The 72089-nt window shown below is 32.2% G+C and overlaps 1 protein-coding gene across 4 annotated transcripts; it reads right to left on the bottom strand.

The window, feature by feature from the left end:
- Nucleotides 1-13187: 13187 nt before the first annotated feature.
- LOC145252496 (uncharacterized) lies at nt 13188-44714 on the bottom strand. 4 transcript variants are annotated; one of them, XM_080111937.1, is made up of 15 exons: nt 44540-44680; nt 35807-35977; nt 33558-33608; nt 28241-28385; nt 27608-27711; nt 26095-26124; nt 22851-22980; nt 20950-21074; nt 19817-19915; nt 19614-19693; nt 19002-19072; nt 18806-18883; nt 15869-16005; nt 14679-14729; nt 13188-13486 (listed from the first exon to the last, which is right to left on the bottom strand). In XM_080111937.1, exons 2-14 carry the CDS (start codon nt 35967-35969, stop codon nt 14692-14694), a joined length of 1251 nt encoding a protein of 416 aa, XP_079968063.1. In that variant the 5' UTR covers nt 35970-35977; nt 44540-44680; the 3' UTR covers nt 13188-13486; nt 14679-14691. The 4 variants fall into 4 exon arrangements, with proteins under 4 accessions (XP_079968063.1, XP_079968062.1, XP_079968061.1 ...); XM_080111936.1 differs by having other exon boundaries at nt 28241-28391; nt 44540-44679; XM_080111935.1 differs by lacking the exon at nt 14679-14729 and having other exon boundaries at nt 44540-44714.
- Nucleotides 44715-72089: the final 27375 nt, after the last annotated feature.

Here is a 72089-nt window from a genome sequence, read left to right as displayed (position 1 = left end):
TTAACAAAGAAAATCAAATTTTATTTGAAAGCAAGGAGGGGCCCGGGAAACGCAACATTTTTTAGAAAAGGCCGACAACTCAATTTGACTACAGCAATTTATGAACCGTGATATTTTATTATTAATTGTTAAAAATCATAAAATTTGATTTTCTTAATAAAAAAAAAAAATACTTGATCAATTTATATTTTTGTTTTTTGTTTTTTTAATCAAGTTCTGAATAAGCTTTTCTTCTGCTATTAAGTAATAAGTTGATAAAAAAAATCTGAAAAATGAATTTCAAAATGCCTCTTTGTAAATGAAATAAAGTGATAAGGCTTTTTTGCAGTTGCTGAACGAGTGAATTTAAAAACCAAGGTTCTTATTCAGAATCCAACCTAATTTAAAAAAAAAAAAAAAGATACAAATTTTTATGATGTATGTACCCATCACAACAATGTTATACTCCAAAAATCAAACAAATTGATCAAGTAGTTCATTTATTGATTTTTTTTTTTTTTTTTTTTTTTTTACTAAGAAAATCAAATTTTAATACAAAGTGAGATGCTATTATTTTTTTTTTTTGCCATCTTTTATGAATAAGGGAAAGATAACTTAATTCAAACTATTGAGACCAAATCAGCTTTGTAATGAATACAATCTACTCTTAAAAATCGCTAAAAATCAGAAATATAAATATTTATGACTTTTTTAATATGATATCTTCACTCCATAACAAAAGATTTTTCTGTATTTTTAAGTTTCATTCTAAATAACAAAAACCCAAATATTTGTCTAAATAGAAATTAAATTTTAAACGTGAACGTGATTTTATTTAAATTTAAATTTCTCAAGGTTTGTCATTCTCATCTCAAATTACAAACAGGATACTCTGAAATTAACGCCACTATACCATGAGATTTATGTTGAAATTGTTTGCAAAGTCTTCTTTTTTTTTCTCGATACATATATATATTTAAAAAGAAAGGTACTTGTACAGTTTAGTCAAGACATTAAAAAAATGAAAATATCGAAAAAAGGTTACATTGCACATATCCGTTATGAAACGAAGTTCTCCAAAAAAAGATTTCACTTCATTAGTAAAAGTTTTTTTTTTTTTTTTTTTTTTTTTACAGCGAAAAGACAATTGGTTATGATACCGAGCAAAAGGTTTGATTTTTAGGAAGAAAAGCTAGAATTAAAAGATGGGGAGGGAGTGTCGGCACTTTATATGGAGTTATCTCCCTGTGGCGTGTTCAACAAATTACACAATGGCTGACTTCAACGCGCTCTCATAAAAACGTGTTTTCCCGCTGTAAGAAAAAAAACTACTTGATCAAGTTAAATGAAGTTCTTTTTCGGAGATCTTCAGTCTGAAACAGATACGTACAGTATAACCTTTTTTTTTTTTTTTTTTTTTCCAATATTTTCATTTTTTAATGTCTTGATTAAACTGTATAAGTACAAAAAAAAAAATGTATTAATATAATTTTCGTTTTTTTTTCTATAAAGTATTTCATTGGAATCGATTTGAAGATTCATTTTTGTGATCGTGGAAAAATGTCTAACATATGGTGTCTACCCTCTGGCCTGCTTTTCTTGCATGGCAGAACACCAATTTCTTGTAAATTTTAGCTTTTTCACAAATTCTGAATTTCAAGTCTTTTAGGTTTTTTTTTTTTTTTTTTTTTTTTTTTTTTTTTTTTATACACCTCGATGCTTCCTTTCTCTCTTGTCACAAACCCAGCATTTACTAAATTCATTTCAAGGTTACAACCAGAAAAAACTGCTTACATTCCAATTAATATTTTGGTAACATTTAGCATGTTTGTTTTAAGTTAAAAAAAAAAAAAAAATTCCATTTTATATTTAAAAAAGAAAAAAAGTTTACATTCCAACGCCTTTTTAAGTATAACTGGGGAGTTTTCTTGTTTCCTACTGGGTTGTGACTTTCAAGCCCCTCAACCAACCTCTTGTCTCCATTTTCTTTGTGATCATTTACAAAAATGCAAAGTCATGATAACTGCATGTTTTCTTAATCATTCCACAAGAGAATGATTTCAATATTTTCCTTCTCTAATGTAAAAAAAAAAAACAAAAAAAATCTGTAACACGGAAATGTCATTCATCAGATTTGAAATCTCAATAAAGTTTCGTTTCATGTTGGATTTTTCGTTTTCTGCAGTTTTTAATATTTCATATGTAGCAGCTTTGTTTAGTTTTATTTTTTGTTGGTACTAACTTCCTGACCTAAAATGCATCAAACATTGATTTCCTCCTCTTTCCAAAACTCAATCATGTTCTACAAAGTAAAAAAAAATTTCTCTACAAAACAACCAAATCAAACGCCATAAATAAATATTTCAAGATATAAAGAATTTGAAACAAACATAAAACCTTTTCCAAAATTATTGGATTACCTGGAAAATAGTTGATATACCATAAACAATGGCTGTGCATGGGCGTCCGGAGCATGCCTTGTCATATGAGGGTAATTCTAAAAAGTAATTTTTTTTTAATTTTTTTTTTTTACTCAAAAAGTTGAAGACAAAAGTGGTAGCCTGATGGTCAGAGTGCAAGATCGTTGGGAGACCTCTGACGCTTTTGAAAATGGAATGAAACGGGTGTGTTTTGGCTCCCACCCTGTTCAGCTTCATGTTCTCTGCAATGCTGACGAATGCCTTTGGAGACGCTGATGTGGGCATTGGAATCGGGTACAGATTTGACAGATCAATCCTCAACTTCAGGAGCCTACAAGCAAAATCTAGGGTTGCATCAGACACTGTAAATGATCTTCTGTTTGCTGATGACTGTGCCTTTAACGCCACCTCTGAGGCAAACATATTCTTAGAGGCTTGTGAAAATTTGGGTCTCACAATCAATACCAATCAGCCTGCTCCATATGCAGAATCCAACATTTCAATCAGAGGACAAAGACTCAATGCAGTTGACAAGTTCACCTACCTTGGCAGTATGCTCTCTCGCAATGTAGTCATGAAATCAACACCAGACTCGCTAAAGCAAGCGCTATGTTTGGAATACTATGTATATCAAATATACATACATACATACACAAACATATGTACATTTACGAACACATATCCATATACACACATATGTACTTCCAAACGACCACATATATACGTATACGCACACACATATATACATATACACACAAACACTTATATATACAAATACACAGACAAAAATATACACACAAATATATACATATGGACACACACACACAGATATATATATGGTAACAAAGACGCAATGCAGCTACTTTGGCAGTACGCTCTCCCGCAATGTAGTCATTGACGATGAATTCAACACCAGACTCGCTAAAGCAAGCACTGCGACTCCACAAAAATGTATGGGACAGAAGAGGCATCACCTCCATGACAAAGATCAAAGTCTATAAAGCTGTCATGCTCACCACCTTACTCTATGGATGTGAGTCATGGACTGTCTACCAACGGCACACTAGAAAATTAAATCACTTCCACATCACCAGGCTGAGGAAACTGCTTGACATAGGCTGGCAGGAAAGGATACCAGACAGAAGTCCTCACTCGTGCTGGGCTCCCAAGCATCCCCACTATCCTGATGAAGATTCAGCTTCGCTCAGCTGGTCATGTAGTCCGCATGCCAGACTACAGACTACCCAAGAAGCTTCTGTTTGCTGAGCTCCAACATGGCAAACGTTCTCATTGTGGCCAGAGAAAAAAAATTTAAAGACACTCTGAAGGCCTTCAACGTTGATCCGTCATCATGGGAGCAGACAGCTTTAGATAGAGCCAAGTGGGGGGGCCGCTGTTCATGACGGTGCCTGCAAATATGAAAGTTACTGAAAGGTTGCTGCAGGGAAGTGCAGGAAGGACCATGTTTTGAAGCCTTCGACATTTGCTACGATTCTGTTCCCACCGTAATAGAACTTTTCAAGCAAAGATTGGGCTTATCAGCCATATCCATACTCATCGATGAAAGTAAATATGAGGCTCGAACCCGAACCATTGAGGCAAAGTTGTAAATTAAAGTGTGAAAAAAGAAAAAAAGTGCGACGTTAATCATTGGGCCACCGCGAGATGCTAACGGAAACACGTTTGAATTTATTTAATTACTTGGATTTGACAGGTGCCCGTTTTAATGAGTTAATGAGGTCAAGTTTGACTGCGGGATAATATTTCATTTACTGCTGAACGCTTTTTTTTATTTTCCCAAGATGTTATAGGGAAAAGACTAACCCACTTAGGGTAGGTCGATTTTGGCATTATGACTAGGTCTATGCAGAGAAAGTTGTTAAATAGCATTAAGAATAACAACAGAAAATACTTTTTTTCTAAAACTCCATCGTTTTTTGCTAAAATGAATTTAAACATTGAAAAACTCAATATGTTGCGTCTATGTCGCAGGGTGCCGGTGTTAAATCAAAGAATAAGCATGTCATATTAATGCCGGTTTTGAAGAAAAAAATATGAAGGGAGTATAAACAATACGTTTTTTCTTTTGTTTGTAATATCTATTTTATTTTTAGAAAACTAATTGAGTGTCGATATAAAAAGACACCCTGCAAAATATTTCATTTAAAATGAATTAAACAACTAATAAACCAGGGCTTTATTTTATCCGGTTAATATTTCTGTCTACACTGCCAAGTAATCGGCTTCATTTTCGTGTTCACACGTGTGTTTACTTTGTTAACCGGAGCTTAATTCAAATATAGAAATTATTACATTTTGCATTTTATATCTTAGCAAACCTTTATTATTTCTTTTTTGATATTTACCAATTTTTCCAAATTTTAAATTTAATTCATAATTTCCTTTGTTTAATTTCTTACCATATCATAAAATATGTATTTTGCAGATATTTTTCTAACCATGAGTCGGAAACAAACTATTTCTACACAATTTGTGGGCACACCTTTTCCATTAAATACAACAGAATCCCTACTTTCCATCAGATTATTCAATATGGTTGTTACATGGAGAATTCTCGCCCAAAGTTAAATAAATTTGCCCTTTCAAAATTAATGGCAAATGATGTTAAAGATATTTGGAAGGCAGTAAATTCCAGTTTGCCCCTATTAACTGAAAAATGGATTGTACACAAATTGCAGGACACCTGCTTTAAAAAAACTAAGCAAATAAATAGAAACTGAAGAATTATCATATCATGAACTTTAGTAATTATTGATGAGCGGCAGAAAGCCAGAGTTACCTGATTTGCCTGCACATTCACAAAGTGTGGAAAGTGCTGTAAAATTTACATCAGAAACCTGCCAATCAGTCTATGGACTTGAAGCAAGATATAGACATATTATTGCTAAGATTTTATGCCATGAAATGAGGCCATTTTTTGCTTCAAAGGGATCCTATAGGGAGAATTTTGATATTATGGTAAAAAAAATGGCTTTTTACTTGCCAATTGTTTTGTGTTTTTTATACAAGCATAGATAACTGCCTAGAGGTAAGTAAATAATTTGTTTTAGGTTTTATTAAGACTTTTTTTCAAACAGAATAAAAACTTCTTTTTTTCATTGATAGTAAAAAGAATTGAATTTTGCAGTTATAAAACAAAGTAAAATGCAGCATTTCTAGAATTTTGTAATTGCCGCCACCTCAGTATGGGGGGGGGGTAATTATAATTTTGTTTAATATTTAGCATATCAGTCATTATATCATTTATTTAAATATATAAAACAACTTGTTATGATTGAAACTGCAAAATGCTAAATAATTTCATACAAATCTTTCACAGATAAGGGTTTTTCCGTGTCTCAAAATAGACGATCTTTAAAATCAAATTAGCATCCGATGCCTGATGTTAGAAACCTAGTTTTTTTATATTTGTACTCCCCATATGTTTGTGCAACTTTCTCTGCTTCAACCTTTTACATTTTCCAAAAAAAGTTGAAAATCAACCTAACCTAACCCACATGCGGCAAGCGACAAATGTTGAATATTTATCTTCCTGAAATCAAGCAAATTAAGTAGACAGGCGAGCTTCGTTGTTAACTGTGAGATATTACGATTTATATGTGATATAAAAAGTTGTGAATTGACTGATCGCTTCTCTGAAAAAAGCCTTTTGTAGACATACAGAAAAAGCGAACACACATACATACATATTCGCTTTTATATATATAGATAAAAAAAAAATTCTTGCCTATAAAATTTACAAAAGGTTTCATGACCTTTTTTTCCAACCAACTTCCTTGGAATATGTTCATATATTAAAAATAAAACTTTTATGGATTTTTTTTTTTCGTTATTTCACTCCGAACAAGGTATAGTGCCACTATTATTATCTAGGACCAACTTCACAGGGATACTATGTAGGGAGTTGAGCAACGAGGTGTCTGTTCGTACTACACTTGAACTTCTGCATGTCAGTATAGCCAGGGAAGCAAGGACCTGACAGGAAACCAAACAGTTCAGGGAAAGAAACTATTAGAATAAAAGACTTAAAATAGAAAACAGTGTAAGGGTGGGATTATGCAGCTTGTCAGCTTAGTTTGGTGTATTTACGTTAAGGGGGTACAAATTGTCGGGTTAGTTCGGTGTATTTCCGTTAAAGGGGTACAAATTGATTAAAATACTTGTAAAACAAACAGAGGTACAACATTTTAGAAATGGGAGAAAGGTTGGAAACTCTTTCTTGGACACTGAGAGTGAGAGACTAGGAACAGATGCATCAGTCCAGATGTGACAGTAATACTCTATGCAGGAGTGAATAATGGCCTTGGAGATATGATATTCTCAAGTGTGAGCAACTTTCTAGCATGATAGAATCCACCTTTGCAACGACCCTGGCAATGTCCGCAATTCATTTGTTTCAATTCATGTTGTTTGTGAATGTTACGCTGAAGAGTTTGAACCATTATTAACCGTGACAATCAATGGTTGAGGTGTTTTGTAACTGTTAAACAAAAGAAGCCGAGTCTTGGCAGCATTAAATGTTACCATCCAGTTTTGTCCCCATTCCAATACAGACTGGAGGTCTTCCTAAGGTTTCAACCATTGCCTCAGAGACGTGTTTATTTAAGCACTACTATCTAGGGAGAGTTCTGAAGCTACACTGTCAGAGACAGGGTGAATTAGGGTACAATCTTGGGTCGAAGGAGAACAGTAAAGAAAATATAACTAATGCAAAAAAAAAAAAAAAAAAAATTATGAATTAGAAATTTTAATGTTAGCTGCTAAAATAAAACTTATATGAACAAAGTTGTTCTGTATCATTTCCGCATTTTTTTGTGACGTGATTTTTGCCAATGTTTAACAGTGAGTATTTCGAATCATTAATTCCTTCTATATTATCTTTCTTTTAACGAACTATGACATTTTCACTTGGTTGAAGCTTTTATCTTCACTTGTGAAATGCTTACGTTGATCGCGTAGTCAATATCCAACAAAACAAAAAACAAAAAAAAACAAAAAAAAAAAAAATGCCTAGAACTGGTGCGAATTGAGATACCAAGAGAAATTTGGTATTTTTGTTTTCTATCTTGCAGCACAATATAATTTGGGATATCAACTTTTATTTAAATTTATGGTTGTCTTTTAAATTTTCAAGTTTTGGTTATGAAAGAAAGAATTAAATTGAGAGAGAAAAGATTAAAATCAATTTGAAATTATGTTAAAATAGTTTACCCCATTAAAAATATAAAATTGTATATTTACAATCTTTTCAGTGAAAATCTTATATGTAGATAAGTAGCGCCAACAAGTTTCTGTACACTGTGCAAGTTGCATTGTGACATAACCATGTGTACTCCGCTCGATAACATTACCAACCATATAACATGTTTGTATCATGGATTTCTGTTTATGGCAGCGTCGTAGTCTTTTGCACTTGCAGCTGCTGAGGCGACGGGTTCACAAGCATAAAATTAAACAACAAAACAAAAAAAAACTAAAACAAGACTTGTACACTTTCTGTCAAGATTTGTTGCAATTTGGGCGTGTGTGGCACCATTGTTGGAAGCTACCCTCAAAGTGCTAACGGCCATATCTTAGTTTTTCTGTCGAAGCATAGTTCGTCAGTTGCCGTTGGCTCATCCCAAACTGCCTTCAACAACTAAACATTAAGCTAACCATTACACATCAATTATATCATTCTCACATCATGACTCCATGCAAAGCATAACCTCAACTCACTGGCCAAATATCACTACATCATCACACTGCATACTGTGTCAAAGATTAAGACAAGCGTTTATGAGATCCTCGGGAGACATATCTGTTTTAATGGCGGAAAAAAAAGGAGATTATTTTTATAGTTGGATCTGGTGAGAATGAGTTTTTAATTGATTCGGACAGTTTCGAGAATTGGGCTCCAAAATGTCTGCTCGGAGTCGGGTACCCGCGGTGTGTTAACTCAGAGACCACCAAGCTAGTTTGACAGATATGTTCACAAAACAATAGAGAAAGAGAAAAGAATAAGATAACAGAGGGATAGAAAAAGAAATTCACAAGAGAAGAAAGAGGGGGGAATAGAAGATAATGGAGAAAAGGAAGGAAGATGCTTTTGATATAAACAACGATCGCCTACTCGAAAAAGAGTTAGAAGGGTTTTGGCAGTCTTTGGTCAGCGAGCGAAGCGTACACATCGGCTCTCGCCCCGCCTGGGGTGAGAAGCAGGGGCAAAGATCTCAGTAAGGACTAACTTAAAAGTACTTGTTCTTAGCTAGAGAATTAACCTGAAATCTCACGTATACAGCCTGCATCACGAAGCGCGGATAACGAAAACATGACTTTAAACAAATGTAGAATGATTGCAAATAATTATTTTATTTGGTTTAAATGAAAATAACCTCAGAGTTTTTTCTTTGTTTTTCGATTGCCGGCATAAGTGAAGATGCAGTTTATTTCAGGTATGCCCTGACGCCAGACGACGAAGACACCGACACGAAACCAGATTGACGGCCGAAGAGGACAATGTTGCCACACGGACTTGGGGTCATGCACGTTTAACGTGCCTTGAGCAGCGGAGGTATGTTTTCCAGGGACCAGTACGAGTCTGGTCACGCTGGAGGGGTCCACCACTAGACGACGCAGGCCCGGGACATCGTTCTCGTTACAACGTGATGCACGTGAGATGTCCCGTTATGTGATGCGCGTGACGCGTCCGTTACAATGGCAGAAGTTCTTCCATCCACTCCTAACTTTCATCATCACATGAGCACCAACTCTTCTGTTTCAATCATATCAGTAACAAAACTTGATAAGAACCTCAGTATCCTCATCCTCCGCGTCTGAGTATTCATCTGTCTCTGCCTTAGATTTCTCGCAAATTAACTATTCTCGACTCCCAGTAATTCCACTTACATCTAATACTTATAGACAGTAAAATGTGTAGTTATGACAGTTGCTGCTGTTATTTGTCCATGCAAGTCATTTGAGCAACCTTTGATAACGAATGCTGATTCTTAAAAATAAAAAATTTTTCTTTTATTAAAAAAAAACACACTTAATTTTTCAAACTGAATGCTGCAACAGAAGAATTTTTCCTTCAAATAAACCTATAACTAACTGAGACTACATAGCTTACAATCCGCATAGGAAGCATGTAACAATTTTAATGATTACGCCCTGTGCATACAGACTTGCTCAGATTTGGTTGTCTGTAATCAGGACCCTGAAAATGAGAATTTTATACGTTATGGCTTTATGTACTAATTTTCAATTTTGTTCTCATTTTGGAGATGTGTTGTTGATCATTTGATACACAAAATGGAAACGAATGTTTAGCAGAACAGACTCCCATCATTTCTTTATATCAAGTATTTTTTAGCATTTGTCCGTTTCATGAAATAATGAATTTTTATACCCCCCCTCTTCAATTTTTTTAGCATTTTGTTATAGGTGGGGATGGGGCATGCTACTGGATGTTATACATTCAAAGAGATCTTAAAGATTTAACTGTCCCTTTAAGTGCAATTATTTGCTTGCTTTTTGCACTTGGTTCACTGGGTGTATTTGCCAGGTAGTTTTTAAAATTCTTTTTCATGAGTCTGGTTGCTCTTATAATTTTAGATTCTAATTTCTTTTCATGTCATAAAACTTTGGTATTTCGTTATCTTTTCTCTCAGTTCTGTTTAAACCAGTGTCATTGGGGACACTAACTTCTCCGATGGCTGCTCGGTCGATGTGATCTGCCCCCCCTGTCTCTGTTGCGGATATTCTTATAACGTGTGAAAGTTCTTCCTGCTTGTCTGCAGCTGATCGTCAGCTTGCCATATAGAATGAATCTTTGGAATCTGCTTTTGAAGATTTTGAATACAATCAACAGGTGGAATCTTGCTGCTTGTCGGGTTAGTCTGGGAGAGGATATGTATGTCGAGGGGGCACAAGTGCGACAAGTTCACCAGAGCAGATTTCATCAAAATAGTTGTGAAACAGGCACAGGGATGTAACATTGCAGTGATGGAACAGAAAGTTTGACTGACAGTGCATCGTTCTCCCCATGACAGTGCATCGTTCTCCCCATGACAGTGCATCGTTCTCCCCAGAATGTGCTGCTGCTATCGCGCACAGAAATCACTTTTTCCATAGCTACCAGCGTAATAGATGCACTGAGACTTAAAGCTGCTTTCAGGTCTGCCAGCAACCACTGTAAAAGAGTAATAAAAAATGCAAGAGAGCTATATGCCCAGTCTGTTAAATCCAAAGTAGCTGATCAGCGGCTTGGATCCCACCAGTTTTGGCAAATAACAAATAGGATCCTGAACAGAAGTGTGCGTTCTATCCCAACCATTATCAATGGACCAGAGGTCATCTCGTCAGCGTCAGACAAGGCCAAACTATTTGCAAAGAACTTTGCAGCTAATTCTACCCTATGTGACGAAGGCCATCAACTCCCCATATTTCCTCCTATAACAGAACAAGCTAGGTAACATACAAATATCCGTGCATGAGGTCGCCAAGCTAATAAAAAACCTAGATTCCAGTAAAGCAACTGGCCCTGATGGCATCCAATTATAGTGTTAAAAAAGCTTCAACCAGAACTTGCTCCCATACTTACGAAACTATTTAAACGCTGCCTTAAGGAGAAGTGCTTTCCGACCCCCTGGAAGACCTCATCAGATTGCCCTGTATTTAAGAATTCAGGTGATAAGTCATCTCCTTCTCAGTACAGACCAATAAGTCTCCTGTGTGTTATGAGTAAGTTGCTGGAATCCATATTAAATAGAGAAATAGTCGACCACCTCAGCAGGAATAACCTTCTTAGTGACACACAATATGGTTTCCGCTCTGCAAGATCTACCGCAGATGTGCTGACGGTTATATCCCACAGGATTAGCAAATCTCTTGACAAAGGCTTCCTTTCTAGGGCAATTGCTCTTGACATATCAAAGGCCTTCGACAAGGTATGGCATAAGGGTCTACTTCACAAGATTTCCAGCTACGGTATAACTGGAAATGTTTTCTCGATCATTAAATCATTTCTCTCCGATAGGCTCATAAGAGTAGTGGTAGATGGACAAAAATCGGAGGTCTGCAATATAAATGCTGGAGTCCCTCAGGGGTCAATCCTGGGCCCAACTCTCTTCCTGATCTACATCAACGACCTCCCTAAACACATACTTAAATCATTCGTTGACATCTATGCTGATGACACGACCATCTACGGCAACACATCAAAGGCTGTAAATGACAAAGTTCTCTCTGATTCTCTCTCCTCTGATCTCGAGCGCGTGGTTCAGTGGGAGATTTGGCTGGTTACCTTTAATGCATCCAAAACCAAACTCCTATCCTTACATCATCAACGCTCTGATCCCCAGCTGGCATCAATTGTGATGGATGGCTCTCGTCTGGGTGAGGCCCCGTGTTTTGACAAGCTTGTGGGTTTGACCTTTACTCCTGATCTGAAATGGAACACATACATCAAGTCTGTTGCCAAGGTCGCTGGAAAAATGGTGGGATCCTTCTACCGCTCCAGAAGATATCTCACTACTGATGCAATTCTCTATCTATATAAAAGCCAAGTACGTCCAAGGATGGAATACTGTTGCCATATTTGGGCAGGAGCTGCCAAAAACAGCCTATCATGCCTTGACAGAGTACAAAATAGACTTCGTGGTTTAGTGGGGGATGCCCTTTTCTCTACCCTGCAACCCCTCTCCCACAGAAGAGACGTTGCGAGCCTATCCTTGTTTTATCGTTATTTTCATGGCAGGTGCTCGTCTGAGCTCCAATCCCCGGTCCCCCCTTGCCAATCTTTTATGAAAAACACCCGTCTAGCTGAATCCACTGTGAAAAATTTCCCCCACTCTATATCTGTGCCTAAATCAAAACGCGGATTCCATGAACAAAGCTTCTTTCTTAGAACTGCACGCCTGTGGGACTCTGGAGGGAAGCAGGCAGACGGAACAGACTACAACTGGGATGTCTTCAAGTCCAATGTTAACAAATTCCTAATGAACCGCCCCCTTAAGTAAACACTTCATCAAATCTCCACACTAACGTAATGTACTTGCAATAACCCTTATCAAGGCCCGGAAGCCACTCAGGGATAAGTGGTGATCACTGTGTGTAAAAAAAAAAAAAAAAAAAAAAAAAAAAAAGGACCTATTAGATGCGAGACTTTTTGGATCCTGTCTAAGAACGAGAAACTAGTGATAGATGCAGCAGCCCCGATGTAGCAACAATATTCCATGCATGGGTGAATTGTGGCTTTATAAAGATATATGATGCTCTCTGGTGTGAGTAATTTACTAATATGGCAGAGGGAGCCCATCTTCTTTGCAGCAGTATTGGCAACATCCTCAATGTATTTGTTCCAATTCGTGTTAGTTTGAAAGATGTATTGTTTTGCATGTTCATGAAAATCGAGCAATTATACGTTTTAATCGACTTATTAGTTGAAACACACTGAAAGAAACATTTCATAAAAGCATGCGATCAAGTTGGCATTTTTTAATTCCAAACAACTCTTCAGTTTAGCAGATTTTGCCTTTTAACAAAATTTTAAAACAAATTCATTAAACAATCAAGTTGATCAAATAGAAACTTTTGTAGAAATTTGGATTTAAATTTATGAATTTCAAATATCCAATTTGAACAAAATTTAAAATTATAAAAAAATTTTTTTTTAAAAATTAAGATTTCACATAATTTTCAAATCTTAAAAATGTGGATTGAATGATAAAGACATTGTTTAAAACAAAGCCAAGTAACTATTGTGAGAGCAGAATTAAGAAAAGATCAAAGTTTTCTTTATATTTATTTGAATGCAATAGTAGAGATTGGAATGGGCAAATGCCCGCTAGACATTAGATTTACAAGTAAAACATTTTGAAAAAGTGTTGCAGACCAATTTTGTATGAATCACTAGTGAATAAAATTCAAAATATGAAGAAGTCTGCCACTGACGACGGAGGGGTTGGCTGAAGGTCGACGAACAATGATGAAACGTGTACACGGACCTTCTGCATCCAGAACAAGAAAAGCTTAATTGTAGCCTCCTCGGTAAGATCCACCCCAGCCTCCATAACCACTGTTACCTAGAAAAAAAGATAAAAATCATTGAAGTGATGAACATCAGGAAAAGGGTTTAAAACTATGCGTTGCATCTTAAAATGGCATTGGGCCATATTAATCTTTTAAAGCAAGCTACAAGCGAGCAATACAGTGCGATAAACATTAAAAATACAAAAATAACATGCAGGTTGTCTATATTAGTTTCAAAAGAATTGGGAGTGTAAAGCACAGGTGAAGAGTCTATGCTTAAATGGAGAATCAACTATTCTTCCAAATTGGGATCGCTGCAAATTTCACTCTCACTGACAAGTAAAATTGACATCGGTGAAAGAAAACAGCAAGCGAATATTTAACAAATTACATGCACACAACACAAATAATCAAAGTAAGGACTGCAAAAGAAAATGCAAAGTATCCAAGAAAATGAGTGATCATTTATTGTGAGAAGGTGAAAAATTTTGAAAATTTTAAAATGAAAATTGAATCATAGCTGTTACAGTCATAAGGTTTTGATTGATGTCACCTGATCTTCAGGTTTTCAAATTTGGAAACCTGAACTCAGGAATAGTTTGAAATTACATCCAAGTTCTCAAGTTCAATAAGATGCACCCAAAGAAAATTTGAATCAAGTCAAGAATAGTAGTCCAAATAATCCAAATTCTCAATCCTTGTTAAGAGAAACTAATGTAAGAAACCAACAATGGTTAATTTTACGTCATGTACACCACCGCTTTTTTTAAATATTTAACATGATTATACAAAGCATCACTTTATAGGTTTGTTTCGTAGGTATTTTCCCCAACACCCCCGATAGAGGCAGCATTAAGCTTATCAGCCAATATAAAAAAAAAACTAAAATGTTAAAAGATGATATGATGACTAGTGAAAAGTTTTCCCTTAAGGCGGATTGCAGTTGCTAAAAATTAAAGTTAGGATTGCAAAAAAAAAACAAACTTTGTTGTAATGAAAAATCTTTCAGTTTTTTTTTAATTTTATTTATTCACACCTATTAATAAAACGATTTATTTGTACTGCCTAGCATTACAGCTAAAATTTTAGTAGACATTTAATATTTTAGCTGTTTTTTTTTGCTTTTATATATATATACACACACACACAAACCAATAAGTATAGGTTATGGGAAGAGGGGGTCTGGCAATTTGTATACGAGCAGGAATCGTATACTTTTAGGTTTACAAACTTTGTTCAACTCACCCGTTGCACTTTTTTACCAGCTAGTTCGGTTCTTTCGCCTTCGTTTGTTATCTGTTATGAGAGCAGTTAAGAGGTTCAATTTGAGAACGAAAAGAGGGGGAGGGATAGAAAACAAAAATCAGTAGCAGCACCAAGGAGATTGGCAGTAGAGGAAGAGGATGAAGAGGAAAGAAAGTTAAACAATTACAAATGGAGTTAACAAACGTCAACTCCATAAATTTTAAAATAAATTACATAAGACAAAAATTTGATCAAATCAATTTAAGAAGTGCAACTCACTAACAGGGACGAGTTCAGGATTTCTTTAAAAGTAAACAGATTTATATCTATATATACAAAAATAGTTTGGGATTTAAGTAATAGCCTAACATTTTAAACTTGCTAGTATTTCTCAATTTTTTTCTGATAAAATCTAAGTTTTAATTTAAATATTGGATACTTAAAAAAAAAAAAATGCAGTTTTGAAATTATTTGCAAAGAAAATTTACTAACAACACATTGCCGATATAAAAATGAAGTTGCAAGGCAAAATGTAAAGAAAATTATGGCCTCTTTAATCAGTAACTCTTATGAGTAACACTTGAGAAAGTTTAAGGATTTTTTTCACACAAAAATACTCCATAGTTTATTAAATACAGCAAGAAATAAATCTGACATTTGCTAAAACAATCAGAATAAAAATAGCAACTTTAATCATGAATATCTTTACAATTAGTAAATCTGTAATTGAAATTTTTATAGTAAAAGGCCATAATCTTTTTTTAGACAACATAAAACACTAAGAACAATATATCTACAGGACATTTTATCAAATAAAAACAAAAATGAAACTACAAAAACAATATAGATAGTAATCGCATTCAGGCATTAAGGTGCATTAAAAAAAAAAAAAAAAAAAAAAAAAAGAAATGCAAAAATAATGGTTAAAAACATTTGGATTATATAATTAAAAGACAACAATTACGGAAAATATTAAGTTGGAAGTTTCAATTTACAAGTGTGAACTACAAAATATAAATGGCTTTCAGTAGTTTTTTTTGTAATCAGTAAAAACATTTTGAATGCACTTTTTTTTTTCTTTACATAAAGTTTTCATTTTGGTGAAAATTTTTGTATGGTCGAATCCAACCTGATATTTTCAGTTTACTCCCACGCTCCCCAAAAAATTTAGAAATGAAAACTGAAATTACCATAATTCATGTTGTCGTTAGCATAACCACGGTTGCCAGATTGGTAGCCACCATAATTATTGCCTTGATCCCAAGACTGATTACCATACTGACCGCTCCCTTGACCTCCCATTTGATTAGGATTCAACAATTGTTGGCTAAAGATAAAAAAAAAATAAATAAAACAATCACATCAGATCTGCAACAATTTTCAAATCTAAACAGCTGTTGATATATATAAGTAAAATTCATTAAAAAGAAAAAACATTAAAATACAAAATTAGAACAGAAGAATTCCATTCAGTCTTGAAAGACAATAAATAAGGCTGCCTGCACGCATAATTGGGAAGCAATTCCCAACTTCACCTCTTCTGAGTAAGCATTACTTGATTCCAATGGCAAGAAATGCAGAACGACTAGAAACAATGAAGCAGAGAGCACATACAGCACCTGGTCTTCCAAAATGGACACCCATTTTAGTACTGACCAGACTGAACATTGCTTAACTTTAGTGATCTGATGGGAACCAGTATGTCAATGTGATTATGCTGTACAATTACAAGTGAGGATTAAAGACTATAAATCTAGCAAAATTTAGTTGAATTAATATTACTCTTGCTTACAGTCTTTTCAACATACAATCATTGTGGAGGACATAGGGTTTCTCATTCAATCATGGATAACAAGTTTTCCCACTATTGTGCATGTGTAACACAGATTATATATATATATATATATATATATATATATATATATATATATATATATATATATATATATTTTACAAAGGAATCACCACTTATCAAGATCCAGAGGCCACTCAAAGATAAGGGTTAAAGAGTGTACAGTAGTCAAGGGGACAATATCATAGTAATCATTTGAAGTGTAAATTTGGTAAATTGGATTATCTAAGGGGAACGGCTCATCAAGAACTTGTTTACGTTGGACTTGAAGACTACCAAATTGTAGTCAACTGGAAAGCAGGCAAATGGAAGAAAGTTCCACAGTCGTGCAATTCTAAGAAAGAAACTTTGTTCATGAAATCTACGTTTAGGTTTAGGCAGAGATAAAGAGTGAGGGAAATTATTGATAGTGTTTTCAGCTAGACGATTGTTTCTCGTGAATGTTTGGCAAGAGGAGACCATAGATTGGAGCTCAGACGAGCACTTGCCATGAAAATAACGATAAAGCAGAGACAGGCTTGCAACATCTTTCCTGTGAGAAAGGTTGCAGGGAAGAGAAAAAGGCATCTCCCACTAGGCTATGAAGTCTATTTTGAACTCTGTCAAGGCAGGACAAGTCTTTCTAGCAGGTCCTATCCAGATGTGGCAACAATACTTCATCCTTAGACGTACCTGGCTCTTATGTAGATAGAGAATTGCATCAGCAGTGAGATATCTACTGGATCGATAGAAGGATCCAACCTTGGCAACGGATTTGATGTACGTGTTCCATTTTAGATCCGGATTAAAGGTCAATCGCAGAAGCTTGTCAAAAGATGGAGCCTCCTCAAAACAAGAGCCATTCTTTCATATATATCAGAGCGTTGATATATATATATATATATATATATATATATATATATACAGGGTGTGGCATAAGTAACGCTCTAGAACTCAATGGGTTATGTGTTAAATGAATCCGAAGATTGTATTTCAACAGTTAACTCCTTAAATAATTGACTCACAAACTTAGCTTTGTAATTCCCTCCCAACTGCTGCAATCTTAATATAAATATTGTTACCCAACTCATCATCCAAATTGCCCCTATAAATCTGGTCCCTATCACAATAGCTCCTTACTCTCCTGTGAGAATGTTCTTATTTGACGTGAAAAAAAAAAATGTATTTATAACAGTGGCAGAATTTAACAAGTAGAATATTAATGTTTTTTTAAATTGTATAATTCATATATGGTGCGAAATGATTAACATGTTTTTTTTACTTTTTACGGAACAAAAATATATTACATTAGATTGCAAAATTGTAAAATACATTAAAATATTAAAAATGTTTAAATCGCTGTTGGAAAAAAAACAAAACAAAACATTTATGCTGCACTGTGTATGTGTAGCCAGGGGCGCTCGGCCTTGTCAGGTTGTAAAATATGCATAAATATATTTTAATTCATGCAGATTTTGTATTTATCATTACGGAGCCAATTCTCTATTGAATATTATATTGTACCTAATATATATAGGAGGGATTTAAAAAGTAAAAAGACTTGGGTGCCATCAGCTAGAATCAAAACCAAAACATTTAGCAATCCAGGCATTTTCCCTACTGATGTAGCCATCGAGAGATAAGCAAGAAAGACTTATTTTATTAAATGGCTTGAAGAAATAACTGAATTTGGGCATGCGCAAAAAATAGAAATATGTTGGAAAATTGAAACGAACATTTTACTTTTCAACTTGCTAATATATGTCTATGTATTATTTATCCATCCAAACAAAGATTTTACAAGTTATGAACCATCCTTGGTGTATGATTACTATTTCCTGTTAATTTCAATGTTATGTGACCTGTAGTTTAAGAGTTTATTGGTTAAATATTTACACACACACATTTATATAGATATACTAAATGAAATCGATAAAGATACAATCCTTAAGGACTGTATCTTTATCAATTTCAAATCTATCAAGATAAAAAGCTCTACTCAATTAAGGGAAGCAATATCATAAGAAAAGATGGGAATTAAGTCTATATCATCAAATCAATAATTATTATAATTTTAACTTTTCATTTCTTTCTTCACACACAAAACACAATTACATACACACTTGATCTTTGACTTTACTCTTTTTTATCGAACATATGAATTCATACTGAATCGTTAACAAATATAAGTACATGTCCAGAATAAGGAATTATATCAAAATCAACAATAAATTAACCATCTCAATCATAAACTTGAATTTCCATTCCCAAATCAAATCCAAACATGACAACTTACCCTAACAAACTAGTCAGTCCTTTCAAAAGTTCACTGGTTTGAGAGAGAGCAGCTGTTACATTTTGACCGCCATGATTCCTACAAAATAGAATTGTAAACAAGTCAAAATAAAGGCATCAATTATATACCATAGGTGGTTATGTAATTGATAATAATCAAACAAAACATGGTTTTACAATAAAAGAAAATTATTTACCAATTCCCTCCATCCATCAATTGTCTACGATGACCACCATCCATTCTATTTCTTTGCATGAATTGACCAGGCTGGAATTAAAAAAAAAAATAAATAAATAAAAAAATAATAAAAAAATATAATGCATTACTGAAACAACAAACATTCGGTGCTAGTCCAGTTAAAAAAAAAAAAAAAAAAAAAAAAAAAGATCTTTGATGCACGCACCTATCACGGAAGGATAAATGTCATTCCAAAAATGATTTAAATTGATCAAATAGTTTTTTTTTCATAGCTTAAAATCATTAAATGATTTTAAGCTATTAATGTGAAAGCATTAGCATTACAAGACTGATCTCACAAATTTGAATTATTGTGAAGTTATCTGTCTTGTTTTTACAAGATGGCAACACAAAAGTCCCTTTTTGCTTACTCATAAAATTTGATTTTTACATCAAAATAAAAGCTGATCAATTCATATGATTTTTGGAATATGACATTTTCGTTCAAATGACAGATACAAAGATTTTTCTGTATTTCTTTTACAGGTTGAATTGTGGATAAGAAATACTCAAGAGAAACTTGTTAAAAAAAAGGCTGAAGATGAAAAAGAAAAAAAAAAAAGGCACTTACACCTCTACGTCCTTGTTGTCGTCGATCAGGTGACCATCGTTGTTTTCTTTGCTGCATTTGTTGCACTTGCTGCCTTTTACCTAAGAAAACAAGATTTTTTTTATGTCCATATTTAAATATTCTGATAGTTGATATTTTGCGATGAAAACAAAACAAGATTTTAAAAAAATACCACATTTACACAAATGTCAAATTATAACAACCTTTTTTATTGACTTGTTGATTGCGACGATTTTGGAAATTTGAGAAGCGGCCTTTTTTATTTTGTTGGCTGTTTTGAGACTTCCTGGACTTCTTATCATCTACAAAAGAAGACGTAAAAAAAAAAAAAAAAAAAAAAATTAAAGAAAAAAAAAGAAAAGGAAATGTTCAAGCATTTTTTTTTTTTTTTTTACATAGGCATCACCACTTATCAAGGCCCAGAGGCCACTCGAGGATAAGGTTAAAGAGTGTACAGTAGTCAATTGGACAATATAGTAATCGTTAGTAATGGAAATTCGGTAAATTTGTTAACTTAAGTGGAACGACCCATCAAGAACTTGGACAACTTGGAAAGCAGGAAAACTGAAGACAGTTCCACAGAAGCTTTATTCATGGAATCTACGTTTAGGTTTAGGCACAGATAAAGAGTGGGGGGGAACTATTGATAGTATGTACAGCTAGACAAGTGTTTCTTGTGAAAGTTTGGTGAGGGGGGGGGCATAGATTGAAGCTCAGTCGAGCATTTGCCATGAAAATAACAAGTTTTACTCAAATATTGAAAAATTATAATTGCATAACTAAAAATTATGTACATGCCCGTTAGGTAAAAAAACAAAAAAAAAAAATGCCCACAAATTCATGCACATTCATTCAGTATTTTGGTTTATATATATATATATATATATATATATGTGTATGATCGGTATACAATTTCTAGCTGACACAATTATGATTATATGTTGATTTATGTATGTGATGGAAGCAGAAAATGGCAGACAAGACATCCTGGCATTAAAATGTGTTTACTTATATATATAAAAAAAAAAAAATACTTGATGAATTTGCAGAATTTTTGGGGTACTGTCTTTTAATCTTAACATGTAAGTACATGAAATTTTTGTACCATTTTGCTTATTTTTTTTGTTTTATGAGCAATATATGGAAGTAAAATTAGATAACCGACAATTTAAACAAAACATGGCAAATGACATAACAGAAACTGATCAGCTACATATCCATTTCAAGTTAAAACATTTATTCCATAACAATTAATCCCCAATTAATAATTCTACATGCGTCACAATCTGCGAATGGTTTACTAATAATTGTTTGAAAACAAAAAACAAGTACTTACCATCATCTTTCGACGCATGAGAAATTAGATCAAATGTCAAGAGATTTTCTTTCAGTTTAAGTTCTTTATTTTCAGCAATAATTTTTTCAGCATCTTGAAGACAATGACACTCCACAATTGCATACCTATGTGAATAGTTTGCAAATAAAGACATTAAATTTGAAAACAAACATTTTTTAGTAAGATAAAAAAAAAAAAAAAATCAATAATAGAAAATATTTAATGATCATTATCTCATAGGTTAAAACAAATTGGATATAAAAATATTTAAAAAATGTTAAACTATTTTTAGTTATAAGATTTTAAATAATGATTCAGTTTTTACACTAAAAAAAAAAAAAAGCCACAATTATAAAAGCATCTTTTTTTTTTACATTTAAAATAAAAAAATATGAATATATTTTATACATATTACAAATTTACAATTTCAAGATAAATACTTTAGTTTAAAAACAAACAGGAGCTAATATTCATATTATTTCCATCTTCAATACTGTTATCTTGAGTGTTATTTGCACAACACTTTGGTTGATATAACCTTTGACTATCTTCAGGTGTATATCGTTGAACTTGGGAATCTTCACAGAATCTCAAACGGAATCAATCATTGAAACAATGGGGGCAGCATACTTTTATTCCATCAGCTATGACTGGGTAGAAGTTTCTAGTTTGAATTTATGAAGTTAACCAAAATATGCAAATAACACTCAAGATGAGAACAGTAGTCTGAAGAACCCAAATAATATGAACAATAATTCCCCATCTCAAAAATTCAGAATTGTAATGAGTGACTATGATACAATAAAACCGCACAACTAAATATTGAATTAAATTTAAGGTATTTTAATTTAAATCTGTGCATATAAAATATTAGTTTGAATCTTTTTTTCTACATTTTATAAAAATGCTAAGTTTATTAAAATGTAAACATGGCTAAAAAAATGTCATGTATAAATCACTATTCATGGCTGACTTCAAGTTTGTTTGTTTTTTCTGCAATTTGATAGTTACATTTAATTGTATAGATCATCGAAAAGGTTAATATCAAAATTTTTTGGCTAATATTTAGCAAATCTGTGCCAATCTCAATTATTTTTTTGTTTTAATTGAATCCATGCATGCAAGAGTTTCGATTATAATATCTATTATTAGTTTCATAAGATTATCCTACAACTGAAGCTGAACGTTTTCAAAGAATACACTGACAATATTTATGACAACATTCATAGAAATCAATACATTTTTTATTGTTGACATTTTAACGTCTGATTTTCATAAAACCAGTGCCATATAAAAACAGAAGTCGGCCAGAAGTAGTAGTCTATACAATTATTCATAATAGCGATAATCTAATAACATATCTCAACAAATTTTATATTGTTTTTAAGAATTAATTATGTAGAATATAAGCTGAAAAGCATTAAGAGTTATATGAGAAGACATAAAATGCTTCAAACTTAGAAATTAAATTCTTAAATTGGCTAAATGAAAATTAGCAAAACAAGAATGATTACTTTTTTTTTTTTACTAAAATCTCATCTTAATAATTAAACTATGTTCTTTCGCCACCTTTTTTTAAAATTCATTAAAGTTGAAAAATATAAAGTAATTTAAACATGCCAGAGTAATGAGTAGAGGTGCAATTACAAGAGGTGCAATAAATTAGCTAATCTTGTATGACGTATCTTGATTTATATGTGAATATGTCAAATATTGGAGAACAAATTGAATTGTAAGTCTACACTTTTAAGCAGAGAGTAGCGTCAATAACAGCGTAAAACAACTCAACTTGTGTTAGGTGACGCAAATAGCCACAACAATTATCACGGAACAGTTGGTGCAGTAAATAAGAGAAACTGCACCAAACAAACAAAAGTAAATGCGCAAGATTGACAATTTACCCCTGGTTTTGATCTTCCTCATTAAGTGGGATCACCACATTCCGGGCTGACGGGAATAACGCCTGAACCTCCTCGACTGTGACTCCTTGTGGAATGTTGTTGACATAGAGGGAATAGTCTTCTTTGTTCCCTGAAATTGTCAGGTGCTTACGATTGGGAGACAGTCTTCATCAATAGATAAATGAGGATGCACAAACAAAAACAGGTGGAGAGAGAGAGAAGCACGAGGCTACACAACAACACCTGCGACAGTTAACAACTGAAGAAAGACTAAGAATAACACTGTCCGAAAACAGTCAATCGTCATGAAAAAGGGGAGCTTCCGGTCATGGAAAGACGGAAGCCACCAGAGCAGTGGTAGCAATTGATCAAAAACTGGAATTAGTTGGCCAGCAGATGAAAACCTTCTCTTGCTTATCAATGAAGGTAGAGGGGATATTAAGGGGTGGGGGAGTCACATTTTAAAAATTCTTCCTTTAGCAGCCAGTAAAGGAGAAAACTAGATTGAAATAACACTTTAAGAAAGCATTTCCTTCCAGAAAATCCTAATGCCAGATTCAATCTTTAATAGAAAACGTGAAACTGGCCATAGTGAAACTGGCTTCATAACCAGGAAGAAAACAGAGTTTGTAAACATTTGTAAAAATTACGTCTAAACTGCTAAGAATGTTGACATTAAGAGAAAGTTTTAAAGCAAGAGAAGGATTCCTTTGACCAATTTCAACAGCACCGATTCCTTTTATTTTTCACAGTGTAAAAAACAGGATTTTAAATGCACTTAAATTATCGACCAGAAGTTGAAAAGAAAATACACCTGTATTTCCCACTCCTTGCAGAAAGTCAAATTTCTGCAAGAATAGAAAAATTCAGGACTTATCTGATATGCATGTGAGGCAGGCACAAAAACATATCTACCACAATGCAAAAAGTTTGTTTCATTTAGGAAAGGAGAAAAAAAAAAAGAAAATAAAAAAAGAAAAAAAAAAACCCTTAAAAAATGTTATTTTTTTAAAGATAAAAAAAAAACTTCTCAGATATTAAGGTAGCCTTTTATATTCATGTAGGAAAAAGAATGGATAGGAAACTTAAAATGCCATTTTTTTTTTCATTTACAAGCTTAAAAACAAAAATGAGTTTTTGTAAGGAATAAAATTGGTGAGTCAATACTTTTCCAGTTTTTGTAATTAAAAGACAAAAAAAAAATACATAAAAATTTAATAAAATTTAGCTTTCAATAATTTCAAATTGAAATGTTAAAATGTCTGAAATGAAAAGAATCATTAAAACAATGGTTTAGAATCATTCAGCTAAATGATAACTAATGTTAAACAATATTTGAGCAAAAATTAAGTTGAAAAAATAATCAGAAAATGTTGAAAGTAATCATTTACAATAATCTTTTACAAAATTCATTTTCCTTAAAACACAAATTAATTTTAAATCAAACAATATTGTAAAGAATCTTATTCTATTTGATGTTGCTTTGTTACAAACTTTGATGCTTGTTAATATTGGTGATCTTTTAAAACTAACACATTTCTGGTGAAAACATTACATACAAGTCATGCTGAATTTAGTATAAATTCCAAAAAATAATCCAGTAAAAATGAAAATTTTCGAGTTTAGAGATTTGAGTTTTAACAGGCTTTAACGGTGGAGTGGGTGCAAGTCTATAAATGGTCCACAAGTAATCTTTTTTATTATAAAAAGATGAAAAAAAATCTTTATAATGTACGTACTTGTCACTGCATTAAAATGTCAGATTCCAAAAATCACGTAAATCGATCAAGTAGTTTTTTTTATTTTTTTTATTTAAGAAAATCAAATATTATGAGACATTTTATGGAAGAAAAACTTCCCACCATCTTGTTTTTGAATGATACACTGCTAGCGACACCTATTGGCAATGTTGGGAATATAAGACCAGAAAGGGGCAAACAATCGACTTTCCACACTAGAAAAAAAAAACTTGGAAAATTAAGACATTTATAAGTTTTTGAGGATGTTGAAAACGAAAATAACGTTTAAAATTCCAGCAAACGAGTAGTTTCCAAGATATGAAGAAATGTTGGTTAAAAGAAAGTGGGGTATCACTTTTCTATAATAATTTAACGTATAATCATCACCCACTTTATGGCCATCACTAGTGTAAAACTTGAATTTATGCCGCTGAAATACACAGTTGCCGAATTTTTGTTGGAGGAGCGTCAACGTGTGAGTGCTCAATTTACGTAAAATTCTTCATATCTTGGAAACTACTCGTTTGTTGGAATTTTAAACGTTATTTTCGTTTTCAACATCCTCAAAAACTTATAAATGTCTTAATTTTCCAAGTTTTTTTTCTAGTGTGGAAAGTCGATTGTCTGCCCCTTTCTGGTCTTATATTCCCAACATTGCCAATAGGTGTCGCTAGCAGTGTATCATTCAAAAACAAGATGGTGGGAAGTTTTTCTTCCATAAAATGTCTCATAATATTTGATTTTCTTACATAAAAAAAAAAAACTACTTGATCGATTTACGTGATTTTTGGAATATGACCTTTTCATGCAGTGACAAGTACGTACATTAATAAAGATTTTTTTCAGATTTTTATAGTAAAAAAGATTACTTATGGACCATTTATAGACTTGCACCGTGGAGAGTTAGCAAAACCGGGGGGGGGGGGGGTAGCTGCAATCAATGATTTTTGCTTATCACTTAATTTTTCATCCATGCTGCCATCTTGAATCCAAATATCTGCGACACATTTTTGGAGGATATTATTTAAAATACTTCCAGCGCATCATCTACTGGATCATTTTTCGTAATTTTTAGAATTCATAGTAATTTTAGCATGACACGTAAGTATGTAATGTTTTCAACTGAAATCCATTAGTTTAAAAGATCATAATATGAACGAACATCCAAACTTCTTAGCAACGGGAGAAAAAGATTTTAACATTGAATTCATGAAAGTTAATATTTTAACAATCTAAACACAATCAAAATTTATACATAAAAAAGGTCAAATAAATGATTAATTTTATCTAATGATAAAATAACATTAACTTTAAAACTAATTTGTTTCAATTTTGCAATTACAAAAAAAAAAAAAAACTTTGCATGAATAAGAAAACAAGTATAAAACTTTATGCAAAGAAGACACAACCTAAAATCTAACAGCTGTAATTAGCATGCAGCTATGTTAATTATACGTTAGAAAAAATCTGTTATAGAAATCAAACATGGGAAAATGGTGTCATACCTTTTCCATCACCGTCCTTGCTGTCTTTACCTACAAAAAAAAAAAAAAAAATGTTTTTATCATAAATTTTATCACAAAACTCAAAAGCTAGTTTGCTTTCTAAGCATTCATGTTCAAGCTAAATAATTTATTATTCCTAAATATTATTTAGAATTATGTTATAACATTTGGTTCATATTTTAGAAATCAAATTAATAAAAAAAAAATTGTTTTTAAATCTTTATGATGTACATACATGTCATAGAACAAGTCATATTAAAAAAAAAAAAAAAAGTCATGTAAATTAATCAAGTAGTTTTGTTTTGTTTTTTTAATAAATTTATGACGAGCAAGATTGACAGAAGTTGTAATGTTTTTTTAGAATGTGACAATTCAAGGGTGACAGCTCAAGTCGACTAAGATTTTGTATTCAAAATGGAACTTTAATCGTTAAAAAAAAGTAAATTTAAATTTTCTTAGTTATAAAAAAAAAAAAAAAATTTACATAATTTTTGGAATATGGCATCTTCGTTTTATAACAAGTACATAAATCATAAAAAAATTGTATTTTCTATTCTTAAAAACCCTTTTCAAATGATCTCGATGAACCTCTACCACATCACATAGGTGTTGGATGAGTAGCTTTAGATTATTAACGCATTGTGCACTACCAGTCGTGTTCTATGTGTCTACGGACAGACAAAAGAATAGAAGTCACTGCTTTCATCAAACTAACACGATGAGAACAATATGCAAAAGAGATATTATAGTAAGTGAAAGACAGTTAAATGTAAAGGGTTAGTACTTCACACAAAAAGAACAAGGTATATCTAAGATATAGAAAAGACGCAGCATAATAATTTATATTCTTAGATTTTCACATTGGTCAGTTAATGGAAGTGAAAGACACGGAATGTGACGAGAAATGATGGATCATATTCTCCAGTAAAAATGGAGGAAACATTTCATGAGAATTAAATTAGTCTCACCCTTTCTGTTCTGCACATAAATTTGTGCAAACAGGAATGCATTCTATAGAAGCGGATAGAAAAAGTTGGCAAAAATTGGTTCTTATTTAAAATTTGAATTAAAAAACAAAAATGCAGATAAATCTTTATGATGTACCTACCCCGTCATGGAACAAAGACGAGGGAGCAGTCATGTTGTTAAACTAGTTTTTGCAGAGAATCCTAGGATTATCAAAACCGGTTGTTTATCTTTAAGTTACATGATTCTATAAGCAAATCAGGCTTGTCATATAATAATGAAACTTAGATAAGTTATTAGCGTGGAGAGAAGAAACTGATACATCAGTTCGATTATATTTTCCCAAACCAAATATTTTGCTTGGAGAAATTTTCAAAATAACACGCATGTAAAAAAGATACTAAATTATATCAGAATGGCTGAATAGAGTTATTTCCCTTTCGTGGTGATGTATTAAATACATTTAAAAATAAATTTAAATTAATGGTTATCATTTTTGATAATTTCCAGTCCATGTGCTTTCAGGAAGTAGGAAGGAATCACTTACCTTCCGTTAGATCGCACACAAAAGGTTTACCATTAATTTCTTTGGGTAATTTATTGAACACAACCTCAGCTTCAGCCTCAGAGGCAAACTTCATTCGCATGAATCTAAAAAAAGTAAAAAAAGTTTTTAATCTCAGAGATTTCCGCATTTTTAAAGAAAAAAATACTAGCAAAGCAAGTATTTTAAGATTTAATGTAAATTAAAATACTTTATAAATCAATTAACTACAATTTGATATACTTTGCTAAAAAACATAAAACATGCACTTGTTTTCGAGATGTTTGAACATCAAGAGTTGAAACTTTCACTCTAGATCGTGTACTTTTTTAAAGTGCAGTTCAAACAAAAAAAACCATAACTATCAGAAAAAGTGCTTATTTCTTTTCAAAATAAGTTTATCATGAACATAATAGTTTATGACCAATGTTTTTCTTCGTTCAACATAACATAAATAGGTTTGTTATTTTACGAGGCATAATTTAAAAAGACAAGAAATACAGGATTGTGTCAGTTGGGTAATTAATAAATTGAGTAATGAGAATCTTTTTCTTCAATTGATGTCAGTTTTTATGCACTTTCCAGTTAATGACAAAGTAAAGCATTTGGACAGGCAATGTGTCATTTTATACTTACCCTTTTCTATTTCCCGTTTTTTCTCTTATATAACGTATTGTTAAACATGTCGTGTCATCCCAGAACTGAGAGAGTTCAGAGACTGCAATCTTTATATCCTCCAATCGAAGTCGAGAAATTGTTAAGAGATTGGGATAAGGTCTCCCTAGGAATAAAAAAAGAAAAAACAAAGTACAATTCTCATAACCATCAAAACAAAAATTACCAAGTTTTATTTCTACATTTAGAAAACTAAAAAAAAAAAATTACGATTATATTTTAGACTTTTTCCTAGTGAAAAACAGGCAAAAGTTATAGTCCTTTGATCTAGAACGAATACTTTATGCTGAATTGATTTAACATGCTTAAATTTTGGACTAATTTTTTTAATTAAATACTGATTCCTATTAATGCCTAATAACTTTTTAATCAAATTAATACCATTAATTCGCTTCACCTTATCATAACAAATCTCCATACAAAATTTTAGCCAGATCCATCCAGTAGTTCCTGAGAAAATTCAGTAAATGTGGTACTCTAGTGACTAATCCTGTGCACCAAGCGAGTACCATAATACTTAATTCGCTGCACCTTATCATAAAAGTTCATATAAAATTTTAGCCAGATCAGCAAAGTAATTAAGAAAAAAAAAAAAAAAAAAAAAAAAAAAGTGCAATGGACAGATATATATATATTTTGGGGGTTGAGCACTGTGGTAAAAGGTGCTAGTCTAGTTGCACTGAGGAGTTGTGATACAACAGTACTGTATGTGGATGACTATATATATATATATATATATATATATATATATATATATATATATATATACTAGCTGTACGCGGCCACGTGTTGCTGTGGCTCAGTTTGTTAAAATGGAACACATGTGAAAGTAGAGAAAAGTTTGATTCTTTTTTTTCAAGAGAATGTACAAATTATTTTTTTTTTTTAACAGATGTTAAGAAAATAAACAGAAAAATACTTCCATCATTAATTATGCAAAAAAATAAATAAAATGTTGATATAGTGTTTCAATATTATGCTTATAAATTACGATAAAACTTGCTGAGTATGCGCTGTTTTACGGTTGTTGTAAAAATGGAACGGAAACTTAAATTTCGCTTCGTTTTAATCTTTCTGAATTTTTTAATTGTGCCCCCCCCCCAAACGAATATAATCAAAACAGTAACATTCAACAATTGTACTTTATGTATATAAAACACAAAATATTTATTAAAAAAAAAAAAAAGTTAATAACGAAAGGGAAATAATTCCATTTTTAAACGAAAAAGTCAGTTTGGTATATCTTTTTGTTATTTTTTACATAAGTCCAGCTTACCATTCACATTGGAAATGTCAACATTTATAGGTTGTCGGGTACGTTTACAACGAATAAACACTCCAATCTAGTAGATGTATCAGAATTTTTGTAGGAATTTTTGACACCCCTATCACGAAACTGCGAATAAAATATAAAAATCTCGTAATTTCTCTTTTAAAAGTGGGTTGTTTATTTTCTTTATGGATTATACTTCCAAAATAAACTATTAAAGTTGTTTTAAAAGTAATAGAAATATCTTTTTTTATTTTTTAAAAAACAGTAATGAATTTTACAAACTCAATATTTTTCAATTTTTAAACTTGAATTTTTAAATTTGAATATATTACTTATTGACCTTTTCTCTTCAATTTGTGATATATAAAACTTTGATGAGTAAATGAATTATTTACTTTTTACTAGACACTTTAAAAAAAAAACCGTTTGTCTAAAATATTATATTCCGTTTATTGGAAATAGCATAAAATTTTACATTGACCCTGAAAATATCGTAAAAATAGAATCAATAGAAAAATTTTGATAGATTTAAAAATCTATCAAAAAAATTTTATGCTATTTCCAATAAACGGAATATAATATTTTAGACAAACGGTTTTTTTTTAACATGTCTTGTAAAAAGTAAATAATTCATTTACTCATCAAAGTTTTATATATCACAAATTGAAGAGAAAAGGTCAATAAGTAATATATTCAAATTTAAAACAAAAAAAGTAGTGTTTTTTAGAAATTTACCTGTAAAGTTCGAAGTTTAAAACCTTTTTTTTTTTAACCACGTTGTTTGTTTTTCTTTTTTTTTTTTTTTATGAAACCTTGGTCCTTGCTCCTTTAATTGAAAAAAAAATTAAGGCTTCAATTACATTTTTCGAGTAGTTATAAGCTTGGAAAGACAGGGGGTAGAATAATTCACGCCTCCCATTTTGAAATGTCTATTAAAAAGTAAATAATTTATTCACCAAAGTGTTATATATCACAAATTGAAGAGAAAAGGGTCAATAAATAATATATTCAAATTTAAAACAAAAAAAGTAGTGTTTTTTTATAAATTTACCTGTAAAGTTCGAAGTTAAAACCGTTTTTTGAAAAAAAAAAAACATGTTGTTTGTCTTTTTTGTTGTTTTTTTTTTTAATGAAACCTTGGTCCTTGCTCCTTTAATTGGAAAAAAAAATTAGGGCTCAAGTTACATTTTTCGAGGAGTTATAAGCTTGGAAAGACGGGGTGGAATTATTCACTATTTTTCACGAAATTTCTGACACACCTACCAATCTACCCATGTTAAGAACGGCTTTCGGAATAGACACCCCTAACCTTGCCAGAATACCCGAAAAGTTATAAAAGTTGACGTGTCGAATGTGAACGATGAGTTGGACGTAATGTAAAAATGTACCGAACTTAAAAGGGAACGAAATTCAAATTTCCGTTCCATTTTTACAACCGTAAAGCAGAGCATTCTATGCAAATTTTACATAACTTACTGTATTATAATGCTATTTTTTTTAAGCAAAAAAAAAAAAAAAATATTTAGGTTTGGCTATAAATTCCTAAACTCATTTCACCCTAAATAATTTAGGTGACTGAAATAGGAATCTAATTGAATCTTTAATTTCCTGAATAGTATGCAAGAATTCATTTTTCTTCGAGTTATATCGAATTCATTAATACGGACTTTAGAGGCTTTTTTTCGTAATGTTACTGTAAAAATTATTTTTTATTGTTACAAATTACGATGCTTTATTTATATAAAAAAAGCAAAAATAAATTCTTGCGTTTTTTATTTACTACTGAAAACCATAACTTTTAGTAAAGGTATTTTTTGTTTAAACAAAATAAAACATTTTCACTAAGATTATTAAGTAAAGATTATTAAGTAAAAATAATTAGTTCATTATATTCTGCGATCATTATTTGAAAAAATACTGCAATTTTCATTAAAATTGGTTAATTTCCTGATTTTTGGTGAATTTTTAAGTAAAGGGAGGAGTCAAAATGTTTATACACTTTGAGCGTCGGCATTCATTTTGTGTGTACCTACCATTTTTCGATGAATATTTGATAGGAAAGCGACCACGTGTGGTTAATTTAAATTAAATTTCAATCACATGGTTACATTATCAATAATCATGCGATTAAACCCATTGAAAATTTACCGATATTGTAAACACATTCTGTTTACACTAAGCCTGTAGTGTTTTTTTTAGTGATGCAATGTTGGCAACTGAGATTTAAAAAAACCCGCGAGATCAGGAGAAAGAAATGTCCAGAAAAATCGCTAGATTTTTAACTTTTATCGTCTGAAATTTTCAAAAATCGCTAATTCCCCCCTCCCCCAAACTCCATATTTTAACTTCCTACCATAAAAAAATGATAAATATAGTATATTCAATGTATAAAATGTTCCGTGCTTTCTCACTATATGTTTCTGGAATTATATTGAAGCGGTTAGCTCCCCAGAAGGCTTACATATTTTATCAGCTAGTTTTGCTTGTTTTTTTCAGAGAGGGTATTTTTTTTTTGCAGGAAACAAATCATAAACTCAAACTTTTTATAAAAGTTAAATTGAAATATACTGCAAATTAAACATCACAATAATGGTGCAACATATTTTGAAATTAGAAAAATAAAAAACAAAAAAACTTTGTTTTAGCATATTAAAAGTACTTAGGTTGGTAGATAATTAAATTCTACTGTATTGGTATAAGTTTTTTTTTTGTTTGTTTTGTTTTTGCTGTTGTTTCTTGCTTTTTACAATTTTCGACTAAATACTTCTAAATAAAGCAGGGTTGCTTAGATCGTATTTTAAACTAAACTTCGGAGGTTGGAATGCCCCCTCCCCACCTAAAATGTACTTGGAAAAATCGATTTTATAGCAAGATTTAAGAATGGTTAGCCGAAAAAAGGTGAAAAACAAAACAAATAATCAATAAATAATTGTTACCAAAGGCAATAAATGCTACTTTTTTTTACTTACATGAATGAGTTTATTTTACTTTTCAAAAATATTTTTAAGGGCTTTTCTTTATTTTTTAATCTAAAATTGCGGGTGTGTGGATGCCAAATATTTCCAGATTTTCTAGAATTCCCCGCTAGATTGCAAACGAAATCTCCAGATCTAGCAGGAAAACCGCTAAATTGTAACACTGGTCACGTGACAGGAAGCGGTAATAAATAATTGTCCCTAAATAAAAAAAATGGCCTATCGGTACAAAGAAAAACACCTATTTATCATAGAAAAATTAAGTATAATGTTATAATTAAAAAGAAATATATAAAAACACACATGGATATAGTAAACATATTATACCAAAACGTGGAAGCCATCCGTCCAGTGGTTTTTTAGACTATTAATTGCGAACGAACCAAGAGTTATATATATATATATATATATATATATATATATATATATAACTACTTTATTTACTCACATAAAATTATAATATACGAAAGTATAGATTTATGCGTAAACTTTAAGTATTTACTTCAAAAGTGCTCAATACGTAGGTAGAGCTAGTTAGTATTTTATAAAAATATATATGGCGATTAAGCTACACTGAATATTCAGCATTTCATCCACTCTAGGATTCATCAGGCTTATGCGCATAAGCCTGATGAATCCTAGAGTGGATGAAACGCTGAATATTCAGTGTAGCTTAATCGCCATATATATTTTTATAAAATATTATATATATATATATATATATATATATATATATATATGAATCGTAAAATGAGAAGCATTGTTGCACCGAGAAAGCATCTGTGTGACAGTCAAGCCTGAAGTTTTTCTCATCTTATTTTTTTAGTTACTTTAAGTTATTTTCAGTGGGTTTTACTTTGTAAAAATACATAGCCACATAAAAACTCATAAGAAATATAGAATCCCTTTGATAAATGAATAAAAAAAAAAAAAAAAAAAAAGATTGAAGATATTTTAAAAAAGATTGCACTTAAGATATTTAAAACAAATCAAGAGAAAATATTAAATCTTGAGCGAAGTCAATACTCACTTAAATTTAACGTATTCTCATCTTCTTCGTCCTTCTTTTCTTTGTCCTTTCCTATAAAGAAATAAAGATTTGAAACTAAGATTTCAAAGAATTCAAAGAAATAAAATCAATTTTAATGAAAGTTTGTAAAATGTTTACTATTCACAGCCATGCATTCTTGACAATGTTTAAAAGCAACTAACAATCTGCACTAAGGAAAGGTTTAAGGCATTCGATATCAGTATGTTTCTACAACTCTTGATATATCAAAAGGTCCTTCGTAAGGTTTGGCACAAAGGTCTGCGTCACACAATTGCTAATTATGAAATATCTGTAAATTTTCTCAACCATCAAATTCTTTCTCACTGATAGATTTATAAAAATAGTTGTTGATGAGCAGAAGTCTGAAGCACTAAGCATAAATGCAAGCATGCCTGGAAGATTCATTCTAGGTCAAACCGTCTTCCTAATCTTCATTAATGATTTACCAAATCACATTTGAAGATCACTTGTTGATATTTACGCAGATGAACGAACTATAGCAGCACAGAACATTAATGACAAAGATCTTTCTGATTCGCTTTTCCGACCTAAGTATGAAAAAAGGTGATTACTTTTAATACATCTGATACAAAGCTTCTTTCACCACCAATGCTTGGATCCTCACTTTGCTTTGGTTAAAATTGGTGGCTATCTCCTTGAAGCCCCTTGTTTTGATAAGCTTCAAAGAATGACTTATTTCCCAAACCTAAAATGTATATCAAATCTGTTCATAAGGTCACTGGAAAATAGTTGGATCATTCTACTGCTCCAGAAAGAATCTCACTTCTAACGAAATCGTCTACCTGTACAGAAATCAGATAAGTTATAAGATGGAATACTGTTGCCACATCTGCAGAGGTGCAGCTCAGAGTATTCTTTCCCGTTTTGACAAAAATACAAAATCGACCTTAAAATTTCATAGGTGATGTCTTCTTCCAAGCAGTCTTTCTCACAGAAGAAATGTTACTAGTCTTTCCCTAATATTATTTTCATGGTAAGTGCTCGACTGAGTTCCAATTCTGGTTTTCGTCTGTAAAATATTCTCAGAGCTAAAACCATTGTAAATAATTTTCTTTTCTTCCTATGTGTATCTAGAATTAAGCAAAACTTCCATGTGCAGAGTTTCTTTCCAAGAACTGCCAATCTGTCGAACTCAATACCAACAGAGTAGCTTTCCAGCTGACCATCATTTACAAGTTCAATGTTAAGTTCTTGTTGAGTCGTTATCGGAGAATAAAATTTTGCCCAGTTTCAACGATCATTTTCAATCTCCAAGATGTTGTCTCATCGTCCATGTGACAAACCCATTAAACCTTATACTTGAGTGGCCTTCAAGCCTTAATAAGCAGTGATTCATTAAAAAAATAAAATAAAAATTCAAGTATCCAACTATCTAAAAGTTAACAGGAATTCAATATTTGTTTCTAAAATTGGTTATTTTACTCAAAGATGAAAAATTGCTAAAGAGTTGTTTGTGAAAGTTCCCAATTTCCACCTTGACATATATTTAGTTATTTCAGAAGGTAAAAGACTTTAGAAAATTCATTTCCTTTGCATTAATTTTGTGTAGGATTTTCCTTTTACCTATACACATTCTCTCTGCTTCTTCTTGGGAAGCCTAGACTTTGAATACTAGTTTTGCAATGTGCAGTACATGTCCATACTAGTACAAAAAAACTTTTTCTCATTTTGTTTTAGATTGGCATAAAATCATAACAGTACCAAACGTTTCAGGCATCGACCTAACCTGGTCATACCTGAAGTCCAACGCAACAGACAGATATCCATTCTGCTTCCTTCATCAATGGCCAGCATTAATAGTTGTACAACAGCAACGGGTTGTACTCTAATTCAGATTTTTGATTTGTATTGATTACCAATTTCCAGATCAGAAGAAACAAGTGACATGCAGAACACCATTCAAGCAATGATCTCGGTGACTATAAAATAGTGATTTCATAATATACATAATTTACTTTAAGGATAATAGATTATACCAAAGTGACAAAAAAAATAAATAGGCTAAGTAGGGAAAACGGGGAGTTATCTTTTTTCGTCTTTTTGAATTAGTTACAATTAATCCAAATTGGTGGACTTGTTTGAAAGGATCCCCACCCCAATAACAAAAAAAAAAAAAAAAAAAATTTATAAAGCACCTTCATCAACATTAACCCCCATCCCTCCAAGAGACGATTAGCAATGATAAATCTCTTCATAACCCAACTAACCCTCAGCAGATTCCTCCATAGGGGTTTCACCATCTTCTTTGGTCTGGTCAGCATCCACATCATTCTGTTGACTTGTATCCATTTCATTAGAGTTAGCCTCCTCACCAGCATCATCCTTTACCATTATTTCATCGTTATTAGTAGTAGCTTCATCCGAAGACATGTTGATAGCTGCAAGGAAAGAAGTTTCCAGTTAAGAAACAAAAACAAGTGGGATAACAGATTTCAATATGAAAAAAGAGCCACAGAAAGGGCCACATTTTTAGCACTAAAAGTCCCTGGGAACGCAAACCAGAATTTTGCCAGGGTCACCCATACTGGATTTATATTAAGAATAATGGGCTCCACATTTTGACCAAGGTTCAGAAAAATTTAATGGATGGATCAAAAGTTATGTAATTTTTGGCCATTTTGGAGCATCTTTGACCTTGGTGATGCAACGGGAATTTTCGCAAAAAATTTTTTTTACATCTATTTTAATGAAATACAATTTGTGGCAAAATTTCAGGAAAAATTAATGGACAATCGTCCGGAATAACTGGTAGATGGACGGATGCCACTGAAAACATAGGTCCCTCTCCGATAAATCGGGGGGACCAAAAAAAAAAAGGAAATTTAAATTGTTTTAGTATATTTAAATACTTTTAATTTAACTGATTGAATTCTCCTAAAAGGCAAAAGTAATATTTGGGTAAAACGGATACTGAACAATTTTAAACAAAGACTCTCGCACTGTATTTAGTATAAAAAAACAACATGCCCTCGCTGGACCTCAATTGTTAAACATTAACACACAAAGAAGATGCATGACATGAGTAACGGAAAGTCAATTTCATCAAAGATTTTTCTCATCTATATAAGATATAATATGGAAAGTGTTCGACTGAGCTTAAGTCTATGGTCCCCCCTCGCCAGACTTACACAAGGAACACTCGTCTAGCTGAAAACACTATCAATAATTCCCCCCACTCTTTATCTGTGCATAAACCTAAACGTAGATTCCATGAACAAAGCTTCTTTCTTAGAACTGCACGCCTGTGGAATTGTCTTCCGTTTTCCTGCTTTCCGGCTGACTACAATATGGTTGTGTTCAAGTCTAACATAAATAAGTTCTTGAGGAGCCGTTCCATATAAGTTATCAAATTAACCGAATTTTCATTACTAATGATTACTATATTGTCCAATTTCTACTGTACACTCTTTAACCCTTATCCTTGAGTGGCCTCTTGCCTTGATAATGTGGTGATTCCTGTGTAAATAAAAAAAAAAGAAATATTCTGCTTATTATTTCCTTAGTCCAGACGTTAAGTTTTAAAAATGGCAATATACAAATTTTGAAGGCCAAACTGCTTCAAAAAAGTTAAATTTGTGAAATTTAGTTTTATAAAGTTTGGCAACCCTGGACAAAAATGAGAGTGACCACCTTTTGATGTAGCCTTGTTTTTGAATATCATTACGATCATTGTTGTAATCGTGTGAGAAAGGAACTCATAATTTCAACATGCAATGAGGTTCGTAAAAAAAAAAAAAAAAAAAAAAAAAAAAAAAAAAAAAGGGAACATTCAAAAGAAACGAACATTGCCTGCTTAGAAGTGCTGGACTGAAGGAGTAAATTAAAGATTGTCTCTTACAACGTTATTTAATTATTTGTATTAAAGTAGCACAATATTATGAGCATTTATTAGTACTTATTTAATCTAGTTCTATATTTAAAATAGAATGGACACTATTTTCATAGAAATGCTAATAAACTCATATTTGCTGTGTGTTAGAAAACTAATCTTTTGCGCTATCAAGAAAAATATCAGCTTTATCAAAATATTTGTTAATTCAATATATTTCTCATTCTGTAGAATTTCCACAGATCCTGCTAGTAAGTAAATAAAACAAAACGATAAACAAGCAGCCATTTACTTATATGAGGAGAAGTGACATTTGTGTTCTGGCAAAATGTGTGTGCCCATTTTTTGTATGTTCAGCAAAGCCTTTTTTGATGGGGCTTCTCCGTGGGCTTATTACTTTTTATATACAGTCTAGATCATAATATCTAGGATTTGCAAACGCGCATCGCATCTAGATTCATTTATATCAAAATTCTTGCTATTTCAGCCCCTCTCGTGTTGGTTCGGCTTTTTCATATAAATAAAGTGAAACTAAGTTGAAATGGGAACTGCTCCTTGGCTTTTGTGCCGGGAACGTCCATAAAGCCATGAAGCTTTGATCAATACAGGGAAAACAAACCCCTTACATCAGATAATTGCTATTTGATTTGGACAATCTCCTTTTTATATTCTATCATTATTTATATATATATATATATATATATATATATATATATATACACACACACACTATGTATTCAAAGACAATACATTCAAGGAGTAACTTCATTTGCATATTACATTACAGAAAATCTATTTTAATATAACTAGCGGGACCTGTGGAAATTCCAGAGGGATTCATTCATATGTAATATATTGATGTTGGCATTCTGTAGATGTTCAGCGTAAATGGAGATTATTATTGTAGCTGTTTTGTTAAAACTGCAAAAGTATTTATCTAAGCTAGCACGGACGCCCATCAAAGCCAGGTGGTAAAGTATGCTTAAATATGATATTTTAATTCTTGCAGATTTTGTATTATAGAGTTAATGTAATGATTTTTATATATCATAAAGTTGTGATTTCAAAAATAAAAATATATCCACCATATGACTTGGGTGCATCAGCTTAAATCGAAACCAAAACATATGAAAAAAAAACATTTATATATATATATATATATATATATATATATATATATATATATATATATATATAACTTGAGTTCCTTCAGCTATAATTGGAACCAAAACTTATGAAAAAATCTTGGTAAAATTATTTATTACATTATTATTAATGTCAATTTTAGCGATTTTAACCCCAAAAGCAACCAGAGTTTTCCCGGAAAATCTGTTCTGTTACTTTTTTACTCATATCATGTTTAATGTTTGTGCAAATTTTTAAAAATTCCAAGGCGTAGTTATTGAGAAAAGTGCGGACAGACAAACGGACAAGGGGGAATTTATAGGTCTACCCTCCTTTGGTCAGGGGACCAAAAATGAACAAATCTCTTAGTAAAAGAGAGTTGTCTCCCTCAGAACAATGACAAATTATAAAATAGCTCCTAATTATTTGTGATAATAAAATTGTCTTCTTTGTTCTATTTAGAAATATTATTCAAATTTATTTTAATTTAGATTTAATTTTCAATCTTTTTTAAAACTTTTGTTTTGGAGTATGTTTTACAGCAGACAACAGAACAGAAAAAAAACTGTCAAAACAGAAAAATATTGAAAATAAAAAAATACTGGCAGTAATTCACAAAATTAATAACACCGTATTATATGTTTTGGAGTGGACTTCTATCAGTAATGTGTTTTACTTTCAAGTGATTCTCGAGACTCCAAAGAGAGAAGAGCCTTGTATCACCATCTTTGTTTTAGTCTTAACTTAGGTTTTTTTTTATTGCATTTTCACCCCAAATAAGGCACAATGCCACTTTGATGTAGGGGGCTACTAATAGGGGACATAAGTTGCAGGGATACTATGTAGGGAGTTGAGCAGCAAGATGTCTGTTCACATTACACTTGAACTTCTACATGTCAGTACATTTGGGAAAACAGGAACCCAGAAGGCAATTCCAAAGTCTAGCAGTTCTAGGGAAGAAACTATTTGAGTAGAAGTCTTTCTTACATCTAGGTATCTTTACTGCATAGGGGGTGGGATATTACTGCTTGTTAGGTTTGTCAGTGGTATTTACATCAAGGGGGTACAAGGACTCGTAGTTCGTCAGAGCATCCACCATTAAAACATTTGTAGAACAGGCAGAGGGATGCAACATTTCGTCGATGAGACAGAGGTTGAAGCTTGGATGACAGTTCAGGACCTATCAGGTTGGCGACTCTTTTGAACCCTGTCCAGGAAGAGATTGGTAGCAGATGCCTCAGCCCAAATGTGACAACAATACTCCATACATGGGCAAATAATGGCCTTGTAGAGGTACAAGATACTTTTAGGCGTAACTTTCTAGCATGGCAAAGAGAGCTCACCTTTCTTGCAGCAGCCCTGGCAATGTTCTCAAATATATCTGTTCCAACTCATGTTGCCTGTGAACATTAAGCCAAGGAGTTTGAAAGAAGTAGTTTCAGATAATGTATCTTTAACCAGAGCTATTGGTGGTTGAGAAGGTTTCTTGTAATTATTGAAGGAAACAAGCAGCACTGAATATGACCATCCATTTTTGTACTAAAGTGCTAAGCAGTACTTGAATTTCAAAATTAATAAACACTTTAAAATTAGTTAAAACACTAAAATCTTATCAAGATAGATTTTAGAGAATCTTGCCTTTGGTCGGGGGACCAAAAAATCTCACCTGTCTGTTTAAATGTATTCATGTCTGCCTAAATATTTTGACAGGGCGACGGATTTTCACAAGATCCGTATCATTTTGAAGCTTGACCCTTCGAACGACAAATATCGAAAAATTGGCTAAAAACATTAATTCCTTCACCCTCAACCGGGCACTTTTCTACAAGGAGGGGGGGGGGTCGCAGATATTTTCAATTTCCGGCAAACATTATCGAGAGATTTTTTACCCCCCCCCCTGTTATCTATGTATGTATGCATCTTGTCGATGTATGTATCTATCTATTCAATGGGCACAAAGTTTGTGTTAAATTTAGTACAATGCTATTATTGAAAACTGAACCCACACGTGAAAAGTTATAAAAAATTTCAATTTTTTTTATAATCTGAAAGTTAAATCTGTAATCGATGATATTAACAGGAAAATTGTAACAAAAAGTGAAAATTGTAGATTTTAGAGGGGGGGGGGGTCCCATCCAATGTTGCCTTCATAAAAAAAAAAAAAATGTTTTATTATAATTATTTTTCTTACAGATTTTTCAATGAATGTTTTTTACAATTATATATTGATGCATTTTTATACAATAAATGTTTTGGTTTTCAAATATTTTTCTGTTCAGAAAAAAAAAATCTTGTTTATTACTTGCCGCATTATTTGACCAAGAAGAAATTGGAGTTATCGCCCCCCCCCCTCAACAATGGTCGCCGTCCGTATACTGCAGAAGTGCAGATTTTTTATTTTAGTTTAACTACTTAGTACTCTTGCAGAATTTGACCCAGATCCTCGGGATTTTCCGTCAATTATGGTTCGAGCTCAACCAGCAATTTCAAAACAAACCCGGAAAAATAGGGCGGACCTGAGTATTTCTCCCGTGCCGTAAAATCAATTCCTTTTCACGTTTTATTTTTTCTGCAGATTATCATCAATAACAGTGTTATGTTAACTGGAAACAATTTTTTTCCCAAGTTTAATCAATAACTTTCAATGTGGCGGGTGGGGATCACTTTTCAATTTTACGTTTGAATTTAATCTGAAGAAACTATTTAAGAGTAGCGGTAGCGCGGCACCAAAAATGCACAAGCACCTTTTTTTATAAAAACATATATATATATATACAAGAAAAGTTGCATTTTTATTACTTTTTCTTTTGCATATTTTTTATCAACAAAAGTTGTTTTTTTTCAAGAAAATATTAATGTTTTCAACTGTAAATTGTGAAGTGAAAGTAAGTTTTTTTTAAAGAAAATTGGCAGTAAGCGTCTTATATATATATATATATATATATATATATATAACTAAAAGATAAATGATTTTTATGGAAACCGTAAATTGTTAGGTGAAAGAAAGTATACGAAAAAAATTTTTTTCAAGAAAATGTACGAATTATTTTTTGTCAACAAATGTTAGAAAATAAACAGAAAAAAACCCCTCCCCCATCACCGAAAAAATTAAATTTTCTTTTTTAATAAAAAAAAAAAAAAAAAAAAAAAAGTTGATTTAGCATTTCAACATTTGAATAACGCTCGGGCCGAGCGTCGCTCGGCTTAATCCGGTGTTTGCCGGTCGAGCCCGAGCCATAAGTGACGGAAAATCCCGAGTATCCGGGTCAAATTCTGGAAGAGTACCTCAAATTTTTAAAGAAAATTATTTATCTTTTAAAATTTTGATTTTTGCAAAACCGATGAAATATAAAAATTAACCTCAAAACAAAATGTCTAGATTAAAAAATCTTTTTTAATGAATTCTGGATTGTTATAATAATAAAAAGAAAAAAAATCGCTTTGCAATCTTTTGAATGACGAAGGAAAAATTTGTTTTGGTACTTGTACAGTTTAATCAAGACATTAAAAAAAATGAAAATATCGAAAAAGGTTATATTGTACATATCCGTTTTTGGACTGAAGATCTCCGAAATAAAATTTTTGGGTTTGTTTTACTGTACACAATAAAATTCGAAAAAGTTCTCACAAAACAAATATAGAACAAATAAATGTTCTCAAAGGAAAGATAAGTTACTTTTCTAACTAACTGGATATGTTTTTAGTGTTTATATTTAATGTAACATGTTTATTCAGCTCAAAAACCATACAGTGTTTACCAATGTATTTTAAAATTCAAAATGGCAGCCGACTCTCTCTCTCGGAGACGGTAAGTTTGGGAAAAGGAGTTATAAATAAAAAACAGTCAAAATACTGTTAAAAACCCGCCGAATATATGTCAGCCTATGTCACGGTAACACATATTGAGCGAGTTTCTAAGAGTTTTTTTTTTTAATTTTATTTATAACTAATTTTCCCAAACTTACCGCCTCAAAGACAGAGTCGGCTACCATTTTAAATTTTCGAATACATCGATAAACAATGTATGTTTTTCGAGCTGAATAAACATGTTACATTAAATATAAACACTAAAAACATATCCAGTTAGTTAGAAAAGTAACTTATCTTGCCTTTGATAACATTTGTTATATATTTGTTTTGTGACAACTTTTTCGAATCTATGTGTGCAGTAAAACAAACCCAAATTTTTTATTTAATTTGATCAAGTAGTTTTTATTTTACAGCAGAAAAAACACGTTTTTATGAGAGAGCGTTGAAGTCAGCCATTATGGAATTTGCTAAACACGCCACGGGGAGATAACTCCAGTTAAAGCACCGACACTCCCCCTCCCCCATCTTTAATTCAAGCTTTTCTTCCTAAAAATCGAACATTTTGGTATCACAACAAATTCTTTTTTTTGCTGTAAAATAAAAACTACTTTATGAAATTAAGTGATTTTTTTTCGGAGAACTTCGTTCCATAACAAATACGTACAATATAACCTTTTTTCGATATTTTCATTTTTTTTAATGCCTTGATTAAACTGTACTAGTACCATTTTTTTTTTTTTTTTTTTTTTTTTTTTATTTTTCAGGTACTTCTACATAATTTGGACCGAACTGAATTTTTTAAATATCCCAAACTAAATTTTAGGTTCAATTCAGTAAAAAAAAAAAAAAAAAAAAAAAAAAAAAATCAGAGATCGATTTAATTTTTGTAGAAACATTTTTTTTTTTTATATATATATAAAAAATTCTTAGACATTTTCTTCAATTTAATTTTGTCATTAAAATTCTTTTCAAAAAATCTATTTTTATGGTTATGTAGAAGTTTTCAGCTTTAAGATGGCCATTTGTCTGGAACACTATTGTCTTAACTTAGTTAATAGTTTTTATAAGATTTTTGTTCAATTTTAATTGCTAAACAATATCTAATTAGGTTATATGTTTCGGATATAATTTTTAAATTAAATTTTAAAAAAATTAAAAAAAAGAAACGTTATAAGACTATATAACAAATTTGATTACCTCTTAAAAGCTGAAACTTCAACATAATCATTAATAATAAAATATAATTACACACATTTAAGAATTTTATATTAAAATCAATTGTATATAAGAAATATTGTATATAAGAAATGTTGTATATAAGAAATGTTGTATATAAGAAATATTGTATATAAGAAATATTGTATATAAGAAATGTGAATCGCAAAAAAACGTGAGAATCGTTGATAAAAAAAATGGGAAAATACAAAAGGAAATGGCCTTTTCTAAGAAAAATGATTTCGAAGAAAATAAAGTAAAAATTGATTACGATTGATGATAATGCAAAATATAGATCACAGTTCGTCATTTTATATTTCCCAATTATTTTCTTTTTACCGAAAAATTAAATCAACATGAAATTTTTAAAAATCGGGGAAAAACCTTTGAACTACTACTAGAACGTATTTGCTTGATGTAGTTGTTGTAGCCGGCGAGATGCAGCTTTTGATTTTAAAAGATATCTAACGCAGAAATAAATGCAGAATGGATCCGCAAACATAAAAAAAAGAGATCATTACGGAAGTAAGATTTATTTTTGCTTCATCAAAGTAAAAGGAAAATCCGGATAAAAGCGTAAAGAGATTTTTTTTTATTCTCCGTTTTCAATAACACTTGCACATTCAAGATGGCGAGCGGCGACTTCAAAAAACGTGACGGCGTCGTCTGCCGGCATCATTTTTTTTTTTTTTTTAACACAATCAGAAAAATTAAATCTTAGTTTTTCTTTTTTTTTTGTATCTTTCGATAATCTCGAAATCTGAAAGAAGTTAATAAAAAAAAAAAACGAAAAAAAAAACTTATTTGCCGGCATTTTTTTTTTTTTTTTTTTTTTTTACGAGCGCTCAGAAATAATATATTAATTTGGGTTTTTCTCTTTTTTTTTTTTTTTACATAATCTCATGGTCTGGGAGAAGCTAACAAGAACAATATATATTTTTTTTTTTAAATCGTAACTCACCGTTTTTCTGTTTACTGTGTGGAGAGGGTGTAACAAAAAGCTCTAACAGATAAAAGCAGCAGAAACGTGAAAAAGCAGGAAAAGGTTGCAAGCAAATCGGTGCGCAGAATCTCGTCTCGACCAATCAGAAAGCGAGGATTTCCGGTGCTCGTAAAGACCAACCCCCATGGCTGCAGTGAGGCTGCACATCACATAACAGCTGAGTAAAATCCGCTAACAAGTTACGACAACGGCCGAAACGCAAGCACACAAAATTAAATTCGGGTTAATAAAAAGGGAAAAATAGAGAAAACGGACCCCCCCTCTCCTCCGGGTATTTTATAGTATAGACGACAAAAGGGGGAAAAATGGTTTTTCACCCTAAACAAGGAACAGTGCCATTTTGATGTAGGGAGCTATTATCAGGGACATAAGTTGCAAGAATACTAAGAAGGGAGTTGAGTAGCAAGATACCTGTTCACATTACACTTAAACTTCTCCATATCAGTACAGGTGGGGAAGCAGGAACCCGGAAGGGAATTCCAAAGTCTAGCAGTTTTTGGGAAGAAACTATTAGAGTAGAAGGCTTTCTTACATCTCGAGATCTCTACTGTGTAGGGGTGGGACTTTGCTGCTTGTTAACAAATAAAGGCAAGATAAGTTACTCTTCTACCTACCTGGATAAGTTTGTTTTTTTATGTTAACTTATTTTTAAATGTTTATTTAGTTTGAAACACAAGTAGTGCGGAATGTTATGTTAGAACAAGAAAAAATGGCTGACATGAGACGGTCATCTATGGAGTCTTGATAATCATTCCAAACTCTAAAATTAAGTAAAATTACATTTAAACAGCTTGAAAAAAATATGAGGAAAAAATTAATTAAATTAATAATAAATAAAAGTAATAATAAATATTTTAGAGTGGAGGGTTACTTTCCTATATAAATTTAGCCTGAAATGGGCACTGCCTTCATAGTTAGTTAGTTATGTGACGATTGGATATATATATATATATATATATATATATATATATATATATATATTCTTCAGAATAAAATTTGCTAGTATTTGCTATTTTCTCCTCTGAAGAGATGGTAGACATCTAAATCCTATAGGATAAGGAGTTATAATATTTCAAATGTGTTCTTTGTCTTCCATAGAATAATAAAAATCATTTGATTTGAAATTTAACCATTTCACATCATAAATTTATAAATTTATTGAATGACTAAAATTTTATTTATATATATATATATATATATATATATATATATATATATATATATATATAAAAATTTTTTTATATATATATATATATATATATATATATATAATTTTATATATATATATATATATATATATATATATATATATATATGGGGGAAGATATTTAAAAAAAAAAAAAAAATTATATCCGTGAGCGAAAAAAATTTTTTTTACATGGAGGTCACCACTTATCAAGGCCCGGAAGCCACTCGGGGATAAGGGTTATTGCGTGTACAGTAATCAATGGGATTGTATGGCAGTTATCATTAGTAATGGAGATTTGATAAAGTGTCTTACTTAAGGGGGCGATTCATCAGGAATTTGTTTATGTTGGACTTGAAGACATCCAAGTTGTAGTCAGGTGGGAAACAGGCAAACGGAAATACTCGTATTTGGCTTAGTAAAAGTGACAATAACAAATCCACAGATAAATTTTATCCTCAATATTCACACTAAGGTTTCTTTTTGTTTGTTTTTGTTTTGTTTTTTCTTGTGTCAAGAATGAAGTGTCAATTTTTTTTCTTTGTGCATTAATATATATTTTTTTTTTGCTTAGTTTTTTTTTTTATATAAAAAGGGACTTTCTTTTTTCAAAATTATTTAATGCAAATATGTGTATTTTTTTCTTTGCACAAAAGAAGACTTTTCTTTCAGGTTAATGAAAGGAAGTTTTTGTGGGGGGGGGGTGAAAATTTTTTTTTTTTTTGCCTTTTAAATTGATGAAAGAAATTAGAGGTAAGGCCTGGCCCATAGAGACTATATAATTAAGGTGGTGGCATTAGTAAGCTTTGCTCGTTTGCCAGTTTCTGTTTCATGGGCAAACAGATGCACTCGGGGTTCATTTAGGCATCCTTCTTGCCGTGCTCGAAAATGGGGGAGGGGGTAAAGGTATGGCTAGAGTAAGAAAACCAAAAAGTTTTGTTCCTTTTACTAAAACAGTTTCTTTCTTACTTCCATGTTCTGTTTAGCGAACATCTTGTCAGTATATATTGAAGAAAAGTTTCTTCTATTTAATACTCAGGTAATTCTAATTTAATTTTAAAATTCTACTTACAAAAATAGTGTTTCCTTCAAAGTGCTTCTTTATCAGAATGGTTTTATTTTTAATAAAAAAATGTTACGGAAGAACCCTAGGATACGGTAGCTCTAGAGTACGTTTTTTTCAGGTTACGATGTGGAATACGATGTTTTTCCGGCCCCTGTGTTATTTATAATGTTATTTGATTATATACATGTGTATTATATACTGTATTATATTTTGTAACTAATTTTTAATGCCGTATCCCGGAGTCCTACTGTATAATCAAAATATATTTATGGGGAAAATATGCTTATTCAATTATATTTCGCACATTTTTATAGCAATTCTTTAATTTATGAAGCTCGATGTAAGTACAGAATATATACAAATAAATGACAAAAGTCTACAGGGCAAACTGAAAATAACTCCCTATTCTAAATTAACTATAATATATTTTTGAAGTATAATTTCTCCAATTAATGAATATGAGAAGAAAGTATATTACATGGATTTTTATTTAAAATTCAATATGGCCACCACCATTTGCTACAAGATTTTCAAGTTGACCAAGAGCTGCATCAATTGATTTTAAAAAACTTTCATACAAATACATCCTGTTGTATAATATATAGTATTTAATTTACGTGCTGAATAGCAAGATTCATAGCCTGTTCATTAATATCATTTTGTAAACTAATTTCTTTTCAGGATAAGAGCAATTCTTTGAAACTCTATGGAATCAGGAAAATGTCTTAAAAATTTGTCAATTTCTTTACTTTTTAAAATTTTAGTATCGCTTGTCGAATAATGAATTATTGTAATTGCAAATTTGCAGAGTTTATACTGAATACTTTATATATATATATATATATACATATATATATATATATATATATATATATATATACGAAAAATATTACAAAGCAGGAGCTTTCTTTTCTCTTTAACAATGTATATATATATATATATATATATATGTATTTAACAATGTATATATTCATTTAACAATAAATATATATATATATATATATATATATATATATATATATATATATATATATATAGACAGACATTGTTAAAGACAACAGAAAGCTTCTGTTCTGTAATACGTTCCTTATTTTTTCAATTTTTCGTATGATCTTTTTGTATATACGTCGAAGGTATGAATGCATGGTCCAAGTATAAATTCCGGATGATCTGAAAGTAACCGCCTATTCTAAATTAACTATAATATATTTTTGAAGTATAATTTCTCCAATTAATGAATATTAGAAGAAAGTATATTACATGGATTTTTATTTAAAATTAAATATGGCCACCACCATTCGCCACCAGCTTTTCAAGTCGACCAAGAACCGCATCAATTGGTTTCGCAAGAAACTCTTGCAGGATGAAACTAATAACTTCACGTATTCTCCCTTCAAGATTAAAAACCAAATTCATATACCAGATCTAAAAAGAAACAAAAGCATAGATTTAATTACCACACATTAAGTAACATGCACACAGAAATTGAGAAACATTACAAAATTCGAATAAATTATACTTATTTTAGAATAGGGAGTTACTTTCAGATCACCCTGTATATTCCAAACTCCAAGATGTTGTCCATCTTACCGTTTATTTCTTTCAGCATGTTAAAGTGTTCAATTCTTGATAGCACCTGTTTTGTAGCGTAGAACTAGGTGTATCAGAATTTTTGGGCAAGTCGCCATTGCAAAACATTTGATTAAATAGACTCTCCATGTCTACAAACTTATATGAAAATGTAATTTCAAACCCTAATTTGTATTTCAATAAAATGAGCAAACACCAAATTTTAAAATCATAAAAGGTTTAATCGAAAAAATTTTTAATCGATAAAATAGATAAACCCCATAATTTATTATACCATACCTGTTCACACTGAAACACTTATCACAATATTCTGTGGATCTATATTAAAAAATCTTGTTAAACTTTGTGAAATATTTCCATTCTATGGAAGTCAGGCGCGAACGAACACCCCATAATTTTATTATACCATATTTCTTCAAACTGAAACATAATTATCAAATTATTATTACCCAGATAGATATGAAAAGTCTTTATTAAAGTTTGTGCCTATTTCCATTCTATGGAGGCCATGCGCGAACGCAGACACCACAATTTTATTATACCATCCCTATTAAAGTTAAAACATACTTATCAAAGTATTCTTATGTACATCTATATAAAAACACTTGCAAACGTTTATTTTTTTAATTTTTAAATTTTTTATTTCCATACTTTGTGGACCAGGCGTGAACGCAGACTCCACAATTTTAATGAACAATTGTTCTGCCAGATCAAACATACCCATTCCAGTGTCTGGATACATCTTCCATCATTATATGCAATAAGTTTTTAAAAATAGTCAACCATATAGGAGCCTATTCGTGACTAGACACACACACACATACATACACACACAGACATACACACAGACATCCAGCTTAATATATATATATATATATATATATATATATATATATATATATATATATATATATATATATATATATCTTTATGTGTGTGTACGCTAGTACGTTTGAACGAGTTGTATCTCTTTTAAAATGCCTACACTTATAAGTTGTGGTTAATATTTTTTATTCAAACAATGCGTTGCCAATTGTTTTCATTTCTGCAAGTTAATTATTTTGTTACAAAAATAGTTAAATGATTCACAATTGTGGCTATTGATGCAATTCTCAGCAGTAAATTCGGTCACAAGCAACATTTCATCTTCTCCAAATCAGGCAACATTTTATAATAGTTTAGTAATAATATACGATTGTTTTTTTTTGTTTTTTTTTTGTTTTTTTTTAATTGTGTTGCAGATATAGATATGAATATGAATATAAATATAATATGAATATAAATATAAATATGAATATGAATATTAATATGAATATAATATGACTATAAATATAAATATGAATATAAATATCAATATAAATATGAATATAAATATGAATATGAATATGAATATAAATATAAACATCAATATAAATATAAATATAAATATGAATATGAATATAAATGTGATTATAAATATAAATATAAATATGAATATAAATATAAATATGAATATAAATATAAATATGAATATAAATATGAATATAAATATGAATATGAATATAACTGTGAATATAAATATAAATATGAATATAAATATAAATATGAATATAAATATGAATATGAATATAACTGTGAATATAAATATAAATATGAATATAAATATAAATATGAATATAAATATGAATATGAATATGAATGTGAATATAAATATAAATATAAATATGAATATAAATACGAATATGAATATAAATATACATATGAATATGATTATAAATATAATTATGAATATAATTATGAAAATGAGTATAAATATAAATATAAATATAAACGGGATTATGAACATAAATATAAATATTAATGTAAATATAAATACGAATATTAATATACATATGAAAATAAATATGAATATACATATGAATATGAATGTAAATATAAATACGAATATTAATATAAATATGAAATTAAATATGAATATAAATATGAATATGAATATAATATGAATATGAATATAAATATGAATATAAATATAAATATGAATATGAGTGTGAATATAAATATAAATATGAATGTGAATATAAATATGAATATGAATATAAATATAAATATTAATATGAATATAAACATAAATATTAATATGAATATAAATATGAATATAAAGATGAATATAAATATAAATATAAATATGATATGAATATAAATATAAATATGAATATAAATATAAATATGAATATAAATATGAATGTAAATATGAATATAAATATAAATATGAATATAAATATGAATATGAATATAAATATAAATATGAATATAAATATGAATGTAAATATGAATATGAATATAAATATGAATATAAATATAAATATAAATATGAATATAAATATGAATATGAATATAAATATAAATATGAATATAAATATCAATATAAATATGAATATAAATATAAATATGAATATAAATATAAATATGAATATAAATATAAATATGAATATAAATATGAATATGAATATAAATATGAACATAAATATAAATATAAATATAAATATGAATATAAATATGAATATAAATATAAATATGAATATAAATATGAATATGAATATAAATATAAATATGAATATAAATATCAATATAAATATGAATAGGAATATGAATATGAATATAAATATTAATACAAATATAAACATAAATATGAATATAAATATGATTATGAATAAAAATATATATATAAATATGAATTTGAATATGAATATAAATATGAATATGAATATAAATATAAATATGAATATAAATGTGAATATGAATATGAATAAAAATATGAATATTTAATAAAAATATGAATATAAATATAAATATGAATGTAAATATAAATATGAATATAAATATGAATATGAATATGAATACATATGCATGAATATGAATATGACTATAAACATAAATATACATAGGAATATAAATATAAATATAAATATGAATATAAATATGAATATAAATATAAATATGAATATAAATACGAATATGAATATAAATATAATTAATATGAATATATATAAGAATATAAATATGAATGTGAATATAAATATAAATATGCATATTAATATGAATATAAATATACATAGGAATATATATATATATATGAATATGAATATGATAATAATATTAATATAAATATGAATATGAATATGACTATAAATATAAATATGAATATGAATAAAAATATGAATATGAATAAAAATATACATATGAATATGAAAATAATATGAATATAAATATAAATTTGAATATGAATATAAATATAAATATGAATATGAATATAAATATGAATATTAATATAAATATGAATAAAAATATTAATATGAATAAAAATATGAATATGAATATAAATTTGATTATGAATATAAATATGAATATGAATATGTATATAAATATGAATATGAATATAAATATGTATATAAATATGAATATGAATATAAATGTGAATATGATTACAAATGTAAATATAAATATGAATATAAGTATGAATATGAATATAAATATACATAGTAATATGAATATAAATATGAATATAAATATGGATATAAATAGAAATATGAATATGAATAGAAATTTAAATATAAATATGAATATAAGTATGAATATGAATATACATATAAATATGAATATAAATATGGATATAAATAGAAATATGAATATGAATATAAATATGAATATAAATATAAATACGATTATGAATATAATTATAAATATGAATATAAATATTGATATGAATATGAATATGAATATGAATGTAAATATGAATATAAATATGAATATAAATATAACAATAAATATGAATATAAATGTAAATATAAACATAAATATAAATATGAATATAAATATGAATATGAATATGAATATAAATATGAATATGAATATAGATATAAATATAATATGAATATGAATATAAATATAAATATGAATATAAATATAATATAAATCTGACTATAAATATGAGTATGAATATAAATATGAATATAACTATAATATAAATATAATTATAAATCTGAATCTGAATATAAATATAAATATTAATATAAATATGAATATAAATATTATATAAATATGAATTTGAATATAAATATAAATATAAATATGAATGTAAATATTAATATGAATGTAAATATAAATATAAATATGAATATAAATATGAATATAAATATGAATATGAATATAAATGTAAAAGTTAAAACAACACGGCAAATGATTTAAAAAAAATGACATACACAGTCATTTTGGTAAATATAAATATAAAAGACTAGTGGGGAGACCTGACGTTGCCCGGGATTTAATGTTGATCCACGAATGTTTCACATTTCCATATTTTTATTGTCATTGAAATCAGCGAAATTGGCCATTTTTCAATCAAATCGATTGATTGCCTGCTCTAGTCTGGGACCCATTACGGTGCACTGGAAAGAAAGTTCACATGCCTCCTTGCAATGACTTAGTCATCAATACATTGTAGTCTACATTGCACTGTTGATTTTATGAAATTATTTTTATATTATGGCTTTCATTAAAGTTTAAAACACAAAAGTCAAGTATCATGGTTCAATTGTACTTTAAACAGAAACATACATTACAAACATGAATTAAAGAACCTACTGTCGATTTTATATGCCGGGTTTTTCTACTTGTGTGGTAATAAAGCTTATGAAATGCACTTGTGATGTTAGGCTGTATAAGGTGTTGACTTTAGTCAAAATCGTCTGCTCCTTCTTTCATTGGATTTTTTTCGATTATCACTACTTATTGAAAACATTCTGATACAAAACCAATCTAAGAACACTGCCAGATACATTCGTATACAATTACATAAAAATTGGGCCACTCGTTGCAGAGTCCATAGGGAACAACCTTGCGTGCGCACACACACACAAAGTTCATTTCATAATAGACTAGTGGAGGGTACCCAGCAATGCCCGGGTGTCTTGAGGTAAATCAAAACTCGGGGGGGGGGGGGTTAAATAATAATAAAAAAAATGTTTTGGTAGGTGAGTATGAGAATCGAACCCGTACCCTTGAGTTGGAAATTAATGTGTGAAAAAAAAAAACCGTGCAATGTTACCATTGGGCCACCGCGACATACAACGTAGAAGTGTTTGAATTTATTTATCTAACTATAACTATAAAAACAGGTGTGCGTAATAAAAGTTAACTTTGCTGCTTCCATTTGACCTAATTAAGAAGGTCAAATAGAAGTCACGCAGCGTCAGTGTCTAAGTTTGTTTATCGAAATTTGACTGTCTGATATACAAGATTGATCAAAGCTGATTGCTTCTGGACGTTTTTCCCGGCGCAATGCCACGAACACATCCGTTTGAGTTAGTTTCACTTTATTTATACTAAAAAAGCCAATGAACACGCAAGAAGCCAAAATAGCAATAATTTTGTAAAAATCGACGTAAATAAATCTATACGCTACGCGCTTTCCTAATTCCTAGATATTATTATATAGGACCTATATACACAGTTTTAAGCGATAGTAACAACCCCGGGAGCGTGTGCGAGAAAAGCCTTTTGAAGGCATACACGAAATGGTCACACACATTTTGCCTTTTATATATATAGAAAAAGAATACTCCTCACACCTCCCCGTATTCTATATATTTTCAAAGTTCATACATTCACACATGCATGGAGTATTTTTGCCACATCTGGGCTGGTACATCTGCCACTAGTCTCTCCCTCTAGGATGGGGTCCAAAACAGTCTAATAAGTTCCACACTGTTCAACAAGCTCTAATGTTGCATCCACGTGTCTATTTTTACAAACACTTTGATGGAATGTGCTTTGACGAACCCGTAACACTTGTGTCCCCTTGACATAAATACATCCTGACAGACAGCAAAATCACTCCCCCGTGACTGTAGACATCTCTAGATGCTGGAAAGCTTTCTAATAATTTCTTTTCTTGAACTGTTAGACTTTGAAATTCCCCCCTGTACTAACATGCAGAAATTTAAATATAATGTAAACAGGCATCTTGCTGCTCGACTCCCTACATAAGCATATTTGTGCAAAAGAACAGGACTAAACATCAGGAAAGTTTGACCTGAAACCTCTGATGTTACTATAAGAAATGGTAAGGTGCTTGTTGTGTGATTTTGTACAAGGCTTGATACAATAAATAAGAAGAAATGAATAAATTAATAGATATAAAGTAGAGAAAGATAGAATCATTTGAAGACAAATAAAGCTCGAAAAAGACCCCACTACCAAAATTCAACCTCCTGCACTCCAAACAGGTTAACTAAAAAGATAAGCCCTTCAAGAGACTAATAGAGAAAGAAGGAGTTGCTAGTCTGGTCTAGGGCAATTGCTCTTGACATATCAAAGGCCTTCGACAAGGTATGGCATAAGGGTCTACTTCACTAGATTTCCAGCTACGGTATAACTGGAAATGTTTTCTCAATCATTAAATCATTTCTCTCCGATAGGTTCATAAGAGTAGTGGTAGATGGACAAAAATCGGAGGCCTGCAATATAAATGCTGGAGTCCCTCAGGGGTCAATCCTGGGCCCAACTCTCTTCCTGATCTACATCAATGACCTCCCTAAACACATACTTAAATCATTCGTTGACATCTATGCTGATGACACGACCATCTACGGGAACACATCAAAGGCTGTAAATGACAAAGTTCTTTCTGATTCTCTCTCCTCTGATCTCGAGCGCGTGGTTCAGTGGGGGAAGATGTGGCTGGTTACCTTTAATGCATCCAAAACCAAACTCCTATCCTTACATCATCAACGCTCTGATCCCCATCTGGCATCAATTATGATGGATGCCTCTCGCCTGGGTGAGGCCCCGTGTTTTGACAAGCTTCTGGGGTTGACCTTTACTCCTGATCTGAAATGGAACACGTACATCAAGTCTGTTGCCAAGGTCACTGGTAAGATGGTGGGATCCTTCTACCGCTCCAGAAGATATCTCACTACTGATGCAATTCTCTATCTATATAAAAGCTGGAGTACATCCAAGGATGGAATACTGTTGCCACATCTGGGCAGGAGCTGCTAAAAACAGCCTATTATGCCTTGACAGAGTACAAAATAGACTTCGTGGCTTAGTGGGGGATGCCCTTTTCTCTACCCTGCAACCTCTCTCCCACAGAAGAGACGTTGCGAGCCTATCCTTCTTTTATCGTTATTTCCATGGCAGGTGCTCGTCTGAACTCCAATCTCTGGTCCCCCCTCGCCAATCTTTCACGAAAAACACCCGTCTAGCTGAATCCACTGTGAAAAATTTCCCCAACTCTATATCTGTGCCTAAATCAAAACGTGGATTCCATGAACAAAGCTTCTTTCTTAGAACTGCATGCCTGTGGAACTCTGTTCCGTCTGCCTGCTTCCCACCGGACTACAACTTGGATGCGTTCAAGTCCAACATTAACAAATTCCTAATGAACCGCCCCCTTAAGTAAACACTTCATCAAATTTCCACACTAACGTAATGTACTTGCAATAACCCTTATCCCTGAGTGGCTTCCGGGCCTTGATAAGTGGTGATCACTGTGTAAAAAAAAAAAAATGTCTATCCCTAAACTGGTTATGTTGCATTATTGAATTCCAGAGGAAGTCTCACAATAAAGACGAAACGTTGATGAACACACAACTTGGTTTGTTCCTTTTTTATTTTCTCTACTATTGAATGTATATATAATTTTATAGTTTGCACTTTTCAAATGCTTGTGAAATTATATACACCTAACAATTCTTTTGTCGTCATTCTTAAAATCAACATTCACCAATTTTGTCAACATACAAGTTTATTTACAATTCACTGTTGGCCATTGACAAGAGAGAGAGATGGAACAGAAAAACTGTATTTAGCGGCGTGTGTGTATGTGTGTGACAGCGGACTTTATCACTCACACTGGACGACTGTCGGCTTTCCTCTCTTCACTTCCCTTTTTCTTTATGGTATCCGTGTCTTATAAATTCTTTGTTTTTGGTGATAGTTACAATTCAGGTCATTTTTTATAGAATGTAAATCAAAATCCATCCGAAATGTGCATGTGTGCACACCTCCGATTTTATCAGCATCGCCCCAACTCATTATTCAACAGTTATGTGGCTAACCATAATATGTGTTTTTATCGTAACGAAGACTAAAGATGGCCTTGTACCCAGGAGGTAAAATCCCAGACAAGCACTTTAGATGATTTGGTGTCAAAAGAAAACAAAAACTGTATAATACAGTGGAAGAGGATCAGAGAATAATTAAAAAAAAAAATGGCATTCGTTTCCCCAATATCTTTCTAGTTAGAATTCTTTCTAAAAAAGCATTGTGTACAAGAGAGACCATGTGAAGGTTGCTAACATCTGTAAGTGAAAGTGTTTCTGTGGAACAAACTGAATTCGAACTTGGCACATCCAGGTTGTTAGTGTTGTTAATCACTTAGCTACTGTCACCTCCCTTTCAGTATTTGATAGGATTGAGAAATAGGGTAGACAGAATTTGATTTTGCAGAGGTTACAGCTAAAGGTGAACACCTTGTCCTAGGGTTTTTGAGACATTTTATTCTCGTGTCTGGGACAATTTTATGAATTTGCAATAGAAATTTTGCAAAATCTGTATACATTCTACTTTGCAACACATGGCAAAGAAACTTTATAAGTTTTGGCCCCAGGTTAACCACTTAGCCACAATTACCTCCCAAGCATTGCTACAGACGATAATATCTATATAGGTAGAAGACAATTTTATTGTTGGTATTTATCTCCTCTGACATATTTCTAATGGAACAAACTGGATTTGAAATTAGCACATCTAGATTGCCAGTCCATATCGTGAGCCACTTAGCCACCATCATCCCCTGTTTGATATATAATTGAAGTTTATAAATGCAACCAAAAATGTAATTCTTATTTTTGTCTCCCCCTATCCATTTTTTTGTTTTGTTATAGTTTATGGATGGTCTTGAGTTTATGACAGTAGGAACAGTTGACGACAGTTGCAAGTTGACATAGTTGAGGGCAGGTCATGGCTTGGACCAGGTCGCAGGAAATGAATTGATTAATTGATGACAAAGAGGCCTCGGCAGACGACTACTAAAATATGGATGCCAGCGTTCAGAGGATAGTTTCCCATGATGGTGTCACACACACGCACACACCCAGAGCACAACTGATATTTACAGAAAGTGCCGGAGTCTGCGTTTCTCTTTGGAGTTGTGATTTGTATTACTTTTTTTATATACTTGTGAACTCGTATGCACCGCCTCTTTGACTACCAACGTGAGAGCCGACGACACGGCCATAAATTGAGAAAATGAAGGAGAAGTAGACCAGGATTCATAACTTTTGGGTTGGCGATCGTTGTCGAGTGGGAGGTGGGGGATGGAGACAGATCGCAATAAAAGCAGCTAAAAATGAAAGTTGGCATTTCATTCTTTGTCTCCGCCCTATTAACCTTTTTTCTCGCTATACTGAATGATCACCTTTTCAATGTCGTTTTCTAAATAGAAACAGTTAACAGAAAGATTAACGTTAGATGAAATGCTGACCATTAAAAGGTGACAAGAGGGCGGCAGAGGGAGCGGAAATTGCTGATTCAATGCAAATACATTAGTTTTTAATAAGGGGGTAAATTATCTGCTGCTGCTACTGCTGGGAGTGCAGTCAATTATCAACTATTATAAATAAACACCTTGTGACACCGGCTGATAACAATCACCAAACTTAAACATATAATCATGTGATAAAAAATACATTTTGAAAAGTCATTATATATATATATATATATATATATATATATATATATATATATATATTTACCTATGTATGGAGTACTGTTGTCACATTTGGGCTGGTGCATCTGCTGCTTGTCTCTCACTCCTGGACAGGGTTCAAAAGAAAGTCGCCAACCTGATAGGTCCTGAACTGTCATCTAGGCTTCAGCCTCTGTCCCATCGACGAAATGCCTGTTCTACAAATACTTTAATGGTGAATGCTCTAATAAACTACAAGCACTTGTATCTCCTCGACGTGACTACCCCTGACAAACCCGACAAGCAACTAAGTCCCACCCCTTTACAGTAAAGATCCCTAGGTGTAAGATAGCCTTTTACTCCAATAGTTTCTTCCCCAAAACTGCAAGTCTTTGGAACTCCCTTCTGAGATTCTGCTTTCTTTACTGCACTGATATGCAGAAGTTCAAGTGTAATGTGAACAATCATCTTGCTACTCATCTCCCTTCATAATGCCCCTGCAAATTATGTCCCTGATAGTAGCCCTCTACTTCAAAGTGACACTGTGCCTTGTTTGGGGTGAAAATTGAATAAAAAAAATAAATAAATATATACTAATGTCGGGACGATTAATCAGAATCGTTAATCAGAAGAATTGGAAGAATCAAAACTTTTGAGAGTATCACAATCGGTATCAGAATCGAAAAAAAGTGTCTGCCTCTTTTCTGATGTCCAAAATGATTCTTTTTTTTTTTTTTTTTATTGTTATTTCTTTAGTTTTGTTTGAAATGTAATTTTCCACTGCTCGTATTAATAATGAAATGATGAATATTTATTGATTTTAAACTACCAGTAAAACTAAAATATATAAACCCTAACCCATGAATGTATTTTTACATTTGTGAAAATATATGTCCATATTACATGAGTTTTGTGGTAATCTAACCCCCTCCTTCCAACAAAAACAACTCTATATTTAGAAATTTAAGTAGAATCAATATCAGAATCAGTAATTGTATCAGAATTGGAAATTTAGAACAGAATCTGTAATTGTATCAGAATCGGGAAAAATATTGCAATCGTCCCATCAGAATATATACACAGTGAGTTTTGTGTAATTACTTTGTTTTTTGTATTATTTGTATTCTTCAGATTACTATTCTCATCTTCAGGGGAGATCATGCTTGATTACTTCCTGTTCAGGGAGAGATCACCCCTAGTTACTACTTCCTGTTGTCAGAAACAGACAATTCTATACCTATACATGATCACCCGCCTCCTCATGACTACATGATGAATTGTAGTGGTCATCTTTGCGTGCACCAGAAAAGTAATTGCACAACATTTTGGTCGATGTAACCCCCAACCTTCTTCAGGTGTATTTTGTCAAACTTGGAAATCTGTATGGAATTTCAGACATAGTGGATAAAATACTTGGTAAAATTCAGTTGTACAGTTACACTGTTCTGCAATTGTGAATTACTTAGGGGTAGCATTGCTCTCATGCTATGAGCTATGACTGGGTAGAAGTCTTAAGTAATTCATGGTTAGTTGCGCATACTGAGAATTGAACCTTCAATCTTAAAGAATGTAATTTTACTTATGAATTGCGTTCCATCCACTGCATCAAACAATATGGATAACCAATCCTCATCTAAAAAATTCAAAATAAACGGTGGAACGATAAAAGTGTCACCCTAAAGAAAACAACACTACAGCTTTATTTTTGAAATTTTATTGAAAAAAATAAATACTTCAGGTAACTTGATTATGTAGTAGAGCTTACATCTATTCAATGTAGCCGCCTTCAGCCTAAATCACCGCCTCGATACAGGTTCAGAACTGGGAGCATGCCTTTACCACAAGCACTGGCGGATGGCAGCGATCAGGCTGGCTTTTGTGTTGTAGGAGGTCATGTTGGTGATGTTCTCGACGTATGATCAAACAAAGTAGTCCAGTAGGTTCAAGTTAGAGGAGAAGTTGGGGCAGTGAGAGAAGGGTACAAAGTCGTAGAACTCCTTCTGAAGCCACGCCTGGGTCTCTTTGGACTTGTGGGCCGGCGCCGAGTACTGCTGCCACACACTTTTTTTTGTGCTACGAATTCATCAATGGTATGATTAAAGGAATGTTTCATACAGGTGGAAACGATAAAAGTGTCGCCCTAAAGAAAACAATACTACAGCTTTATTGTAAAACTTTTATTGAAAAAAATCAATTCAGGTAACTTATGAAGTTGAGCTGACATCTATTCAATGTAGCTGCCTTCAGCCTTAATCACTGCCTTGATACGGGTCTTAAACTGGGAGCATGCCTTTTCTACAAGCACCAGTGGGAGCTCAGCGAATACTTGGCAGATGGCGGTGATCAGATTATATAAGTGTTTAGTTTCCTTTATTTTTCATATTTTTTTTAATACTGCAGACTACTGTTCTCATCTTGAGTGTTATTTTCACCATGTTTCTGGTCAATGTAATCTTCAACTTTTTCCAGCTGTCTCTTGTCAAACTCGGGAATCTGCATGGAATTTCAAACATAGTGGATAAAGTACTTGGTAAAATGCAGTTGTAAGGTTATGCTTCTGAAAGTTGAAGGTTCAATCCTCAGTGCGAGCAACACTAAAAAATACAATTACAAATTACTTAGGACCTACCGAGTCATGACTGATGGAACGAGAGCATGCTACCCCCGTGGATTAAATAGAGGGTTCTGTTCAAAATTTTGTGCAGATTCTTGAGTTCCACAGAAAGATTTCTGGGTCTGGCAAGATACACCGGAAGAAACGTCGTGCAAATGGCACTCAAGATGAGAACAGTAGTCTGAAGAATCTAAATATGAATTATCAATCCTCATCTAAAAACTTAAGATCTTTTGTTTTTGGTTTTCTGTCTGTATGAGAAGCACACATGAATACATTATAGGATTATCCGGCATTGTCCCCTTTGACATGGATAACTGCTGTAAAATATTCTACAATCTCCCAACAATTTATATTAACTATTCTCCTTCTTCACAAAATTCAATTTTCACCTGATTCTTTTCTTTCTCACAATTCTCAGTCTCAAAACCTAACCCTAACTCGACGGTCTCAAAATTCACTACACATCTAACAAAACTCACTTCTGTCAAAAGAAAACCGTTTTCTGATCAACAAGCTTTTATTGGAGCCGTTTGCCTTTCGTATGCATATTAAATGCCTTGAAGTCTCATTACTTCACATAAGATTGCTAGCCTATAAGTAAACATAGCGACTATTTTTTTTCTTTATTCTTCTTGTCTGATGCGAACACTGCATGCTGTACAAAATCAGGTTTGTATTAACAAAACCAAAGAGAAGCGTTAAAAAAAAGTTGGTGTCACATTTTTCTTTGAAAACTTCTCTCTCCCGTTCTCTCTTTTTTTCTCTCTATGGAAATAGTTCCAGATAAAACAATGATAGAAACCTTAAAAAACGACCTTTAGTCTGTAGTGGAGTGGGGTCATAAATGGATAACATTTAATGCTGCTAAGACTAAGCTTCTTTCCTTTAACAATTACAAGAAATCTTCTCTACCATCGATTACCATGACACGCTACCTAAGAGCTTGTTGTTCAAACTTCTAAACTTTCACAGGGAAAAAAGATGGGCTCCCTCTACCATGCTAGAAAATTACTCACACCTGACAGTATCATAGCCACGATCCACCGATGCATGGAGTATTGTTGCCACATCTGGGCTGGAGCATCTACCACTTTCCTTCTGAGATAGGGTCCAAAAAAGAGTCCTTAACCTAATATAGGTCTTGGGCTTTCAACCAAGCAACAACCTCTATCTCGTCATTGCAATGCTGTATCTCTGTGCCCATTTTACAAGTATTTTAATGAAATGTGCGCTGACGAACTCATAGCACTTGTGCTCTCTTGATGTAAGTATTCCTGAATAACTCGAGAAGCAGCAAAATCCCATCCCTTCAATGTCGAGGTCCCTAGATACTGTAAAGCCTTCTACTCTAATAGTTTATTCCTTCAGACTGCTAAACTTTGGAATTTCCTCCCGGTCTTCCATTTTCCCTGACTTTATTGACATTGTAGAAATTTAAATGTAAAAAGACATCTTGTTGCTCAACTTCCTACATAGTGCTCCTGTAGATATAGTCCTAAATATTGGCCCCTTACATTCAAGTGACAGTGTGGAAATGTGCCTTGTTTGGTGTGAATAAGAGTAGAAAAAAAAGGGAGGCTGCTAAAGTAAACTAGTCTACTTTCCACTCTCCTTCTAACTGTTCTTCCCCCCCCCCACCCCACCTCACCCCACCCTCTCTCTGGAGACTGGTTCAATATAATGAAAAAGAAAACTGACTGACTCTTTGACTTGGTTTAAATTTTGTTTTTAATGCAACTGTTAGCAAGAATAATAAAAAAAAAAAATGGTAACTTTTGTCACTCTTTCCGCCATGCATCAAAAAAACCACAACACGGATTTGGCAAAGTTCTTAATTACTTGTCTCTTCACGAGGTAGAGTTAGACACAAGGTTGGTTTTTTAATGTGGGAAAATCCAGCTCCTCCCCAAAAACGGGTACTCAATGTATCACGTGATGCTCTTTTGCTGAAATTATCACAAATATTTTAAGCAAAAAATTATCTACGAGTCTTCACTGATAAAACAATTATGTAAATTACATATACTGACACAAGTTAATCAATTTAAAAAGAATATTTTCTACTGTATAAATAATTTCGTTTTTTTTTCTTTTTTGTTTTACATAGTTCACCTGTCAAATGTGTTCTATTTAAGCTACTGTTATGAAAATTGAGCAGCTTTTTGTGTTTATTAACAAATAATGAAAACTGGACTCAAATGGACATAAGAAAATGAATAAAATATGATTTGATGCTTGTACAAATAATTTCGTCATTAACTGTATTTATATCTTCTCTTATACAAATAAATTGTTATTAAATTAACTCTACGTCTGACTACTGTCATATGTTGACCTTTTTTTCTTTTTTTTTTAAGGGAGTCACCACTTATCAAAGCCTGAAAGCCACTCCAGGATAAGGGTTAATGAGTGTCTGATGATCACTGAGACAACAGCATAGTGATCGTTAGTGGATAGAATCTGATTAGTTAAGGGGACGGCTCAACAAGAACTTGTTTGCATTGGACTTGACAATGACCATGTTATAGTTAGCTGAAAAGCAGACCAGTGAAACAAAATTCTACAGACAGACAGTTCTAGGAAAAAAAAACTTTGCTCATGGAGATTTAGGCACAGATAGAGAGTAGGAGAAATTATTAATAGTGGCTGTAACTAAATGAGTGCTTTTTTTGTAAAAGTTTGACCGAAGGGGGGAGGGTCATCGATTGAAGCTCAGACGAGCACTTTCCAGGAAAATAATGATAGAGCAGAGATAGGCTCACAACATCTCTTGTGTGAGAAAGAGATTGAAGGTAGGAGAAAAGGGCATCACCTACTAGGTTCCGAACTCTGTCGAAGCAGGATAAAGTGATCTGAGAAGCTTCTCCTTAAACGTAGCAACGGTATTCCATTTAAATTATAAATGCTCAGAATTAATTATGTTTAAATGGTAAACGCCAAAAACTAATCTTTGGAATAAATCGCATAGTTGTATAATAAAAATATTTGGCACTTATGGTGGCAACTAAAAGTAAAGAAAATACAGAAAATTCTGTATGATGTACGTACAGGTCATGGAACGTAGATGAAATATTCCAAAAATTACGTAATTTGATCAAGTAGTTTTCTTTTTAATCAAGAAAATAAAATTTTACTCCGTGACGACACACACCTCCAAACACTCGGGCAACGCCAGGTACCCAGGCTAGTCATAAATATAAAACCCACCTGCCTGTTTAAATGTATGTGTGCATGTATATCTGCCTAAAACTTTCGACAGAGGCGACGGATTTACACAAGATCGGTATCATTTTGAAGCTTGACCCTTTGGACGACAAATATCGAAAATTTGGCCAAAAACATTAATTTCTTCACCCGCAACTGGGCACTTTTCTACTTTGCAGCTAATTCTACCCTACACGACGAAGGCCATCACTCCCCGTATTTCCTCCTATAACAGACAACACGCTATGCAACATACAAATATCTGTGCGTTAGGTCGCTAAGCTAATCCAGAACCTTGATTCCAGTAAAGCAACTAGCCCTGACGGCATTCCAATTATAGTGCTGAAAAAGCTTCAACCAGAACTTGCCTCCATACTTACAAAACTGTTTAAACGTTGCCTTAAAGAGAAGTGCTTTCCAACACCCTGGAAAACCTCATCAGTATGCCCTGTATTTAAGAATTCAGGTGACGTCCCCCTCTCAGTACAGACCAATAAGTTTCCTGTGTGTCATGAGTAAGTTGCTGGAATCCATATTAAATAGAGAAGTAGTCAACCACCTCAGCAGAAATAACCTTCTTAGTGACATACAATATGGTTTCCATTCTGCTAGATCTACAGCAGATGTGCTAACGGTTATATCTCATAGGACTAGTGAATCTCTTGACAAAGGCTTCCTCTTTAGGGCAATTGCTCTTGACATGTCAAAAGCCTTCGATAAAGTATGGCAGAGGTCTACTTCACAAGATCTCCAGCTACGGTATAACTGGAAATGATCATTAAATCATTTCTCTCTGATAGGCTCATAAGAGTAGTGGTTGATGGGCAGACTCAGAGTCCCTCAGTATTAATGCTGGAGTCCCTCAGGAGGCCATACTGGGCCCAACTCTCTTCCTGATCTACATCAATGATCTCCCTAAACACATACTTAAATCATTCGTTGACATCTATGCTGATGACACAACCATCTATGGTAACACATCAAAGGCCGTAAATGACAAAGTTCTCTCTGGTTCTCTCTCCTCTGATCTTGAGCGTGTGGTACAGTGGGGGAACAGGTGGCTGGTTACTTTTAATGCATCTAAAACCAAGCTCCTAACTTTACATCATCAATGCTCTGATCCCCATCTGGCATAAATTGAAATGGATGGCTCTCGACTAGGGGAAGCTCTATGCTTTGATAAGCTTCTGGGCTTGACCTTTACTCCTGACCTGAAATGGAACATGTACATCAAGTCTATTGCCAAGGTTGTTGGAAAAATGGTAGGATCCTTCTACTGCTCCAGAAGATATCTCACTGCTGATGCAATTCTCTATCTATATAAAAGCCAAGTACGTCCAAGGATGGAGTACTTTTGCCACATCTGGGCAGGAGCTGCTAAAAACACTCTATCCTGCCTTGACAGAGTACAAAATAGACTTCATGGCTTAGTGGGGGATGCCCTTTTCTCTTCCCTGCAACCTCTCTCCCACAGGAGAGACGTTGTGAGCCTGTCTTTGTTTTATCATTACTTTCATGGCAGGTGCTCGTCTGAGCCCCAATCTCTGGTCACCAATCTTTCATGAAAAACACCCGTCTAGTTGAAAACACTGTCAAAAGTTTTCCCCACTCTTTATCTGTGCCAAAACCAAAACGTAAGTAGACACTTTAGCAAATCTCAACATTAACGTACTGTACACGCAATAACCCTTATCCCCGAGTGGCTTCCAGGCCTTACCACCTTGGAAAGAAAAAAAAAAAAGGGAGGAGGCGGGTTTTTTGTCGATATTTTTGAAAGTCATCCCTTCTTTTCGATTGTCTAGCCTTACTTTAAACCTACGTTACTTCCGGTTTGGCGATGGACGCAACAGCAAAGACGTCACTTTTTTTTTTCACGTTCTTTAACTCCTTCGCAGTATGGGTTCGAGCCTGCCTACTACCACTTTTTTTTAAAAATTTTTGATCAACACACACCTCTAAACACTCGGGCGTTGGCCATCCAGGCTAATGTAAACTAAATAATGATTGTTTTGCCGACAGCAGATAAAACAAAAAACAAACAAAAAAACAAAACAGCTCATTTCCTTTGTGCGAACCTACGATAATCAACTTCCAGTCTATTTTGATAAACAATAATTCAGACATTTTTTTTTAAACACGGGCTAATTCAAAATTACGTTTAGTTTTTCTGTTCTTTATAAACACGAACAAGAGTTCAGTTGTAACATACAGACTGTTCAAAAATAGTATAATTTTTTATTTTCGTTTTATTTATTTATTTGTTTTATTCTATTTTTAAGCTCAAATGTGATGATCCACTTTATAAACTACACTTGAGACATTTTTTTTCTTTTTTTTGCTTTGGGTTTTTATAAAAGTAAACAAGTGTTCAATCGTAGCGTACAGACTGTTGGAATGTTATTTGGTGCTTCTACACTTTACCGCCGAAACTGGAGACGCCATTTTATTTCGCGCACTTGTCGTTAAAATCCAATGGAGAAATCAGTATTTTAAACTATGTCCGAAGTTAGAAATTAATAACAAAAAAAAAATTTAAACTAGATAAACTTCCAGAAAGAACTATGAAAAAAAGTAAATAAAGTGAAAGAGAACATATATCGATAATTGTTTAACTGGAAATGTTTCGATTTAATTAATGAAAACGGGAAAGTTTTTCATTTAATTTCAGGTTAATTTATTCTTTCCGGAAACAATCGTTCTCTAGTTTAATTTTTTTGGATCAAGTAAAGATTAGATATCCCGTAGCAGAAGACGAATACTGGTGAACATTTCAAGTGACACCGGTTGTTCGACCACGACATTGCCGTTGGTTGTGTGGGAGCCTTTTCTAATCTCACACAAAAACACGCGTTCACATCTCAAGCTATATTACTTGTCATATGCATACACGCACACAAACATACACGTGTACGTCCACACACGTACATATATTCACGTTCGCGTATATACACTCACGCTAACGTACACACATGTGCTCAGATACGCGCATACGTACGCACACATGGACAACGTCACTTCCCCTTTCAAAGGAAATCCACACATGCGTAAAAGACCACCGGAAACAACTATAAAAGCTGTTTCCTATCCTTTCCAATTCGTCTTCCGAGCTGAGAGGTTCAACGAACCAGCCGCCTCCCTTTTGGGAGGCGCGCACGTCACGTCCCCTGCTACTGTATGTGTGGGGGCAAGAGTTAACAGACAGTACGTACACCTTACACATTTTCTATCTCCATGGCCTGGATTGACTTTCTCTCTCTACGACAATAGACTTTCCTTCTCACCAGTAAACAGCGAGAGACGCACGCCAAAATAAACACGTGTAGTACCCTTTTCTTTCATTTGTTTCTTCACGAAATAAATCCTAGTTCGTTTAATTCAAGTAAACACGTTGTTCGTTTCTTCCTCAAAGCAATTCATTTTTCCCTTTTTCAAATCATTTCTATACGACTGGGGGATATATATAATATATCCACCAGTCTGCTACAAATTGGTGACACCCGAACGTGAGATGAACACACATTTCCTTCTATACTGTAGTCCGCTTCGTTTTTCTTGGCACTTTTGGCCAAGATCAAAGTGTAGTATCAGAAGCGAGGTTCCTTTTACAAACCTAGTGGAACGGGCAGTCTATCAACTAGACGGGGTTGGGAGGGTCCTACTAATCACCTTTTGTTTTTTCTTCCCCCCGCCCTCGACACAAATGAATTATTGTACCATTTTATTGTTATCTTTTTTGTTTTTACACGTCAATAAAAAATGTTTTAAAAATTGGGAGTTACTAGGACGTCCCCCAATATGAAAGGGCGAATGCGGTATTATGGTGAAAGAAGATACTAGCTGGGAGAAACTTTTGACTTTAAGTTCTGGAGTGACAAGGATGACCAACGACCCCCAAAATCCCCCCTTTTGAGTTGGCCATGTGCCTAAGTTTTTTGTTCATCGTTGATTTTGACTGTATTTTTTAACATGAATAAAAGATTTAATATCTCAAAGTGTAGTATCTGTTCTTCAGATGCTGCACTTCCATTTCTTGTTCTCTTTCGGTGGAGAAGCAGTCCTTCACGACTGAGACAATTTTTTTTATTTTTGTACCTTTTCTCCACGTTAAAAAACGACCCTGGTGTCTAACTCTGTCCCGTGGGGAGGCATTGTAAATAGGTACCCTAGTCCGCTACAGTTGTAAACACGTCAAATAGCAGATATGGTCTTATGTTCGCGAGCAAGATTTTTTAAAAGTATATTTACAAAACTTTTTTAAGATTTAAAAGAAAAAAAAATATATTTACAAAACATTTTCTTTAATATCAAATATTTACAAAACTTTTAAGGATTAGAAAAACATTTTTTTTTTCTATTTACGCAAAATTTTTTAATGTAACAAAAGAAACGTATTTAAACAAAATATATTAAAATAAATGGGTGTCTTTCTGAGTGCGTTATTTTTTTAAATATATTTACAGAACTTTTGAATAAAACTAATAATAATAATTATAATAAAAATGAAAAAAAAAAAAAACTAAAAAGAATGGACTATATTAATTACAAAACATTAGAAACTGAGACTTTTGGATGCTAAACTTACTTGCACTTAATTTGTCCATGGGGACAAGTGAGCAAATAATAAGTTTTTTTTGTTGTTGTTGTTCTTTTTTAAAATAAAAATAAAAATTATAAAAAGATTTGTATCTTGTGATATTACACTTCATCTTTATAAAAATAAAGTTATAAAAGATATGTGAATAAAAAATATATTTTAAATCTCGATTGTTTATACTTGTGATTTTATTATGCATAAAAATTGCCTCGGTATAGAAGGATTTCTCCTTCACCGACCACCTACATACATTGCACTTTAAATAAATATTGAATTGTATTAAAAACGCACAAAGAAAGATAAAAAAACAAACAAACAAACAAAAAAGTACTGTATATAAAAATTAATCTTGGTCGCAAAAATCCGAACAAGTCAGTTATTTTATTTTATTTATTTATTTATTTTTACATGAGGGTCACCACTTATCGAGGCCCGAAGGCCACTCAGGGATAAGGGTTATTGCGTGTACAGTAATCAATGAGATAGTATTGTAGTAATCATTAGTATTGGGAGTTTTGATAGAGTGCCTTACTTAAGGGGGCGGTTTGTCAGGAGTTTGTTTATGTTGGACTTGAAGACGTCCAAGTTGTAGTCAGGTGGGAAACAGGCAAGCGGCAGAGAGTTCCACTGGTGTGCAGTTCTAAGAAAGAAGCTTTGCTCATGGAATCTACGTTTGGATTTAGGCACAGATAAAGAGTGGGGAAAATTATTGACAGTAGTTTCAGCCAGACGGATGTTTCTTGTGAAAGATTGGCAAGGGGGGACGAGGGACTGGAGCTCAGACGAGCATCTGCCATGGAAATAGTGATAAAACAAAGACAGGCTTGAAACGTCTCTTCTGTGGAAGAGAGGTTGCAGGGAAGAGAAAAGGGCATCCCCCACTAAACCACAAAGTCTATTTTGTACTCTGTCAAGGCAGGATAGGCTGCTTTTAGCAGCTCCTGCCCAGATGTGGCAGCAGTACTCCATCCTTGGACATTTGTTTCTGCCATTAAAAAGTTTGTTTTTAATAATTTTATTTAATTTTTTATTAAATTATGTATTTTTTAATTGACATCATCTGAAATTCTCAGTTATAACGTCGGCTTATTTATTTGGTATTATTTTACAACCTGCCCAAGCGTAGTATAGACATCCTCAACCACCCCATGTTAAGAACAGCTTCCGGAATACCTCACCTCAACCTCCTCATGTTAAGAACGGCTTTTGAGGTCGGGAGTGTTTATTCTAAAAGTCGTTCTTAACATAGAAAGGTTGGGGTGTTTATAATACACTGGGGCATGTCGTAAAAATTTACCATTTATTTATATTATTATTATTATTATTAGTAGTAGTTTTATTAAACAGTTCTGTAAATATATATATATAAGACACACTTAGAAAGACACCCATTTATTTAAATCTTTTGTTTAAATGCGTCCGTTTTGTTACTTACATTAAAAAGTTTTGTCTAAACAAAAAAGTTTTTTTAATCCTTAAAAGTTTTGTAAATATTTAATATTAAAAAACATGTTTTGTAAATATATATTTTTTCTTTTAAATCTTAAAAAGTTTTGTAAATATATTTTAAAAATATCTTGCTCACGAACATTCGACTATGTCTGCTATTTGACGTGTTTACAAAAAAAAAAAAAACACCACGGCAATGTCAAGGTCGAACAACCGGTGAAATGTTCGCCAGTATTCGTCTTCTGCTACGGGGTATCTAATCTTTACTTGATCCCTTCTTTTTATAAATTCCTTGAGGAATGAATCAACATAAGGGAACTAATTCCTTGATTAAAAATCTTAGTTACTTCCCTTTAAGTAGTACATAATCCATCTGGAAAACCGATCCCCCATCCTGACAAAATTTGCATCAGTTTCGAATCAAAGAATGAATATTTTTTCTAAATTTGAGATATTATTCATCTAAGTCAACGCTTCATATCAAAATTAAGATTTTTCTGGAAAGTGGCAACGGCTTCTGGGGATTGAAGCTTTGAGTTATGGTTAGGGTTGGGGTTAGCCTAGACGGCTGAGAGGCCTCATGGAAAATGACAATGGCCTCTAGGAATTGAAGCTTTAGGTCAGGATTAAGGTTGGGGTTAGCACAGAGGGCAAGGGGGGGGCGATGTGAAAAATGGCAGTGGCCTCTCGGAATGAAAGTGTTGTATTAGGAGTCCCAGCTTAAATGCTATCTAGGTAGTTTTTAGAAATAAAGAAAATAAGAATGTTTATTTTCTCATTAGCTTAGAAATAAAGAAAATAAGAATGTTTATTTTCTCATTAAATAGTTTAGCAGGGTTAGTTTTGACAGTTGTCAAACTCAGTCACCTTGAGTGGCCCAGATAGAGTGCACCGGAAATTGGAAGGTGACACTGAATTCTGGGTAACTTCCGGTGATGACGAGACGGTTGAGAGAGGGTCTAGGCGGCAGATTAAGCGGACGGGAATTTGGGTGCCTCCCGACAACCAGGATCCGAGATGTAGAATTTGCCTTGAATAAAGATTGAAATTTCAAGTTCATCTTGTTTGTTCATCAATGAATCTGTCTGCAGTGACCCGACTCCCAGCAAGATGGAGAACCAGCGAAGGAGAGAATATCATCGCTGGCCAAGGCAAATTCAGGTATGTTCGCATTGCATTTGTTGGCGCATACACGTCATCGGAAACATCCCCAGGCAAGGCAAAAAGACATTAGAAGAATCACACACACACCCACATACGTATATATATATATATATATATATATAAGGACCTTTAGGCATAATACGCAAAGACGCACACTAATGAATGCACTTCTAACAGATCCCTTCTAATATAACCAATATGCAACAGAAGTTTCTGGTCTTAATAAATGAGCAAGCGTCATGGTGCATGAACTTTGTGAATATTTCCACATGAAAATGAGGGATGACTCAAGATAAGATGTCTTCCATGATTAAAAACAAAGTTTGCTGTACTGACAGTGAGATTAGAAAGCTTTTTTCAAATCCGCTCAAAATATAATGATATACTGCTTAGAGATATGTGATCTACATGTGTGGATTGTAGCGTTTGGGATATGAATCTCAAGAATGTGCTGAAGACACCACTGTTCGAAGACTTCCAGCTTTTGAATGTCAGCTATAATTGATTAGCATGGGTACTCGGTATTGTCTGGGACAAAAGTGCAACATATTTTTATTAAAACTAATATTTCTTCTCTTTCTCTCTATTCCCCTCCCCCTTTCACCACCTTTCTTCTCTGCCTAACTTATTCGTTTCTTTGGATATATGTTATGTTGTTAATCTCCCGGAAAACACCGGAAAGTAAAAAAAAGAAAAAAAAAGTCGATTATCCTGATTTGTAAAAGTAAAATGCCAGAATGAATGTTATCAAAGCGAAATAAATATTTATAGTTGAAATATTTACATTTAATAGGTCACAGGAATGTTAATGTAGGAATTTTAATGTAGGAATGTTAAAACAAACAGAAATGTATCAGGCAGTTTTAGGAATTTAGGACAAAGGATATAGATAGACCAACTCTTGGCCT

Source organism: Euprymna scolopes, chromosome 29 (genome assembly GCF_053919585.1).
Source record: "Euprymna scolopes isolate OS-2025 chromosome 29, ASM5391958v1, whole genome shotgun sequence".
Taxonomy (NCBI): domain Eukaryota; kingdom Metazoa; phylum Mollusca; class Cephalopoda; order Sepiida; family Sepiolidae; genus Euprymna; species Euprymna scolopes.
This window is presented reverse-complemented; position numbering and strand designations above follow the sequence as displayed.

Coding starts and splice junctions, on each gene's coding strand:
- LOC145252496 (XM_080111933.1), bottom strand. CDS start 35,969: ATGTCTTCGGATGAAGCTACTACTAATAACGATGAAATAATGGTAAAG. Junction 26,125..27,607: donor TGTGTGCGATCTAACGGAAG/GTAAGTGATTCC, acceptor TTTTTTTTGTAG/GTAAAGACAGCAAGGACGGT. Junction 18,884..19,001: donor TTGATGGATGGAGGGAATTG/GTAAATAATTTT, acceptor TCTATTTTGTAG/GAATCATGGCGGTCAAAATG.